This window comes from Triticum aestivum, chromosome 6A (genome assembly GCF_018294505.1).
Source record: "Triticum aestivum cultivar Chinese Spring chromosome 6A, IWGSC CS RefSeq v2.1, whole genome shotgun sequence".
In the NCBI taxonomy this organism is placed as follows: domain Eukaryota; kingdom Viridiplantae; phylum Streptophyta; class Magnoliopsida; order Poales; family Poaceae; genus Triticum; species Triticum aestivum.
The window spans coordinates 548,976,055-549,047,471 of record NC_057809.1 but is presented as its reverse complement, the minus strand read 5'-3'; the positions used below and the strand labels follow the sequence as shown (position 1 = coordinate 549,047,471).

At 44.6% G+C, this 71,417-nt stretch overlaps 4 protein-coding genes across 5 annotated transcripts; 2 read left to right on the top strand and 2 right to left on the bottom strand.

Moving 5' to 3' along the window:
• Window positions 1-4,134: 4,134 nt before the first annotated feature.
• On the top strand, window positions 4,135-7,253 carry LOC123128408 (vacuolar-sorting receptor 4). 2 transcript variants are annotated; one of them, XR_006463103.1, is made up of 7 exons: window positions 4,135-5,063; window positions 5,226-5,685; window positions 5,775-5,858; window positions 5,936-6,094; window positions 6,297-6,367; window positions 6,514-6,600; window positions 6,696-6,759. XR_006463103.1 is itself a non-coding variant. In XM_044548395.1 (7 exons), the coding sequence occupies exons 2-7, from the start codon at window positions 5,010-5,012 to the stop codon at window positions 6,989-6,991; spliced, it is 1,140 nt and encodes a 379-aa protein (XP_044404330.1). In that variant the 5' UTR covers window positions 4,135-4,857; window positions 4,955-5,009; the 3' UTR covers window positions 6,992-7,253. The 2 variants fall into 2 exon arrangements, 1 of the variants encoding a protein (XP_044404330.1); XM_044548395.1 differs by lacking the exon at window positions 6,297-6,367 and having other exon boundaries at window positions 4,135-4,857; window positions 4,955-5,063; window positions 6,696-7,253.
• A 17,374-nt stretch (window positions 7,254-24,627) lies between these two features.
• LOC123128406 (uncharacterized) lies at window positions 24,628-25,852 on the top strand. The gene is made up of 2 exons (XM_044548393.1): window positions 24,628-24,946; window positions 25,393-25,852. The coding sequence occupies exons 1-2, from the start codon at window positions 24,836-24,838 to the stop codon at window positions 25,687-25,689; spliced, it is 408 nt and encodes a 135-aa protein (XP_044404328.1). The 5' UTR covers window positions 24,628-24,835; the 3' UTR covers window positions 25,690-25,852.
• A 1,223-nt stretch (window positions 25,853-27,075) lies between these two features.
• On the bottom strand, window positions 27,076-27,873 carry LOC123128407 (uncharacterized). The gene has a single exon (XM_044548394.1). It carries the CDS (start codon window positions 27,518-27,520, stop codon window positions 27,278-27,280), a length of 243 nt encoding a protein of 80 aa, XP_044404329.1. The 5' UTR covers window positions 27,521-27,873; the 3' UTR covers window positions 27,076-27,277.
• A 1,302-nt stretch (window positions 27,874-29,175) lies between these two features.
• LOC123130985 (metalloendoproteinase 3-MMP) lies at window positions 29,176-30,681 on the bottom strand. The gene has a single exon (XM_044550767.1). The coding sequence runs from the start codon at window positions 30,487-30,489 to the stop codon at window positions 29,356-29,358; it is 1,134 nt and encodes a 377-aa protein (XP_044406702.1). The 5' UTR covers window positions 30,490-30,681; the 3' UTR covers window positions 29,176-29,355.
• Window positions 30,682-71,417: the final 40,736 nt, after the last annotated feature.

The window sequence follows — 71,417 nt, the reverse complement described above, 5'->3', positions numbered from 1 at the left end:
TCGTATTATCTTGTCCTAACAATGACAGTGTTGATGACAGAGACCCCGGTGTTTCGCATGAGTGCTAATTCCGGTTAAATGATATTCCTGTGGATGGACTAACCCATTTATTCTTATGAATTAAAAGTTTATTATGATTATTATTTATCTGTCCATAAAAGCCCTTTCTGTGATGTCGCCCCGACGTCCGACTGTGGCATTTCTTTTCAAGCCCTTTCTGTGATGTCGCCCCGACGTCCGACTGTGGCATTTCTTTTCAAGCCCTTTCTGTGATGTCGCCCCGACGTCCGACTGTGGCATTTCTTTTCAAGCCTTTCTGTGATGTCGCCCCGACGTCCGACTGTGGCATTTCTTTTCAAGCCCTTTCTGTGACGTCGCCCTGACGTCTGACTGAGGTATTTCTTTTTAAGCCCTTTATGTGGTGTCGCTAAGACGCCCGACTGTGGCATCTTTTTTTTATATTTATTTGTTCACCTTTCGAGGCGTCGCTTCAGACCCCCGATCGGTAATTATTTATGTTCTGTTGGGATTTCAGGCGGACTACCGCCGTTTCCCTTTTACTTACCTTGTTATGATAATTTGAATGTACTTTTGGTGAATTAATCATGACGCATCCATGCATGCATTTGTTATATCTTACGTCCGAACTGTCTTGCGAGTACTTTCAAAGTACTCGCTGGCTTGTTGATTTGGCCAGATGCTGACGAAGGCGATTTCATGGATGAAGAGTTCGATAGCGAGTCCGACACTTAGAGGAGTCCCAGTCAGTCTCGTGCGACCCTGGATTTGATCACTGTTTTATATCCGCTTCCGCTACCAAATAAATTCATCGAGCCTCACCTCGACGCTCGATGAGATGATAGACTTAGAGTCCTGTATTTCTCTCCCCGCTGTGTTTTTCCACCACCGCCCTATCCTCGAGTCAGTAGTATGTCTCCACACCACTGTGTCATGTCCGCCATTATGTATAATTATTGGCGTGCTTGTAATAATTTGGTTGAGCAACCGCAGCTCGACCCTGTAATATATTTTATGCTACTGGCTTATTGTATCAAGAAATTGTCTACCAGTGAGGAGGATTTCTCTCATACTGGACTCAAAAGATTGGTTTCTCAATAAATATTTTTATTGGAAAACCGGTCGTGACAGCAAGTGTTGCAGCGGACATCCAGATGAGCACGGATAAATAAACCCAGCAGCCACCACCCTGAGAGCACAAAGCGGGTTGTAAGGAATCTGCACACGTTGGTGTCACACCAATGGATGGGGTCATGTGTCGAGCTCGGAAGGAGGCTGCCATGGATGGCCACTTCAACAACCTCCCTCAACAGGTACCATCACACACATCTGCAGTTAGACTGTTACATGCATCTTTCTAACCAAATCAACGTTGTAACAGATTGATATCATCTGCAACATGTTCCACCAAAAGCTACTGATAACTGAAATATCTGTATATCTCTACTCCTAAAGGGGGAGTCCGTAGGTCTTTTTGTTCGTTCGCATGCAACCATTAATGCCAAAACATCGTCTTAGTCATATCTTGCTCAATTCTTGCCTTGCCCACAGATGCATGCAATTGATTAGCTAGATCGATTAATTATGTGTTTCAATTAGCTAGGCAATTAATAGGTCCATTTAATTTGAAAAGTATAATTGAGCGTTGGACGGGAAAATTGCATTAATTATTAAGATTATCTTTTTTGGATGTAAGGATCATATTAATTATAAAGAGTATAATTATTTCAACGGGAGGATTATGTTAATTTATGAAAAGTATTGTCGAGCGTTTGATAGTAGGGTCACTTTAGTTATGGGGAATATTTTTTGGACTGAAGGATCATGTTAATTATGAAAAGTTTAATCTAGTGATTAACACAAAGACCACTTTAATTATGGAGAGTATCATTCTTTGGATGTGAGTATCACATTAATTATGAAAAGTATTCTCAAGTCTAAAACGAGAGGATCATGTTAATTATGAAAAGTATCACCCAGTCATTAATGCAAAATAATTTGTAAAACAAAAAACGAATCAATTTAGAAATCAAGCCATTAATGCAATTAATTAGCCAGGCAATTAATTAATTCCGTTTAAGTAGAGATTTTTTTTTTGCAAAAAATCGGTTATGAAATAAAGGCATTAATGCAATTAATTATTTAGTTATACTTAATTAGGATGAAGATAATTAATACTCCATCCTCAGGATTGATCTAATGTCACCATCGTGTGTCATCAGATGAGGTGCCCAAGGAGAGCGCCTCAGAGTAGGTCCAGTCAAGAGGCAGTTGCGAGAAGAGTCTTCACCCAATCGATGTCCCTCATACCATCTTCATATCCATGCATTATTTCCATCATGTGGCAACTGCTGTAGCGGACGTCCAGACAAGCATAGATAAATAAACCCAGCAGCCACCACCCCGAGAGCATAAAGCGGGTTGTGGGTAATCTGCACACGTTGGTGTGACACCAATGGATGGGGTCATGTGTCGAGCTCGGAAGTAGGCCGCTATGGATGGCCACTTCAACGACCTCCCTCAGCAGGTACCATCACACACATCTCCAAGTAGACCGTTACTTGCGTCTTCCTAACCCAATCAACATTGTAACAGATTGATGTGATCTGCAACATGTTCCACCAAAAGCTACTGATAACTGAAATGTCGGTATAGAACGGAACAATTGCCCAGTTATTGTATTTTGAACTATTTATTGTGTGACAGTATGATCCATTTTCTATTAATCGTGATTGGAAGGAACACCATTTCTGAACAATGAGGTTGGTGAGGTCACAACGTAAGAAAAAAATAGATATTACTTCATTTGCCACTCATTTTTGTGTGTGACTATGTTGAGATGTTTAGATATCACATGTAGCTCTATATAGATGTTCCATAGTTAATTCAACTGGTATGATTAGCTAGAAAAGTAAAAGATTTAGGGATTTACGTTCAATCTTAGGATTTACGTTCTTGTATCAAGTTTAAAAAATGCACACAGAAATGCAGCATAGAAACTACATAGGAGAGCTGCCTTTTTATTGATAGAGGAAGGCCGTGAGCACGTCAATTGTATGGGAAAAAGAAAGAAACGAAAATGAAAAACTCAAAAGAAAAGTGCTATGATCTCATGATAAGATGTCGACCACCAGCCAGTGCCAACGGGAGCGCTCCAATAGTAGGTCCTAAGGCAGAGACAAATTTTGATTAGTACTAGCATGCATGCCAATGAAGGTCACATGCTCTGCCTAGTTCATGATTTCTTTTCACTTATGCAATTTAGCAAATAAGTATGTTGTTGTCCAATTATACCATGTCAGTATAGGTTGCGGAGGACGGTAGAGTGAATATTAGTTAAAAAGCATAGGTCAAGCTTGATATGTTTTAATCTGTAATTACTGATCCTCTTGTACAACTAGTCATGCATTTTGTGATTATCAGGCTTCAATTGCATGATGCTTTCGTTGATTAATTCCATCTTTTGTAGGTTGGTCATAAGCAAGGCTGCCACATAGTTGAGGAAGATGATGTCCTTTGATTCTGACAGGCGACAACTATCTAGGTTGTACGGCCTATTGGAGAAGACATTCACAAGAGGACAGTGTGCATGTATACTGATTTGCATTGGCAGATCTTGCAATATATCCCAAAGAAATCAAAAGATCAGTTATGTCATCTCATTAGTAAATGACTTTCTATGCACCTTTTTTTTATTTCACAATTACATGTTAACTGCATACATTCATGAATTGTACAAACTCTTATATTTTTTAATATATATTATTATTTTAAATGAATATGCGTGTCAACACATGTTCCAAAATTATGTAAGTAATCATTCTTGATACCGAGGTCATGAATGTCTAATTAGTGATTTTTTCTAGCTCCGATTTTTCTTTTTTACTTCGAATCTAAGATTTGTTTAAAATCAGACATAGTAAAGTTTGACCATATTTATCTAAATAAATATTAATATTCACAATATCATAAAATGCATTATGAATTAACTTCCATATTGTATAATTTTAGTATTATATATAGGACAATACTATTCTAATCTCAGGATAAGAATAACTATTATGATCACGGCGCCTTATATAGGCCCGATGAGACGTTCCCGAACTCCGAAAACACAAAAAAAGAAAAGCCTGATTGGCGCATTCCCAACCCCACCCCACCTCCCGCATCACCTCTGTCGGATCTCCTGACACCTTCCGCCGCTGCCCCTGGCTCCAGCGCGCTTCTTCCCTCTGACCGGCGTCGCTGCCGCACTTCCTTCCACACGGCTGGCGCCCCTCTCGCCGGAGCGCCACCTCCCCATCCGCCGGCGCTCCTCCTCCCACTCCACCCCGATCCACCCTGATGCGCGCGACCCACCCAGCGCCGCACCTGCATCTCGCCGCCCCGCTCCCTGGCCACCGGAGCGCCATCCTCCCCACTCCATCGCTGCCACCCCGCTCCCAGCTGAAACCCACGACGCGCCGCCGATGCGGGACACCTCCCCGATGCGCTGCCGCCGTGCCGCGGATGACCACGAGCGACCTTCTTCCACCTCTCCAAGCGCCGCCACTCGGGACGCCACGCACTTAGGCTCCCCTGCCGCCGCGAACTTCTTGCTCCTACCACCACGACCTTCTCCCCCCTGCCGCAGCGTCCTTCTTCCACGCACTCAGAACTTGGCCATTTTTGGACGAGGAATCAAGATCGCCCCTGCTGCTCTGTTTGGATCTACTCGGTTGCTGGCGTAGTTTGCTTCGAGGCTACTCACACCCAAGCTCCCACTAGCCACGGCAATCTCATTCCCGCAGCGGATGTCGCCGACCTCGACTAGTGGTTGCCGGATTTTGTGTTTCTTCTGTACAAAACTGATGCATTTCTTCTCTTGTTTCTGCAGTTTTGTTAACTGAACTTTATTGTGTCGACTGATTGAACTGCATAGAACTTAACTGTCTAGGGTGCAAGGGTGTCACGCGGAGGTGGCTCGAGCCGGCAGGAGATGCAGCAGTTCGATGCAGCCCCTCCACGTCGTTCAACTCATGCAGCCATCTGGCTCAAAGCCAACAGTGAGCTCCTACTTTGACTCACTGCCCACGTAGCTTCTGGGCATGTGTCGATGTTTGGTTGAAGCTCTTTCTTTCTCTCCATAGTCTCATGTGCTGATGCTGCCCTCTCAGTCTCTCTTATCTCAGTTTGGCACACCCAAAAAATGATTTTGTTACTCTCAGTTTGGCACGCCACTGCTGGTCGAGGAAGCTTTCTCTGGTACCTGCCATGGCAAGAGCTTGAGACGATGTGGTTGGGCGTGCAAGTACTACGCGCCGGACCCGGAGGAGGACTTCGGGGAGGGGTACGAGGGGAAGCAGGTGGTGGTGGAGAACCTGCGGCAGCTGTGCGTGCACTGGGTGGCCAACGAGAGCGGGCGGCCGTGGGCGTGGTGGGACTTCACCATGGACTATAAGCTGCGGTGCTCCATGAAGGAGAAGAAGTACAACAAGGCGTGCGCTAAGGAGGTGGTGGCCTCGCTCGGGCTGTCGCTGGAGAAGGTGCTGGTGTGCATGGGCGACCCCGACGCCGACGCTGACAATGCCGTCATGTCCAAGGAGCAGGAGGACCAGATCGGGCGCGGGTCGCGCGGGGACGTCACCATCCTGCCCATGCTCGTCATCAACGGCGTCCAGTGCAGAGGTGGGTTGGCCCGTTGGCCATTGTTGCGCCGTCTCTTTCATTTTTCCGGCGATGGAAGAACTGACATGATGTGTGGTGTGTGCGTGCAGGGAAGCTGGAGAGGACGGCAGTGCTCAAGGCCGTGTGCGCCGGCTTCAAGGAGGGGACCGAACCGCAAGTCTGCCTGAGCCATGGTGAGCACCAAGGCCTTCATTTCCGATGACAAGAAGGGTGAATCGACGATGAACTTCTGACGAGCTTTTCTCTGCAGACATGGAGACGAACGAATGCCTGCACCGAAACGGCGGGTGCTGGCGGGACGAGGCGACGAACATGATGGTGTGCAGGGACACGTACCGGGGCAGGGTGTGCGAGTGCCCCATGGTGAACGGCGTCCGCTACGACGGTGACGGGTACACCCACTGCAAAGGTACCTACCTGCATTTTTCTCCTCTCGATAGCACTAGGGAAGCTATGCTGGAGGTTCACTCATAGTCTCATGTGCCGATGCTTAGCCAGAAAGCCAATCTTTATGTATTCTGAAAGTGAACCAGGTGCACTCTATGTGTTTGCTATTATGCGTGCTAGAACTGAAGCATTTTTGTGATTAGCTCTTTTTTGTTCTGATGAAGCAAGCACTAGCTTCTCCTGCCATGCTACCTTTGGTCGAGAGCACATAGCTCAGTAGACAGAGCTTGACAAGGTAGAAATGCAACATGTGGTGTAGAGAAGGCCACATTTCTCACGTGGCACACATTTTCTTTTTTCTTTTTGTATGTAAAAAGGGTGTTTAGGCTTACCACCACATTTATGGATCCATTTTCGGTCTCCTCCACCATGCTCCTGTAGGTCGACTGCACCGCCACACGAAGTTCATAGGCCATAGCTGCGGACGGACGAAATTCCAACTGTACTGTAACCCCTCAAGATCCATAGGTAAAATGATCCACAAGCTCTTAATTTTCACACTGATGTACCATGTGCTACAGCAAAGTGTCCATGCCTGATCTTTGTTGGGTTTTGTTTTTCAGTGGCCAAAGATGGCGCTCCACAGTTGTTCGATGTAATGCCTAAGGAGCAAACAATGTCTCTCACTTTTTTCGAAAGACCTACCTATCATCTTGCCGCTGCTGCGTTAGAGTGGCTCCATCTGCAGATGGGGGATATCTCGACCTGCAGCTGGGAGAAGTCTCGACCTGCACCTGGTCGCGCGTGCCACTGCCACTTAGGTCCACCACCTACAGCTGGCGCCGCAGTGCCTCGACCGTTCAACTATGCCACATCAGCAGTTCAATATATATTGGAGAAGAAGAAAAAACAACATTAGGTTCAAATGTTGTGTTTTGTGATTGTTGTAGACTTGCAGCAAATTAGAGGTGGTCTCAAAGAAAAAATTGTTCCCTTTGATGGAGCACCTGGCCGTTCCATTTGTTTTGTTTTGTTTTGCAAATTGCTAGTTGGCCGTATAGCTTCAGTAGTGGTATAATGCTTTAGGTTCCTGACTATTGGTCTTGATGTTTGGCCGTACTTGAGGTTCCATGCTTGAGGTTGAGCTCGGTAATGTATACGGGAGCAGTTTGGATTTGGTATTTTTCTGCAGTTTGGCACCGTGTTATATGTATATTAAAAAGTGCACAAAAAATAGCACTTCATTCAAAATTGGTTGTGCAAAGTGCGCATGCTCCATGGGTGCTTGTTGTAATCCAAAAATTCATTGAAAACAAGTAAAGTTGTTATGTTTAAAAAAGCCTTGGAAAGCAAAATGGAATTCAACAAAACAAAAAATGCTAGCGAGTTCTTTGCAAAAACCACATGAAGTTCAATAAGTATAATTTTAGAGGTTCAAGTAATATGAGAACGCTGGAAGTTTGTAGAAGGAAAATGTCGGTGGTGCAGTTGTTGTCAGCTACATTGGTCGGAGCCCCTACTCCTCCACGAATCTGGCCAATCGCGCACTGCCGACATGGATCCGCACTAAGAAGTTGAGATTAAAATAACAGAGATTATAATTATAGTGTGTGTTTTTATTAGAAGAAAAAGAAAACAGAAGTTCAGTTTTTAACGTTGACGCTGTTCAACATGCAAACCAATTGAAAAACTGTACAGGTTCGCCTACCAAAATGTCCAATATTTCTTGTGGAAAAAATTTCACTCTATTTTTGAAAAGAGTGAAATATAGTGCATTTAAAAAGTTTTTGAAAAAGCAAAATTTTCCTGTTTCTAAAAAACCTAGAAGCTCAATTAAAATACTGGAGTGGTTCAGTGTTTATAAGAAAACCTGGATTTCTTCGTTCATAAAAAATAAAACCCAAGAAGTTCAAATTAAGATAACACAGAAGTTCGATGGTTATATACCATGAAGAAAAACAAAGCTTCAACTATAATAGTGTTAACTTGAGAAGTTCAAATTTCATAAAATAGAGAGTTCAAAGAAAATGTTATCGTTGTACTAAAAATAATCCCATGGATTTTCCCGTTACTGAAAAATGATAACCAAAAAGTTCAAACTAAAATAAAAGTCATTCAATATATGTACTAGAAAACAATTTTTTCATGGTTTTAAATAACTCTGAGAAGGTCAAATTAAAATAACAAAGCAATTCAAAAAATATTTTTTTCTAAAAAGATTTTCTCCTTTTATATGAAAAACTTAGAAGTTCAAATTTATAAAATGATGTGGTTCTGTGTTTATTTACAAAAAAATCCATGTTACCAAATAATAAAGCCAAGACGTTCACTTTGAAGAAATGGAGGGTCCGATGTATACAAAAAAAATCAGATTCTTCTCATTTCGCGAAGAAGTATGAAGTTAAATTTGAAAAAGTAAAATATAAAAGGATTTTCACCGTTTCTAAAATAAAAAACTCTCAAAATTCAAATTAAAATAATAAAGCATTTCGGTTTTACTAAAAACTAGGTTTATTCCCATTACTAAAAAACAAGAAGTCCAAATTTAAAAACGATGAAGTTCGGTGTGAATAAAATACTCAAATTTTTCTCGTTACTAAATAATCAAAATAAACCCATGAAATTCCTTATAGGGACAAACACATCGGTTTTGTTTTCCACAGTTATAAAATAAATACACAGAAGTTCAAAATAAAAATGTTCAGAAGTTCAAATTCAATTAATAAAGTAGTTCGACATTTAAAACATCTTAGATTTTTTTCGTTACTAAAATATGCTCAAAACAAGTCTTAGCATGTTCGAAAAATGCTCTTAACTAGTCATGATTTGTTAAAAAAATCATTTCCAATGCTATCATTTGCTCAAATTCGACGAGTGCTTTGGGAGTTAAGGACAACTTTTTTACAGAGAAGTTCAAATTGAAAACGGCCAGAAGTTCACGTGCTGCATGGTGTGTGTTTTCATATGAGAAAATAGAATAAAAAGTTAAAGTATAAAAATTTCACTGCTAGAAGTTCAGGTGCTCAGCACGGGGAAGTTCAAAAACTTCTTGTGAGAGAGGCAATCGGCACTATATATCAGTTGTGCAACTTTGATGAACGGGTGAGAAATTACGAACAAAAAAACATGGTAGAAGTTCAAGTGAAAACAGCGGGAAGGACGATGATTATAGAAAACTTAGATTTTTCTCGTTATTAAAGAATGAAAAAAAGAAGTTCAAAAATAAAGCAGCAAGAAGTTCAACTTTTAAAAATAGAGTGCTTCAAAATTTCATAAAAAAATTAAAGAAATAAAATCAGGAAGTCCATATTAAAAAGATGAAGAAGTTCGATGATTATAGAAAACTCAGATTTTCCTCATTTTTAAAGATTGGAAACAAGAAGTTCAAAAATAAAAAACAAGAAGTTCAACTTTTAAAAATAGTGCGCTTCAAAATTTTATAAAAAAGGATTAAGAAATTCAGATAAATATTTATAAAAAACTCAGATATTTTCACGTAACCGAGAGAAGTTTGATTGATAACTGCCAGAAGTTCACGTACTACATGGTGTGCATTTTGTATTAAAAAGAATAAAAAAGCAAAGATTAAAAGTTTTTGTTGTTATAAGTGCAACTCCTCGGTCAAAGAAAGTTAAAAAATTTATTGTGAGAGGGGTTTGTACAAAAGGAGTATCATTTGTGTAACTACTAAAGAATGAATGAGAAAATTACAAACGAAAATACGTCACAGAAGTTCAACTTGAAAATAGCATGAAGTTCAACTACTACGCTGAATGAATTTTAGATAAAAAACTTTTAAAACCATCGCGAGTATGAAAAAATGATCAACACGGGAAAGATATGTGCTTACAGCAGCTTTCCACCGGTATATCACTTGCTCAATTCCGGTGAGTGGATGGAGAGTTACGAGCAGTGGATGGAGACCTACGAGCAAAAAATTCACGTGAAAAACAGAGTGAAGTTCAGGTACACGCGCCGAGAAGTTCAGATTCTTCACGCGGTGCATTTTCGAAGAATCTGTTTCGCGATAAAGGCAGAACGAATGATCTCGCTGTTTTCGAAATTACAAGAAAACGGCTAGGAATCAGAGAAAACCATCAACATGGAAAAGTTTCGCATTTTCCGTAGCTTTTCAGATGTATATTATTTGCCTCATTCCGACAAAGTTTGTAGAAATTACGGGGAAAATACATTTTTAGCCATTTTCCAAATTGACTTAAAACCATAAGGAATTAGGAGAAACAATATATACAAAAAAGTTTCACATTTTTTCAAGCTTTCCAACGCCATATCGTTTGCTGCATTCGGACGTACGGTTAAAAAATTAGCTCGAAAATATGAACTCGGTGGAACTTGTATCAGTGTCTAAATTGCTTTTGAACCGTTCAAAATTAGAAAACACTTTTAACATGAAAAAGTAGCGCATTTTCATAAGCTTTCCAACGCCATATTATTTGCCTCAATTGGATTAGCCGTTTAGAAATGGCATCAAAATAAAAACTCGAGTGTTCCATTTGCGAAATTCTACGATTTTCCGAATTACTCTTTAACCGTAGGGAATTAGAGAAAACTTTCAACATGTGGAAGGAGCGGTTTTGCAGCAGCTTTCCAACGCCATATTATTTGCCTCATTCCGATAAGCGGTTTAAAAATGCGATCGAAAATACGATTCACGTTTTTTGTATGAAGAAAAAATGGTTTTCAAAACTGCTCTTAAACCGCTTACATTTTGCCAAAAATTTAACTTGGGTCATGATACTGATGTCCATAGCTTTCCAGCGATATATCGAAAGCCCCATTTGGACACCTTTTAGCTGAAGTTCAACCTAGTACTCGGGGAAGGTCAAACGCGTTACTCGGAAAGTTCATGTTGTGATCAGGATATTATTCTGATCCCGTAATCAGAATAATGTTTATATATGTGTGTGTGTGTATATATATATATATAATTTGGCCAAACATTATGAAGTTTGACCTAAGACAGATTCTATATGCAGAGTAAAAAGAAATGGAAGGAGTACAAGGGTATGTCTTGGGCATATCTAATTTTTTGTAAGGGGTGGTTTACATCTAGATGTGCTCTAAGGTTGGCCGTAGTGGGAGTATTATAGCTAGTACTATCATGCATGCCAAGCACTCCCTCCGTCCGGTGAAGAGTGTATATTTGGCTTTAAAATTTGTCCGCAAAAGAGTGTACATCTATATTCTCAATGCACATTAAAGTGGGAAAAATGCTTCTCTCTCATCACACGGTAATCAAGACCAATAACATTCTACACATGGTCTCCTTAATTTTACATGCACTTAGGTCATTGGGGGGTAGATAATTAAAGAGGAGAGATATGGTGGGTTGCACATTTCAAATGCGTTTTTTACTCCACTCCATAATTTGTTCTAAAATTTCTACTCCCTCATTTCCGGTTTATAGTGGTCAATTCAAAAATCTCACTAACCAACGTAGATGGTGAGTGGTGGTATATTTTTTGTAGTTTGCAAAAGCATCCAATTAATGCTCTTGTTTTCCTAAAAAATATGTTTACCAATGCATTAATTGCAGTGCATGCATGCATAAAGTACATGCATTGGTCAAATTTTCTCTTAATACTTGCATGCAATGATTTAATGCACCTTGGAATCTAAACATGTGATGAGGAACAACCAAATTCAGCCTTATAAAATGAAAAAATTAAAATTTTCAGATAAGCCCTATAAACCGAAAATGAGGGAGTATATGTACACTTTTCCCCAGACGGAGGGAGTAGGCAATTTTGACGAGGTCGCGTAATATTAAATGAATAAAGAAAGGGTTGAGTATCATATTATGATACCTTATCATAATAAATTCTATGCAACTATGTGTCGTGTATGACAATAAATAAAACTACTTATGATACTACTCTATGATACTATGCACTAAGGATGTAGTATCATACACTAGTATCATGTGCATGATACTAGTATATGATACTTCCCATTACGACTAGCCTAAGTATTGCACATCTAAATGATTCATTCAAACATACTAAGAAAAAAATATCCACACAAATCTCCGTGTAAAATCAATGACATAGAATTTAGATGTGCGATAATTAAGACACATCTGGATATGCTTTAGCAAAATCGTATTCTTCATAAACTTAACTCACATTTGATACCAAGTGGAGCTATACTTAAGAATTTTTTCCCTTGAAGAGCCAAGATGTTTTGGTGTCACCTAAGAGCATCTACATCCGTGTTGTTCAAACCTCCCTAAATGTTCGGGCGGACAACCCGGTCAGAAAAAACGGCACCCAACCGACCGCCTTATACCCAACCCAAATGTCCGAGCTGATCGGCACCCCCAAACTCAACCCATATGTGGGGCGGATATGGGACGGTCCGCACGTGCCTAAACACGTCTATCACATCGGACTGGTCCACCCGATCCCACATATACCCCATCCTAGATCAAACCATAGTCCTCATCCATAGTCTTGACCGCTTTGCATCCGTCCACTACCATCTCCTTCCTTACCCTCCTCGTCCCGGCCCCTTCCAACACCACCATGGCCAACTCCGGCAGTGGATCCGGCAATAAGTCCTACCCCATCGATTGGGAGGCACTCCTTAAGGAGGAATCCAGCCCCAAGGAGGAGGACGTGGAACTTTCCCTCCGTCGATCACATATGTACAATGGCAGGATCTCAAGCTTTGCAGTATCCTTAGCCTCTTGATGGCCCGCAGGGGAAGCCGCAGCTCAGTGCCGACCCGTGGCGGCCTGTCGCGGTTCGCATCTCCGTCGCCAGGCGGCGCCTGACACGTCCAGTCCTTGCTCCTCTCGGGCGGCGATGGGTTCTCATGCCCGCACCCCGAGTGCATTCGCGGCTACCAGAGTCAGAGGCGCAGGTCGCTCGTCATGCAAGGCAGAGGGCGGCGTGGGCTGGCTCCAGCCAGTCTGGCTACAGATCGTGTAGATCCGGGTCGGAGCCACTTCCGCCCGCCGACGCCGGCAATGACATCCTCCATGACATCAACCACTGCTCCTTCACCTTGGTGGAGACGGATGCCAATCGTTGCTTCTACAAAAATGTGATGGAGCTCTCGATCGACATCGAGGAGTCGGGTCGCCTCACCCAGGAAAAGATGGTCGCCTCGGTGGAAGCCGCCTGCCTCCCAAAGGGGCAGGCCCGTGCAGCCCAACGTCTGAACGGAATCCACACATCTCCTCGTCCGACAGCGGCACAACCATCGATGACGACGACGACCATCCAACTGCTGATGCCTATGACAAAGATACAACCGCCGCTTCAGAAACCCAAGGGAAAGTTGTAACACCCACCGTATAAGGAACGCAAAATCAAGGAACATAACACCGGTATGACGGAAACTAGGGCGGCAAGAGTGGAACAGAACACCAGGCATAAGGCCGAGCCTTCCGCCCTTTACCAAGTATATAGATGCATTAATTAAATAAGAGATATTGTGATATCCCAACATATCCATGTTCCAACATGGAACAAACTTTAGCTTCACCTGCAACTAGCAACGCTATAAGAGGGGCTGAAAGAAGCGGTAACATAGCCAAACAACGGTTTGCTAGGAAAGGTGGGTTAGAGGCTTGACATGGCAAAATGAGAGGCATGATATAGCAAGTGGTAGGTATCGCGGCATAGCAATAGAGCGAGCAAGTAGCAAGCAAAGATAGAAGTGATTTCTAGGGTATGGTCGTCTTGCCTGAGATCCCGATAGGAAGAAGAACGAGTCCATGAAGAAGACAAACGGACGAAGTCGAACGAATCCTCACAACTCCGGAACGAAACCGAAGCTAAGGCGAGAAGCAACCCGGAAAGAAGCAAACAACATAGTAAACAACCAAGCATAACATGGCCTGATGCACAACCAAGTATGATTCATGTCCGTTTTAATGAGGCATGGCATGACAAAGTGCACAAACAATACTACAAGTTAAGTTGAGCTCAATATGCAACGAGTTGCATATTGACGGAACACCACATCAATTATTTAGTTCATTCCCGGTTAGGTACTCAACAATATTAAATGTTGGTTAACATGGCAAGAGGTGAAGCATAACAAAACTATACCATCTAAACAATTTAAATGGGGCCGGATATAACAAACAACAAATCTGGTAAATCCCCATATACATTTAGCAAATTAATGCAAACAACAATTTTAAACATTTTAAAAGTTATTATCATGATGCGGATGACATGTGCAAGTTTATGCAATTTTTATTAAAAATTGACATGAACATATTATGAAGCATTTGTCATCGTGGCGGAAACGAAAGGGGTGCCACGGCAACGAATCCAAAAATGATGCCACGCAACATATCGGTTCTGGTAGTTCATGGAGATACCGGTGCAAAGGAAATGTGTCGGGAGCGTGCAAAAGATGGTGGGGTGATCCCGGATTCCGGATGTCCCACGAGTTCGCGACAAGGCTAACGAGGAACGTGCAAGGATCAAACCGGACATGGTGCAGACAATGGGTGCATCTCATACAACACATGCAAACGTTCTCGGACGGTCGTCTCGGGGTTACACCTTCGAAGCGTGCGTTTTGAAGCGGGTCAGTTCATAGAGAAAGTAGTCGTTCACGGGTCGTCGAGGAAAGTAGTGGTTCATGTCTGTAGATGTTCGGGGTCACGACACGGAACTTGACGTCCACGGGGTCTTCAACGATGGCCATGGTACATGTTTTGTAGACGTTCGGGCGGCGGTAGTGGGACACGTTTTCGTAGAGGGACTTGACGAAAAGCACGTCGACGGTAGAGGTATAGACGTTCTCGAGGTACTTGTCGGTCCGGTTTTGACGGTCTCGTTTTTGCGACGGTAGTCGTACTAGTCGACGGTAGTGAAACTTGGTGCATCCAAGGTCTTCGGGTGTAATGGTACACATGTTATCGGAGTACTTGGTCTCTCGCTAAACTCCAAGGTTCGTTGTGTAAGCGTACACATGTCTTTAGTGACGGTAGCCGTACATGCCCGTAGATGAACTTGCCGGGTCTGCGACGTCTTGGTACCTGGCGTCCTTCGACCTTGAGAGAGAAGAAACTGAACCGCGACAGTGCACGATGAGGAGGGTCCTGCAGCAACAAGAGGTCGACGGAGGTGGATGCGCTACTGGTGTGCGGCGAAGGCAGCGAGGCCATGGAGGCGCAACAGCGAAGCAGGGCTCGCGAGCAGAGGAGGAAGGCACGGCGCTAGTGCAAGGGACCTGGCGAGCTGGTCAACACGGAGCGGCGAGGAGGCAGGGGCTCGCGACTCGCGCGATGCAGGGGAGCTTGGCGCGACTCCGACGAGGGGCCGATGACGCGGATTCGGCGGCGGAGGCGACGAACGGGCAGCGGACATGGCAGGGCTTGAGCTCCTGGTTCCCTAGGAAAACGACGACGGGAGAGCGAGATGAGAGAGGTTCCTGGGAGGAGGACGAAGAGGAGGTAGGACGGCGAGGTCTCTGGCGACCTGCTACTGGTCGGGACGACGAGGAATGGCGAGGGAGCGGCTGCTTGGGCCTCCATGGTGGTGCGGCGCGAGGAAGGAGAGGCCGGGGCGTCGGGGCCAAGCGGCGGCAGGGTTGGCAACGAGGATCCAGGTGAGGATGTCGAGGCAGGCAGCAGAGACGCTGGTCGCGGGGGAAGGAGAGGCCGATGCGGGGATCAGGTGCGATGCGCTGCTCCTCTACGTGCGTCTGAAGGCGGCGCAGGAGGGAGACGAGTGGGAGGAGGGGATCGAGGGAGAGGGTTCAGTTGGGCCTAGGGTTAAACAGGGAATAGATGGGCCTGCTGGGCCTCGGAAGCAGGCCGGCCTGGCTGCTGGCTCTCTCTCTCCCTCCAAATTCTTTCCTTTGTTAATTTTTGTTTATATAAATAAACAATCAACAAAGGGGAAAATCCAGGGGGTTTTGGTTAGGGATATGAGATATATAAATATATATCTGGAACCCCGGATTTATGTAGGGTTTGAATAAATTTCCCTGGCATTTTTAGAAGGTAGAAAAATAATTAGAGTTTGAATTATTCTCAAACTTCAATCATTTTTTAACCTGACCAAAACAACTATGAATGGGATGAAATCTGACAGAGAGGGTGTAGGAAAGAGGCAAGATTTATAGGGAAAAGATGAACATTAAAGGAGGAGGAATAAAGTCACTTGTAAAGACATGAAAAAAAGAAGGAAGTGAGAGGTGATGATGCATGGGTGTGGCTTGAGAGAGAGATGACAAGAAAATATATGAAGTTGAGTCGGATAAAAGAAGAGTTGAAGAGTAGTGCAATTGTGTTATGGGTGATTCCAAGTTAATGAAATATTTATAATAGCTCCCTAATAATAGTAGGAGACTTTCATATGTTATAAAGAGAATTTCACCATATGAACTCCCTCGATTTAAGTGGATCAAAGATCCATGCCATTTATTTAGTTGAGGAGAGGTGCAAAGATTAATGACATGATGGCATGATGACATGATGCAATGCACATGATGCAAAGATGAATGCAACGGACCAAACAAAACACACGACAAAACCTAGAAACCCTGGAAGGCAACTGAAGCTCCGGTCTTGAGGCGTCACAAAAGCAGTCGATGAGGAACAGGTGAAGTCCGAAGCCCCCTCCTCTACCTTAATCTATCGTCGAATGAACTTTGTCAATATGCTATGTTACGTACGATGAAACTTGCCATGTTCAATCATTGTGAACTTTATGCTATGTCCGTTTGTAAATCAAACCTGCTATGTTCGATATATGATCTTTGCTATGTGTAAATTATTTTCTTCTTTTTTGCGAAAGAAACTTTTGGTCTATTCATCAAACATCATGATAGTACTCCCTTCGTTTCTTTTTACTCCGCATATAAGATTTAGTCAAAGAACAGAAGAAGCAATAGAAATTACATACATGTTCGGCCACTTAGCGACGAGTACGAGCATGGGAGCCAAACGTCATCGTCCCTCTCTCATTGAAGCCAGGCAAATGTATTGCCAAAGGACCAACGCACTTGAATAATGATCGCCGCAGATAAAAAAGCGTAGAAAGAAGAATTCAACCTATAGACACACAAATTCGGATGCACCGAAAACAAACACCGACCAGTTCTCGTGAGATATGTTTAAAGTAGAAAATAAAGAAAGAGAGAGTTTGAATGAAAGATGATCCGTCAATCTTTATTGATGATAGAAGTGGGCTATTTATACCCAGGCGGAAGTACACATGGTGCTTGGCGGTCAAGTAAACACATAGTTACTTGAGAGTCAAGAAATTACATAGTTGCCTTGAGAGTCAAGGAAGTACATGGTTGCTTGAGAACTAAGCAACCTATCTAACAATTAACTTAATCCTAATTAGCTTAATTGTAAGCAACTATTCTATTCTTAACACTCCCGCTTATACAACGCCTCTTCTTTGGTATATCCATCATCTTGACAAATTCTTTCAATAATCTTGACCGTCTCCTCCAAAAACCCTGTGGAAAAAATATGAGGAGAATAATGCAGATATGTTGCTAAAACTCCTTTAAACCCAGTGGGAAAAATAATAAGGAGAAAATAATGCAACATATAATGATTATTGTCTCTTGATAACTCATATGAGAAAAACCTTTCAAGAAGGAGAAAACTCATTGATGAGTTTAGAGAACAATTAATATGTCTTGAGTACTTTCTTTAAAAACCCAGATAGGGAAAATAGAAAGTATGATGTATGATCTTTGATAAGATATTGCCTCACTAAAAACCATTATGAGAAACTTTTATGGAAAACTCATAAGGGATAAGAGTGTGATATGATACGCCATTGAAAACTCCTTTAAAACCCAATGGGAAAATATAAGGAGAAAATGATATGACATATACGTGAACTTGTGTTTATATTGTCTCATTAAAAACCTTTATAAGAAACCATTAGGGAAAACTCATGAAGGGAAAAAGAATACAATATATGCAATCTTAGGATTGTTAATAGGTTATAGATTTGGGAAATTACTCCCCCTGAACTTTGCAAACCTGGAGAATGTGCAATACAAATTCCATTGATATGATCATGACATTATGAATAATCTGTAAGATTTTCAAAGTATGTTGTTTGCATATTGTTTCCTCACTTTTTATAATTCGTGAGGATAAGTAATTTTCGAGCAATGTACTTTATGATATTGCTCTTCATATAACATGTAGGTATTGAGTAACACAAGTGGTAGCATCTTGATAAATCAAGTTATGTGATTCTGATGAATCTCAACCACATGATTTTGAGTGTGGTTAATCATTCTGCTAAGCCATGCATATATTGCAATGCTTTTAGATAAAGCGATTATGTCAGAATGATAACTGGAAATAGCCATTAAATCCCATTTATATGACTTCCATATGAAGGCTATTCCAGCAAATTCAATCATTGAGATGGTATTGTCATGGCCATATCTTGTATTTCCTGATGAAAATATCCAAGATTTATTGTGAGCTTGAGATATAAGCTGATATTTCCTATATCGACCATATACCTTTTGTTGGGGTTTGCACTCTGAACAAAGATAGCAAATATAGTGTCAGTCCTGACGTAGTTTGCAATTATATGAGTGTTTTGACATTAGTGAGATATAGAACTTCAGGTCCTGATATCACTTCATTAACACCCCTAGGTATGAAAGGATTTGTACCCTATCAGGGGTAGTATGACCATATTACATGTCTTTTATTGATATGATATATCCACATTGAACTTCTCGTATATGTTTTGGATATATGCAGACTGATATATGTATTCTTGAGAGAATGCTGAAGTTGTAAGCTTAAGCTAAATTTGGTTGAATCCAAATTTTTCGTCTTGAGATGATTTTATGCATTTTTAGGTCTTGTACATACATTGATGACGAAATCATCGATATACACTGAGGTGATGTAAGAAAATCAAATTTGTGATTTCATTATTAAAACACATAAACAATCATCACTATTCGAGTAATCCTTTTGAAGAAGGAACTCATTTAGTCGGTAGTACCATATGATTTTCGACTATTTTGAGCCATAGAGTGACTTCTGAAGTTTTACACAAAAACATGTTGCGATTTGTCTTTGGATTCGGAATTGTAAGCCCTTCAGGGACTATAATATAGGTATCTGAAATGAGTGATCCATATGAGTATGTAGTCACTGCATCCATTAACTGAATGGATATTGTTATTTTTTATTGCCAATGATATTTAGTATCGAAACATAATTCCACTCATACCAAAAGGGTATGTTACATCATAATTGATGTCGGGTCTCTGCGTGAACCCTTTGCTACAAGCCTCACTTGCTCACCACCTCATTGACTTTGTCTATGAATGAGAAGTTTTTAGTATTCCATACGGAAGATACTTATGAGGAGTAGGTATTACTGCGGTAAATACCACTCATTTGTTGAGCGAGTGCTATTCTTCATTACTTGCTTCCTTTTATGTGAACCAATATGAGTGCAAGAGGCACTCTACCATGGATTTTGGTTCTGGGCCCAAAAGGTTTTAGCAAATTGAGAAGAAATATATGTCGACAAATGTAGTCTTTAGTTTATATGATCCTCGTGGAATCATTGAAGTTTGTGGATAAAATATTTATTCCTTTTAACTCCTTGTGATTTCCTACAACAAATGGAGTCAAGGTGTTTCGCTGTCCTGGCACCAAAACATTTGTGCACATTTATGCCGGGCTTTGGATGATGAGCATCCAGTGAGGTGTCTTTCAACTTGATGTTGAATTACATTTACTGGTTGAGGATTTGATTTCCTCTGTTTCCGCGGAAGCATATGAGAACTTATATCTCGTCTTGTCAGATTTTCTCCCCCTCTTGCTCTCATTTTGGGAGAAGAGTGGTTTATCAGGTACCTCCACTCTTTCTGATAGAATTTAGTGACACCTTGTCATCAGTAAATGTATGTGGCAGATTTGCAATGTGTTGCAAATATATGATTCTCTAAACTTCTAGTTCAGATTCTTTGAGTACACGGATATAAGGATTGAATGTGAATAACATTTCTAATTTATTTCTCGGCATTCTTTATGGTACTTACCTCCCCCTAATGCCGAAAAATATCCTTATTGCTGATGCAGTCAGCATACGGGCTATGAATAATTTTGATTGACGATTAAATTGTTATTCCTCACATAGATCCCTAATTTTCGTGAGTGCCCATTGATGTACGCTGGAGTGGTGATATCGGTATGTAACCGAATTATCGCAGGTGGGAAATACTTTTTTGATTTCCACGTAGTAACTACAAGGGGAAAGTAGTATGATATGCAGTTGGTATGATTTAGAACATACTTACGGTGTGTAAGGCCGTATGTGTCCAGCAAGAGGCCGGTGAATTTACAATTCTTTAAAAGTGGTCATGTAATTCATTTAAATCTCTTTGATAAGAAATTTAGCTAAACCATTCTGGGTATGTACATAAAGTACTTAATGCAAAAAATGCTCATTGAGTGAGTTCAACAACATTGTTCATTTGAATGGGTTTATAGATCCTGTTTTCAGGAGAATTTGCTCTTACTTTGATAAGTTGAGCAATTTTTTTAGTAAGATCATGCATGGTTGTGTGTGATAAGAGACACACTTAAAAACATTTTATGAATGTGTATATGAGTACCATGAAGTATCTAAATTACCCTAGATAATGGTTAAGCAATCTAGACATATCTTTTGAATGTGTTCAAGGAAGAATAAGTGTCATGCTTAGAATTTTAAGGTGAGAGTGCCTTAAAACTTATTTCCCCTATGGCACATGTGGTGCGCATATAATCTGATGATCTGGGGAATATTTTTGCAATTTGTTAAGTTGTGACCAACCGAATTGTCAACAATTTTCTAATTATCCCCAAACCAGGATGGCTAAGGCTATCAAGCCTAATATTTAATTTATTAATACTTAGAAAATCATTGTGTACGAAACAATATTGAGTATGAATTGGAAAATACATTCAACTTTATCGAATATTGTATCCAATGGATATGATATTGGACATTTTACTACATGTAGTAGTACAAGTATGGGCTAATGATATATTGGGATAATTAGGAGATTACCTGAGGTCTCCGATATTTTTGAGTGCAAATGTTTTCATCCTCCATTTTCTGCACTAGACTTTGTTCCTCCTTCTGATGAAGATTCTGAGAACAATCCTTTACCAGAATTTTATTGTTATTTGCAAATTTGCAAATTTATCCCATTTAACTTATTGGCCTTTTAAAATTTATGGTGTGGTTTGACCATATGTTTGAGGGTTTGGTAATCATATGTACGATGTTTGTATAGCCACACATTTGACAAACTGGATATTTGTCTTTGTGATCATTTGAAAACGATATATTCCCTATTAAGAGGTAATTTTGTCTTTTATCCTACACTTTACTTTGAAATCCTCGTGGTTCATTTTTGAGACCACTGACTTGCATAGTATTCTCAGTACTAGCAAATATTTTAAATAATGATATATCACCTGTTGGGTGGATCTGATGATTTTAAGAAATTATATATTTCTTCATCATGGAAATTTGTAGTACCATCATAAGAGGATGTAAAGTGTATTTAAGGCATATGAAAATATTGACCATGAGATCTCAACTTGAGGTTGATTAAGTGACAGAACTGTGAGCTGCGATGACTTGAAGTCTTGAAAAACGAATGGGTAATCATTTGCGATATGCTCAAGGCATCATGTTTATATTAAGGGAAATATTCAGGGTGAATAGAATGTCATCCATTATGTACTTAGTTTGAGATCTAAGTGAAGTTGGGACACATAAAATGCATATGAGTGTTGCAACTTTAGAGTCACCGCATTGCATGTATGACATTTGTTAGTCACTGTGAAAGTTTAACCATAATGTGATGTGGACATTGCAAAAGTGTTGAGACACTCAATCGTTGCCATAATTATGCAATCCATCTTGATGGACGGACAACCCTATAATTATAAATAGTGACATAGGCTTCACTGCCATGTATTTTACCAATGTAATAGACGGTAATCACTAGTATATGCAAATATTTGCATAGTTTTCTGTGACATATTCAAGCAAAATGAGGCTTGAATAGTTGATATTAGCACACAATACCATTTTGGTAGATAGCGAGTGTGCAAGAACTATATTTACTATGAGAGCAAATCATTTTAGTGAACAACAACAAATGCTTGTGAGGAGCAAATTTTATTGGGGTCTTATGTGTATACCACAAATTAAATAGATAACACTTTGAAGATAATCACCAAATGCGGTGTAGATCTCACAGTAATAGAAAACGTAGTCTGACTTTTCCCAGTAGATGTTCATATCTCTATTACCTTATGTTATGCTAAATTTATGAAATCACTTTGAAGGTAATCATCTGTCAGAGTGACATGATGTAGACCTTACAGTAATAGTGGATAGTCTACAAAATTTTGCAGTAGATGCTAGTGTTACCTTATGATATCTTGAGGGTAGTCACAGCTAATATTGATATTTGGAAGAGCACTTTGAAGGTAGTCATCTTGTTGGTAACAAGATGTAGACCTCACAGTAATGATGGATAATCTTCAAACGGTGCAGTAGATGCCACCAATACCTTGTGATTCACAAATAAAATTTGGGCATGTCATATGAAGTATGACAATTTATAATTCTTATTTGAGTTTCATTAAGATTTGCAAGAAAAATTGTTTTCGACTGCAAAAATATAGTTGTCCTAAAATCACATGTCATATAGAATGTTTGCGGTAAAAACATAATTGATGTCTTAAATTACAGAAAAATAGGATCTGAAATATAAGCAATACATTCTTTTGCAGTGGTATTGCCATTAAAAAAATGATGTATAGTTATTTTATGTAATTTAGGATGAACTGAGGTTCTCCCACGTGTGTTTTCTAAAACCGAGGGCTTATAGAATACAAATAGTAATAACCTGATGGTTAAAGTGCTAAAACAGAGGGTTGTACTACAAATCGCAGGAGTATAGACAACTTGAGAGTTGAAGTTGAGCGCTATACTGCATGATGAACTAAGCCTGAGGGCTTAACAGAAATTACAGGGACCTTTTTGTAGATAACAGAAACTTAAATGCTTAAACTAAAAGATAACCTAGAGGATAGAAATCCCCAATTTCTCACGTGCGGCTGAGGATTATCATCCACCGCCGCGCTACTGGGAAGCGTTGCATTGGTTGGCCCGCCTTGTGCCAGAGGAAGCCGCGCACTGGGCCAAAATCGAGTAGGCAGGCCATGACTGAGAGGGAGCGCGGGGATGGAAGGTGATGCGCGGGTGGAGTCGACGTGGCTTTGGTACACGTGCGGCCGGAGTCGAGGCGATGCCGCCGCATGCCGGAGGGCTTCGCCGCGTGCTCTTACCCGCCAGTCTGGGTCGCTCCACGAAAGGCTGCACACCGGAGGGTAGCGCCGAGCGCCGCTACATGAAGTGGGATGCTGATGCGGTCCGGTTCCTAAGTGCCTTCAACAAGTACTGTTGTTGTGGCGTGGCCGGTGCCCACGGCGCTGATTTCTGGTTGAACATGATTATGTACTACGAATAAAATTGGGATCATAGCACCTGATAGGTATTGCGATCAAGTACTTTGATCGTAAGCTTCATGTGAGAAGTAGTCCAGGACGCGTAGACTTATTCATGTATGTGTATCCTTTTGCTTCGGAGTTCCTTTTCTATTCTTGTCCTGTTTCCTGGACTGGTCGCCTTGGTTAGAAAAAAGGGGTAAATGTGACGCCTAGTTCTTGCATGCGCGGCGCGCTGGTTGAGAAGTGCGGCGTTCATGCACTGGTCTGGAGTGCTGCGCCGTGAAGGCCATTCGACTGTCTTGTCGTACCCAGGACGGCAATTCCTGATAGTCAAGAACAAACATTAGGTAAATCGCACTAGCATATGATGTATCATAGCAATTAGATTAAAATCGCATTTGGTTTGGTGCGATTCTTCCGTGCTGCTCCCAGGTGTTGATTCCGACAGAATCGTTAAGTTGCTATTTATCTGTTCTTCTAGACCCTGATTGTGAGGCGATCCCTCTTGTGTAATCTCTTTCCTTGTGTGTGGCTAAATCGCTCGATCGGAGAGCAAAAGTGCATGATAACATGTTTAAAGTAGAAAATAAAGAAAGAGAGAGTTTGAATGAAAGATGATTCATCAGTCTTTATTGATGATAGAAATGGGCTATTTATACCCAGGCGAAAGTACACATGATGCTTGGCGGTCAAGTAAGCACATAGTTACTTGAGAGTCAAGAAATTACATAGTTGCCTTGAGAGTCAAGGAAGTACATAGTTGCTTGAGAACTAAGCAACCTATCTAACAATTAACTTAATCCTAATTAGCTTAATTGTAAGCAACTATTCTATTCTTAACAAGATACACGTCCAGTTCAACAGGTCATTGGATTCCTGCTTGTCCCCGGACCCCATCAGCAGCAGTACTAGTAAATTCAAATCGGCCACGCACTCCAACAAGTTTGCAAAGGCAAAGGCCACAGCTCCAGCACCGCAAAAGCCACAAAAGCCCTGCACAACTCCGCATGCCAGCTCGCTACGTGCCGAGGTGCTCCCCCTCCACGTGCCGACTCCCGTGTCCTTTCTCCACGCTTCCCGACTTCTTATAGCGCGAATGGCGGCTCCTGAATCCTGATCACATCGTCTCTCACATCCCCATCCCTATCGCCTTGCTACTACTTCGGGCCCGAGCACGAAGCCATTTTTGCATCTCCGCGAGCGACTTGAGAGGCTGAGATCGGCCTTGCGGCGTAGGGGATGAAGCGGCTGCTCGTTCATGGCGGGAGGGCAATCGGCTGCCCCTCCAGGAGCGCCGTGGAAGATCCCACCGCCCTGGCCGCGCTTGGCAACGGCGTTCTACTGCCCAGGGTGAGCTCACGCAGCACAACTGCCCTTGAGTTTCTGAATTCTGAGTTTCCTGCCTTGCCTTCTTCGGCGTTTCATTCATCTGGCAGCGCCACACTATTCTAGGAATCTTCAGAAGTAGTAGTACCACTACCATGTAGCAGAGCGATCTACTGTTGTGAGTTTGTCCAAGTGGTAGTGTATTCTTGCATGGTGAATTGCAGAGGTAGTACTGAACTACTATGTGAGAGATGTGATGTAAAAAGACTGCTAAACTTCTAGGAAATCAGAATGTTTAAGAAGGCAGAACAGTCGGCAGGGCAGTGCATATGAATGATGTAGAGAAATGTTCAGGTGGCAAGTCGAATGTGCAGGTGTTCAAGTCCAGTGTACATACTACTACAGGGTACATAGTGGTACATCTGACAGTGTGTTCTATAACCTTTCTCTTTTTCATGTGATTTTCCCAGTACCACTCGACAGAGAAGCACGACGACAGTGACACGCTGGGCGAAATCGGGGAGAAGGCAAGAACGACGGCGGAGGAGTTCCTGAAGATGGCCAAGGAGAAGACCGACGACGTCGCGGAGGGCGCAAAGGAGACGGTGCAGGAGACCCAAGGAAGCGGTGCTCGGCGAGTCGGACGACGAGAAGGACAAGTTCAAGCAGCGGGTCGAGCAGGGGAGGTACCATCAGAAATAAGCGGGAGGTGTTCCCTTTGCTGTATGCTCGCGTGCGTGCAGTCATGGCCTGCCCAAAGCCATTAGCTCTGCAGTTTGTATGTCAACCACTAGGCTTGGAGTAAGGTGCTACTGTATGTGTAATGTTTCTTCCCCCTTCAGTTCAGTGGCCTTCAGCACTGCAATGTGATCTTGGTGCTATACAACTTGCCACTTCCCGCAGAATAAATAATATTGAGCTTCTGAATTATGTATTTTTCTTCTCGACTGAACTTGGATGCACTTTGCAAGAATGTCACAGGATGTGTAAAGCTCTGGTGTGGAGAGTAACTGAAAAGATACATGCAGCAGGGGATAATGCACTGTGACTTGACTATCAGATGGGCAGATGACGATGGCTCATAACTAATCTGGTTTGCACTTTGTTAGTCACGAATCCATCATGTCAACAACGCCGTTTAGGTGAAATCGTGTCCTTGCCAATGTTCTTCCAGCGAAATAGGAGTTGATGCACTCCACATCGGCAAGCAGCTGGACTGCTAGAGCCTAGAGGATGGTTAGTCAGTGTGCATATGTTGTCCTGTTTTGCTTACCTCGTGTGTGACATGAACTGCTTACATGATTGGGTACTATATAAATGAATTGGTACACGACTGAAGATGACAGAAATAGGTAGTTGTACCAAAGTGAAAAATTGGGTGACTCTACAAGCATTATCATACAAAACGTTTCTCTTTAAACTTTAATTAAATTGGTTGCTCATATGGGCTTTCTATGAGCATCAAGTGCTTTTAGCATCTTTGTTATCTAGTGCACATGCATTCTAAATCCTTTACCGTTCGGATTGCACTCACAGACTCACTGACGTTCACCATCTCAGTAGTTGAATGGTCACTGGGTTTATTCTTCTGAGTTGAACTTTCGAGTAATGTTCCATATAGAGGGACAAGCATGCAACTATTTTAGACATTTCTTCTGAATCCCACCATCTCTAAAAATGTCTGCAGCTCTACGGAGCTTGGTACTTTGTCCTTGACAAGCCATTTCTGAAATCTTAGAGCAAGTACGTTTATGTAAAGCTGAAACCGTGCTACTATGCTGATACAGTACCGTTTGAATTGCCCACAGAAATGAAATTTCCACATCAGTTTCTCAGTGTTAAATATCTTTGTGTTGAAACAGAAGTGGACGAAAAATGAGGTCATTTCATCTGTGAAGGACGAAATGGAACTATGCAACTGTACTAGATGCAAACTCCCATATACTGACCTTTCCACCATCACATGGCTCTGCAGCATCTACTCAGAATTCAGATAACAAAACCAAAAAAAACGTTGAACTGAAATTTGCCGGAGGTGGCAGCCCGCAAACCTGAAGATCACGCACCAATCAGGCATCTGCTCGCGAGCGTGAGTGGACGAAACTAATCAGCAGCAAATTTCATCGGATCGATCGAGAACAGGACACAAGGAAGAAGAAAGAACCAATCAATAAGCAGAGATCTAAAACGATCGCTGATCTACTACGTGGTGGTGCAAAGCCTGAATCGAAGAACGGCAAAAACTATATGTACACAACCAATTAAACGACGCAAGAAACCAACAGATCGGCCGATCGATCGATCGGCGTTCCATCCATCCATTCCATCCTCCAGGGATCAGCCGAGCCTGGCTGCCTAATACCCGGCGGCCGCGTCGTCGCCGGCGCCGGCGGCGCCCTGCTTCTTCTTCTGCACCTTGCCCTTGATCCACTGGAAGCCGTGCGCGGTGCCCTCCTTCACCTTCTTCAGCCCCGTGGCCGCGGCCGCCTTGGTCTTCTCCACGCCGCCCTGCTTCTTCCCGCCGGCCCGCGGGGCCGGGTCGCTGCCGTAGTCCCACTGGTCCGCCCACGACGAGCCGAACGAGTTCTTGCGCTCCATCAAAGACGATCTCGATCAAGAGACGAACAAAAAGCTTCTCCTGCGGTCAGTCGGGGCGAGAATGGCGGGGCTTTATAGGGGCATGCGCGGCCCCGCTTCGGGCAACCAATCAACGGGACGGGATCGTCCCTTCCAGAAGGCACGCGTGGGAGGAAACGTACGCGTAGTCATGGCCGGATACGTCCGGGATCGGGACCGGGACGCGGTGGTCTCGCTGGCTGGCTGCTTGGTTGGCTCTCCTTCCCGCGGCGCTGCATGCCAGTTTTGACCGGCGTCGCTCACGACGGGGGCTGCGGTCCACGTCCATCCATACGGCCCGGGCTGCGAGCCCGAAGCTTCCAGCCGCGGAGATTGAAATGTTGGTTCTGCTGAATGAAATGTTTTTTTAACTGATTGAAATGTTGGTTATTGTTACTGTCGGACGAAATTACAGCCGGGTCGCGTGCGTGCGTGCAAGACCGATGTCGTGAGACCGTGACCTCCCCTTTGTTTTAGCGGACGGGCGGATGAACCGGTCGCCTGATTTGATCCGTTCAAGAGAGGCTTGCTTGCTTGTTTGGCTTGTCACGGCAGCAAGTGCCTGTCGTGGCGTTTAGAATTAAGCTTCGAATTGGCCCATTTGGAGTCGCGGGATTAGTTTTTTTGGGAGGAGATCGGGTTGACCAAGTTATCCAAGGAGTTTAAGGTTCATCGACCAGTGAGCATCTAGGAGTGCCGGTCGTCTTCTGGACAGGATCTCCCTTCTTGCTCTTTTTTTCTTATTGCAAATCAAGAGCTTTATTTATTTATTTTAGCTGAACCAAGACCTTAATTGATATTCCATAAAAAAGAGAGCTTAATTGATACGAATCATTCAGGGCTACTCCCTCCATTCCAAAGTAATTGCAGACTTGAAGTTCTAATATTGTCCTAACTCAAACCTAATCAAGCTTGATAAAGTCAATATAAAAATATACCAACATCTATAACACCAGATTTGCTTCACTACATTCACTGTGACATATATTTTCGTGTTATATTCATTGTGCACTCCTTGCTCAACCACCCAACCAAACCAACACGTGAGCGTTCGATACACAAAGCTAGGAAGCCAACATTGGGAGAGCAGACTTTTCCTATTTTTCTCGTTCATGCTTGTCCGGTCTGGGTTGGTAGGTATTCTGGTGGACGCCAACTGTACTTTGGAATTGCCAAAGGAAGTCGTGAGGTTATACTAATGCGTGCATGGACCAAGTGGACGGGCGACCAAACAAACTATTAACAAGGCATAGAATTTCCCCCGGCAGTACCTCAAAATTCTCTCTCCCGCACAGGACAGACGCCCGTCGGGATCCCGAGGGGTGTTTGGTTCCAGAGACTTTTTTGTGTTGGGATTAAAAAAAGTCCCTAGCAAACCAAACAGGGTGGGACTTTTTTGCTAAAAGTTTTTAGAAGCACCTTCTTGAGAATCTTTTTTAAAAAGTCTAGAGACTAGAAAAAGTCCTAAGACTGGAAAACCAAACACCATCTAAGTGGCTGTTGCTGATAGCCTGATACGGCACCCAGAGTCCAGCCCTCACCAACAGCAGCAACTACCGTTTGGCCGGACAGAGGTTACAAAATTAGTGTATGCCATTCTCACGCTAGGGAATTTGACACTGAAAAAATAAACCATGTGATCCGTGTAATCTACTGTATTATTCTGTAAACTAAAATATCAATGGCAGTAGTATGTACAGAAGAATCTACCCAAAAATATCAATGACCAATCGAACTAGCAACTAGCAATCGTGGCACAGCCTGCAGAGACGGACGTGACGTGACCGTCACGGCGGCGGGCAAAAGGACCAGGCGTTCTACAGTGACAGTGGGAGCAGCAGGCCAACCGCCACAACTACCGCAACGAACCGGCTGCCCGGGCGGGAGCCGGCGGCGGCGCTGCTGTCCATCTCCCGGCTGCTCGTCGACGGCGACGTCGGCGCCACGCCCTTGAAGTCGGGGTTGGTCCCGTACATGCTCTGGATCCCCTGCACGTCGTCCGCCTCCAGGTCCACCTTCCTCGTCCCCGTCCTGATGGTCGGGTACATGATGGCGCCCTGCACCGACGAGTGCCCCAGCCCCAGCAGGTGCCCGATCTCGTGCACCGCCACCGACTCCAGGTCCACCGCGCCGGGGCTGGAGGACGCGTCGCCTTGGCCGTCGGCGACCCATGCCTCCGCGGCGTCCAGGTGGAACCGCCCGTCCGTCGGCGAGAAGGCGTGCGCCAGCGTGCCCAGCGGCCCGTCGAAGGCCTCGCCGTCGCCGTGCGCCCCCGCGTAGAACCCGATGGTGATGTCGGCGTCGGCCTCGGACGCCGTCTCCGCGAAACGCAGCGTGGTGGCCTCCGACCACCGGGCGAAGGCGCGCGCGAAGACGGCGCTCAGCGTCGCCCGGTCGATGGACGTCGCCGCGGCCGCGGTGATCGCGTACCGCAGCTCGCGCCGGAACGGCGGCCACATGGGCCCGCCGGGGAAGTAGGTGTAAAGGTGCCGGCCGTGTGCGCCGCCCGCGGACGACGCGTTCCGCCGGTCCATGGTGGAGGTGCCGTTGACGACGTCGGGCACGCCGCAGCGCGGGGCGACCATCTGGGACACGGTGGGCGGGTCGAGGAACCCCGTCGCGTTGAGGCCGAAGTTGCGCTGGTACGTGGCGATGGCCGCCTCCAGGTCGGCGTCGAACGCGTCGCTGAAGGGCGACGAGGACGGCGCCTCCGGGAGGTACCCGAAGTGGCTCAGGTAGCCCTTGAGCCGCGCGAGCCCGTCCCGCTCGTCGCCCATGTGGCAGCCGGAGAGGTTCTGGAACGCCAGCCACGGGTTCGGGAACGGGGGCTCCGCCTCCGGCAATCCGGCCACCGGGAAGGCCGCCACCGGCGACGACGCGACGAACACCATCGCCGCCGCCATGGCAGCAACCAGCAGCAAGACAAGGGAAGGAGAACCCGACTCGCCCATTGCTAGTCGATGAAGTCTTTCTGCAGATGAGATGAGCAGACGATCGAAGCAAGAGAAGCAGGCTGCTGTCGCGTAAGCTTTAAGGCTGGGTCGCGAGCGAGCAGCTCGGTCAGCATGGCCGAGAGGCGGGAAACGTCCGCCCCGCTTGGGTTCCAACGAAATGTCCGAGTTGGTGTGTGCTTTTCCAAAGGTTTGGTTGGGTCAAGCATGGATGATGGATATGTGGCCTTGTGTTCGCCGCATGTTGCTGTCAACCGGTCGGGTGTCGACATGACAGATGACGGCTTCAGGGTTGGAAGCAACGGCAACGCCTTGTGCTCTCGATCGAGCCTTGACTAGCTATCCGACAATTGAAGCAGCTTCCATCAGATTGATCCCGAGGATCCGAGGCTGAGGTCATGCAAGCTTTGGATTGGATATCATCTCGTGTGGAGATTTATCGGATGGGAAAAAAGGGGTCATTTCTTGCTAACTTTGCACCGGCCAGGAGGCAGACGAAACATGCGTCTTTGAATCGGCAACTCGTCAATCAGAGATCGGTAGCGATGCCTTCTAGTTCCACTGCTAGGTGTGTGCAGGTGACCAACCCCTCCTGCTCTAGATCACAAAGCGGACGACGGTTGAAACTTGAAAGATAGAGATGGGTGAGTGGGAACGCAGGCGGATCGGCGTTCCATAGCCAGATGCTTTTTTTTGCTGATGGGTGCTTTATTAGCATGACATGAGCAACTCTTGAGGCACTTTCAAAAAGACTGAATTATTGCAGCTTTCTAGTAACAGACTGATTAAGATAAGCCATGTTGTTGTTAAATGGGAAAGGAATGGTTCTGTCGTAGCAGCATACGAGAAGATCGTCGTGGATTTTTCTGCGTGAACCCCTTGGGAGGCCCCTCAAGTCGAACACCTTCATTCGGCCGAAAGTGCCATGATAATGACGTATCTAGAAGGTCGTTTACCCGGTGGGCGGCACACAAATATCCAAAGCATGAACGGATAACCGTGCAAAGAAGAAAAAAAACGATCGAAGAGGCCACACGGCCCCATTTTCATTACGAAAATCGAGTCGCGACACAAGCCGAGTTCCGTTACTCGTAAATTGTCATGCCAACTCCATCGACCCCAAACGGACGTCCGATTTGACCGGATTTTGTCCCTTTGGGACGACAATGGGTTCGCCCATGTCCGCTTCTGTCCGTTGGGTTGTGGGTACGCCCAACACACGGCCGTACCCCAAATCATGTCGGTGTTGGACGTGATTAAAAAAAACAGAAAAACTTAAATAAAATGACTAAAAAGGTAAATAAACGTATTAAAAAAACTTAAAACATAAATTAGGGGTCAAGGCCACAAAACGGCCCAGTTTCACGGTTCACTTAAACGGCCCAGTGCCATAATTAACATCAAAACAAAATTAAAAAATGCTGTCCACGCGCTCCTGCCGCGCCCGTTGATGCCGGGGCCGTCGCCGTCTTCAGTGGCCGCCAGTGTCGTCGTCGTCACTGACGAGGTCGACGTAGTCCGACGGCGTCCAGAGGTGGGTCGGCGGTCCGTGGTGCATGTGGGCGGGCTGGAAGGTGGCAGGTGCCTGCACCACCTCCTCCCGTGGCGAGGCGTCCCGCTCCAGTGACCGCGGAGGCATGGGGCACCCGTTCACGCCCCCCACGGCGTCCACCATCTCCGGCCTCCTCCTTTTTCACGGAGCCGCGGCAGCGTCCCGACGAGGAGCCAGTCTCGCGGTCGTGCTTCCCCTTGCGGGCGTAGTTCCAGAGGCCCATGGCTGTGTAACGCTCACGATGCGGCTATATCTCCCACGTGTTGAAGCACGACTTAGAGGCATAACCGCATTGTAAGCAATGTCGCAAGTGAGGTAATCTTCACACAACCCATATAATACATAAGGGAAAGAGATACATAGTTGGCTTACAATCGCCACTTCATACAATACATGAATAAAGCATTACATCATCCAGATACAATCAAGATCCGACTACGGAACCAAAATAAAAGAAGACTACCCCAAATGCTACAGATCCCCGATCGTCCCAACTGGGCTCCACTACTGATCAACTGGAAACGGAACAACACGATGAACAAGATCTTCATCGAGCTCCTCCTTGAGCTCGGTTGCATCACCTGCACTGTTCAACGGCACCTGCAAGCTGGTTTTGGAAGTATCTGTGAGTCACAGGGACTCAACAATCTCACACCCTCGCGATCAAGACTATTTAAGCTTATAGGTAGAGAAAAAGGTATGTGAGGTGGAGCTGCAGCAAGCACTAGCATATATGGTAGCTAACATACGCAAATGAGAGCGAGAAGAGAAGGCAATGAACGGTCGAGAAACTATGATTAAGAAGTGATCCTGGAACAACCTACGTCAAGCATAACTCCAACACCGTGTTCACTTCCCGGACTCCGCCGGAAAGAGACCATCACGGCTACACACGCGGTTGATGCATTTTAATTAAGATAAGTTTTAGGTTTTCTACAACCGGACATTAACAAATTTCCATCTGCCCATAACCGCGGGCACGGCTTTCGAAAGTTCATAACCTTGCAGGGGTGTCCCAACTTAGCCCATCACAAGCTCTCACGGTCAATGAAGGATATTCCTTCTCCCAGGAAGACCTGATCAGGCTCGGAATGCCGGTTACAAGACATTTCGACAATGGTAAAATAAGACCAGCAAAACCACCCAGATGTGCCGACAAATCCCGATAGAAGCTGCACATATCTCGTTCTCAGGGCACACCGGATAGGTCAAGCTACGAGTAAAACCAGCCCTCGAGTTGCCAGAGGTGGCCCCGCAGGCTGCCCATTTCGGACCAACACTCAGAGGAGCACTGGCCCGGGGGGGTTAAATAAAGATGACCCTTGGGCAGGCCTACCCAAGGGAAAGAAAAGGCTAGGTGGCAAATGGTAAAACCAATGTTTGGCCTTGCTGGAGGAGCTTTATTCAAGGCGAACTGTCAAGGGGTTCCCATTATAGCCCAACCGTGTAAGGAATGTAAAATCCGGGAACATAACACCGATATGACGGAAACTAGGGCGGCAAGAGTGGAACAAAACACCAGGCATAAGGCCGAGCCTTCCACCCTTTACCAAGTATATAGATGCATTAATTAAATAAGAGATATTGTGATATCCCAATAAAATATCCATGTTCCAACAAGGAACAAACTCCAATCGTCACCTGCAACTAACAACGCTATAAGAGGGGCTGAGCAAGCGGTAACATAGCCAAACAACGGTTAGCTAAGACAAGGTGGTTAGAGGCTTGGCTTAACAATATGGGAGGCATGATAAGCAAGTGGTAGGTATCGCAGCATAGGCATAGCAAAAGAGCGAGCATCTAGTAAGCAAAGATAGAAGTGATTTCGAGGGTATGGTCATCTTGCCTGAGATCCCGCAAGGAAGAAGAACGAGTCCATGAAGAAGACAAACGGACGTAGCCAACGTATCCTCACAAACACAACGTTACCGGATTACCGAGAAGAAGTACACAGGAAAGAAAGCAAACAACATAGTAAACAAACATCACATAAGCATGGCACGATGCGCAAACAAGTATGATGCATGTCCGGTTTAATGAGGCGTGGCATGGCAAAGTGCACAAACAACCCTACAAATTAAGTGGAGCTCAATATGCAACTCCGTTGCATATTGACGAAACACCACGTTACATAATTTAGTTCGATCTCGTTATGTACCCAACAATTATTAAATGTTCTTAACATGGCAAGGGGTGAAACACAACAAAACTACCTATCTAGGCAAGTTTAAATGAGGTCAGAAACAACAAAACAACAAGTCCGGAAACTCCTCATGTGCATATTTTAGGTTTGGCACTGATCTGCCCTAAGCCATATTTAAGAGTTGTTAAACATGCAAAGCAATGCCACCATGTTAAACTAGGCAAAATTCTACCCCATTTACATATAAAGTTTATTAGATTTGGAGATACGGTTATTAAGTTATGAAATAAATCATTTTAACAAGTTATTTAAGCAAATTTAAACAAACATCATTTTATACATTTTAAACATGGATGAAAATGACATATTATGAAACTACACAAAAATCTAAGCAACTTTAATATAGTTTGTTTTTATATGATGCACCGTTTGTGAGTTATTATATGCATGAACAATAAGGGGTTTTCTGTAAAACTGGCAAACACTGGATAAATAGCAAAATCATAGCAGCAGGGAAAAAAACTACATGGGCTAAAACTGAGCAGAGGTCCAACAGAACAGAAAAAAGGAGGCGCTGGTGGTGGCCTCACCATGGGCCTCGGCCCGATTCAGTGGAGGAGGAGGTAGGCCGCGAAGGGGCAAGCTGGGCCTGGAGGCGCGGGATGTGGCCCACGCGGTCGCTCGCACGCTCGACCTAGCGACGCAGGCAGCAGCGGGAGAAGCAGGGGCGCAGGTCAACGCACGCGGCGCGACGCGGCAGGAGCTCCGACAAGGCGGTCTCGGCGGGGACCGATCAGAACGGGACTGGGGCGGCGGGATCCGGCGGATCTTGGCACGGGGATGGAGCTCCAGTGGCGCGACGGGAAGCTTCGGGCAGCCATGGCGTTGGGTGCTCTCCTGTGTTGAGAGACAGAGAGCGAAGCGTGAGGGAGGGAGGAAGGGAGAAACGACAGTGAAGAAGAAAGAGAGAAAGGAAGGAGGCAGAGGAGCTGTGGCTTGGTACAACGAGCGAAGAAAGAGGAACGGGCGCTGGGATCTCCGATGGTTGCTGCTGCTTGCGGCGGCACCTGAGGCAAGCCCCTCGGGCACGAGCAGGAGGGAGGAGTGGCGCTGGTGCGAGCTTTGAGGCTAGCGAGGTGTTCGTCTCCTTGAACGCGGCGAGGAGGAGGCGGCGCCTGTGGTCGAAGACGACAGGAAGAAGCCTGGCTCCATGGGGCTTGAGGACCCTACTGGAGAGGTGGAGTGATGGATCGGTGGTGGTTTGCCAAAGGGGATCTGGGAGGATCCCAAGGTGGGAGGAGGTGGTTTTGGTCTCGGTGGTTGGCTGAGAGGTGGAGGGCATCGGTTGGGCAGGGAACAAATCGAGGAGGGACAAACTGGCGGCGGCGAAGGGATTTGGTGGATGGGACAAGTGGCTAGATTTTAGGGTTATACTAGATTAGGATATGGGCTACCTCGTCCCTCCGATCGCAATCGGACGATCGCAAATAAATAGCTAGGGAGTCCAATTAACAAAACGGAGATGTTTTGTACATGTTTGGGGATGTCCCGGACACAACGGTAACGACTGTCCGAGTCGGGTCCGGGACAACTTTTGGACGCGCGCGGGAGGAGGTCCGATGCACTGTGCAAAGAGGGGTAGGCATGGACCTAGGTGGACTGTAGAGAGCGGGTTGGTCTGAGAGAAGAGGGGAGAGATGCAGCCTGGCATGGTTTCCGGAGACCGAAAACGTCCGACGAAAAGACCGGTTATACTGCCGCTATAGTTAATCGTTGGACCGTCAAACAAACTCCGAATGCGATGAAACTTGGCAGGCGGCCTATCTACACTATAAAAACACCGCATGCCAACTTTCAACCCATTCCGAGAACATTTTCCGGCCACTTATAAAATAATATTTCGGACGTGCCGCGGGCGCGTGCAAGTGTGCCTGGGCTCAGAACGAACAACGGAAGGAACTGGGAGACCGGGACAGATGCAAGTTTTGACAACATGATGATGCAATGCACATGATGGCATGGCAATATGCAACACGCAAGCGAATGACATGGCAACGACGGCGAGTAACTGGAAGACACCTGGCGCAACGGTCTCGGGGCGTCACAACACTCCACCACTGCGAGAGGATCTTGCCCCGAGATCCAGGATGGCACCGGAGGGAAAACGGAAGAGGAAGAGAAGAGGTAAAACTAAGTTGCTTCTTTGACAAACGAGTGAAACCAAAGAACCTTGAAAAGTTGAACAAATTGAAAGATAGAATACAACGGAGATGAAAGAAGTTGAAAACACTCCGTCAAAAAAGAGGAACAAGGAATAACAAATCCGTATAGCACTCCGGTTGAAAAGAGATGCAAGACTTGATAGGATGAAAAGTACTTGAGCAAAGGGGCACAACACTCCGGTTAAATGGGTAAGCACGAAAAGAACACCATCCGAGATGATGAGAGAAAAGAGCAACATCAGAACGCCTCTGGAAGAAATGAGAGGATGGAATGGAATGAATGGAGGAGAAAACAATATCTTCTATCTCAAATGATCTTGAAAATCATCTTTAGGGGAAAGTTCGAGCGGAGTTGTTGGAAAAACCAACAACGAAAAGACAAGGTTGTATTGGGCTTATGGAGAACATTTCAAAACTATGAGGTGAAATTCTGCCACTAATGGAAACAAAAGATTGAATTGATATGAACAAGAAGACGAGAAACTTATTTCACCAGGAGGATAGATGAAGAACTTGGGTCATTTATGAGCACCATAAATAGCAACAATCCTTAGGGAAGGCTTTAGGTAAAACATGACACAAGATAACTCCAACGAAGAGGTTGATGGATTTAAAATACCTCATTCTTAACATCATGTGAATCATGAAACATGAACTCCAAATTATTAGGAATGACATAATACCACCTCCGATGATACGGTAGAAAGAATTGCACTCTGGATTGCAATATGAAGAATGCTTGAGCTCCTTAGAAAAAGAATCTCGATGAAAACTTCGAGAAGGAATAAATCCTTGATGAACCCTCATGTAAAATATACATGAAGAACTCCGGTCACAAAAGGATGATATAAGGAAATTGAAGTTGGAAACACAAGGTGAAGCCTTGCGATGATTTAGACGGATCTTCATGGTGATATAATTGAGAGCACTTGGAACTCCGGGAAAAGAAAAGATGAATCAAATGAAACCGAGAATTTGATGAGCCTCCGGAATAAAGAATTAATCACTTGGAAGAAACAAGAATAAGAATTACATTATGCGTAACCCTCACCAATTAAATTGATGACAAGCAACGGATTTGGCATACCACTTATTCTCGTAGAAAGTATTAAGATAGATATAGTGCAAACTTGAGGAGGTCTTCAACGACCCGTCAGTAGAATTGAAACAACGAATAAATTGATATGATACGAAGGAAAAGAGATCTTGAACGATCCACCGTAAGAATTGGAAATGAATGAAGTAAAGGGATAAATCAACGGTAATGATTAGAGAACGAATGAAGATACTTGAGGGAATTTAGATCCACAGATCACGAGCTGATTAGAGAATACTTGAATGATGCACCGGTATGATTTGGAGAACGAGGGCTGAAAGCTAGAATGAATAATTCTGAGATCATGGGCTCCGGAGAGTCAAACTGAAAAGACCCTTGAATTGCTCCGGATGGGTGAAAAGAATTCTCACAATCGAAAACAATTATGAGAGGAAGGCATTAAGCTAGAACCACGAATCTTTGATAGAACGAAACAAGATTCAAGGGAAAACTCTTCTTCGGTCTTCAAATGCACAGAATGACGATGAGAAACACCACCATGAATTGTTGAGATACTTCGGGATGAAAATTAGAAAGGTTGAGCCAACAATGAAAGAATTTGAAAGATCTTGGAGAAAGGCATATGACTGATGACAATTCATTCTTACGTCAAACTTTAGAAGATTTGAGAATAACTCCGGGAGAATAAGAAGAGTCAGGTAAGATCCTGGGAAAAGACCTGTGGGTTAGGGCCCACTCAAAAGAAACACCATTGAATGATTACTTGAAAAGAAGATTGCACCGGTTGAGTTAAACGGCTTGAATGAGATAACAACCTCGAAATAGGTTGAACGGATCTTGAATGACAAGACGAGCCTTCTGAGATATCTTCAGCACTCCGGAATAATCGAATAGCGAGAGGTGAAAGATTAAGAGGTGCAACGGCATGGGAAAGCATTTGAAACGAGGAAAGGGATATGATCAACACCAAAAACTTGAATTGAATCCACCGAAGAAGAAAGAAAACCGAGAATGATGAGCTTGAAGCTCCATTAGAATCTTCATGAGAATCACAAGATAAGAGCATTGACAGAAAAGAATGGAGAGACTTGAAGGAAATATGCCCTAGAGGCAATAATAAATTTATTATTTATTTCCTTATATCATGATAAATGTTTATTATTCATGCTATAATTGTATTAACCGGAAACATAATACATGTGTGAATACATAGACAAACAGAGTGTCACTAGTATGCCTCTACTTGACTAGCTCGTTGATCAAAGATGGTTATGTTTTCTAACCATAGACATGAGTTGTCATTTAATTAACGGGATCACATCATTAGGAGAATGATGTGATTGACTTGACCCATTCCGTTAGCATAGCACTTGATCGTTTAGTTTGTTGCTATTGCTTTCTTCATGACTTATACATGTTCCTATGACTATGAGATTATGCAACTCCCGTTTACCAGAGGAACACTTTGTGTGCTACCAAACGTCACAACATAACTGGGTGATTATAAAGGTGCTCTACAGGTGTCTCCGAAGGTACTTGTTGGGTTGGCGTATTTCGAGATTAGGATTTGTCACTCCGATTGTCGGAGAGGTATCTCTGGGCCCTCTCGGTAATGCACATCACTTAAGCCTTGCAAGCATTGCAACTAATGAGTTAGTTGCGGGATGATGTATTACAGAACGAGTAAAGAAACTTGCCGGTAACGAGATTGAACTAGGTATTGAGATACCGACGATCGAATCTCGGGCAAGTAACATACCGATGACAAAGGGAACAACGTATGTTGTTATGCGGTCTGACCGATAAAGATCTTCGTAGAATATGTGGGAGACAATATGAGCATCCAGGTTCCGCTATTGGTTATTGACCGGAGACATGTCTCGGTCATGTCTACATAGTACTCGAACCCGTAGGGTCCGCACGCTTAAAGTTTCGGTGACGATTGTATTATGAGTTTATGTGATTTGATGTACCGAAGGTAGTTCGAAGTCCCGGATGAGATCGGGGATATGACGAGGAGTCTCGAAATGGTTGAGACGTAAAGATCGATATATTGGACGACTATATTCGGACATCGGAAAGGTTCTGAGTGATTCGGGTATTTTCGGGGGTACCGGGGAGTTACGGGAATACGAGGAAGAAGTAATGGGCCTCATGGGCCAAGTGGTGGAACAGAGGAGGCACGGCGCGTGGCCCCCCTAGTCCAAACCGAATTGGACTAGGGGGCCGTCCCCCCTTTCCTCCTTTTCCTCCTTCTCCTTCCTTCTCCTTCTCCTCCTTCCTTTCCTCCTCCTAGTAGGAGTAGGAAAAGGGAGTCCTACTCCTACTAGGAGGAGGACTCCTCCTCCTAGCGTGCCTATAGAGGGCCGGCCGGCCTCCCCCTTGCTCCTTTATATACAGGAGCAGGGGGCACCTCTAGACACATAAGTTGATCAGTTGATCTCTCCCAGCCGTGTGCGGTGCCCCCCTCCACCATATTCCACCTCGGGCATATCGTAGCGGTGCTTAGGTGAAGCCCTGCGTCGGTAGCAACATCATCACCGTCACCACGCCGTCATGCTGACGGAACTCTCTCGTGAAGCTCTGCTGGATCGGAGTTCGCGAGACGTCATCGAGCTGAACGTGTGCTGAACTCGGAGGTGCCGTGCGTTCGGTACTTGGATCGGTCGGATCGTGAAGACGTACGACTACATCAACCGCATTGTGCTAACGCTTCCGCTTTCGGTCTACGAGGGTACGTGGACAACACTCTCCCCTCTCGTTGCTATGCATCACCATGATCTTGCGTGTGCGTAGGAAAATTTTGAAATTACTACGTTCCCCAACAATGGCATCCGAGCCAGGTTTTATGCATAGATGTCATATGCACGAGTAGATCACAAGTGAGTTGTGGCCGATATAAGTCATACTGCTTACTAGCATGTCACACTTTGGTTCCGCGGTATTGTTGGATGAAGCGGCCCGGACCGACATTACGCGTACGCTTATGCGAGACTGGTTTTACCGCCGTGCTATGCACACAGGTGACTAGCGGGTGTCAGTTTCTCCAACTTTAGTTGAACCGAGTGTGGCTACGCCCGGTCCTTGAGAAGGTTAAAACAACACTAACTTGACAAACTATCGTTGTGGTTTTCGATGCGTAGGTAAGAACGGTTCTTGTTCAGCCCGTAGCAGCCACGTAAAACTTGCAACAACAAAGTAGAGGACGTCTAACTTGTTTTTGCAGGGCATGTTGTGATGTGATATGGTCAAGATGTGATGAGATATAAGTTGTTGTATAAGATGATCATGTTTTGTTGAAGTTATCGACAACTGGCAGAAGCCTTATGGTTGTCTCTTTATTGCATAAGATGCAAGCGCCAAATAATTGCTTTACAATTATCGCTATGCGATAGCAATAGTTGCAAGAGCAATAGTTGGCGAGACGACCATGTGACGACACATTGATATAGATCAAGATGATGGAGATCATGGTGTCATGCCGGTGACGATGGAAATCATGACGATGTTTTGGAGATGGAGATCAAAGGCACAAGATGATGATGGCCATATCATGTCACATATTTTGATTGCATGTGATGTTTATCTTTTATGCATCTTATCTTGATTTAATTGACGGTAGCATTATAAGATGATCTCTCACTAAATTTCAAGATAAAAGTGTTCTCCCTGAGTATGCACCGTTGCAAAAGTTCGCCGTGCCCAGACACCACGTGATGATCGGGTGTGATAAGCTCTACGTCCATCTACAACGGGTGCAAGCCAGTTTTGCACACGCAGAATACTCAGGTTAAACTTGACGAGCCTAGCATATGCAGATATGGCCTCGGAACACTGAGACTGAAAGGTCGAGCGTGAATCATATAGTAGATATGATCAACATAGTGATGTTCACCATTGAAAACTACTCCATTTCACGTGATGATCGGTTATGGTTTAGTTGATTTGGATCACGTGATCACTTAGAAGATTAGAGGGATGTCTTTCTAAGTGGGAGTTCTTAAGTAATATGATTAATTGAACTTAAATTTATCATGAACTTAGTCCTGGTAGTATTAGCATATCTATGTTGTAGATCAATAGCTCGCTTTTAGCTCCCCTGTTTTATTTTTGATATGTTCCTAGAGAAAACTAAGTTGAAAGATTTTAGTAGCAATGATGCGGATTGGATCCGTGATATGAGGTTTATCCTCATTGCTTCACAGAAGAATTATGTCCTTAATGCACCACTAGCTGACAGACCTATTGCAGGAGCAGATGCAGACGTCATGAACGTTTGGCTAGCTCAATATGATGACTACTTGATAGTTTAGTGCACCATGCTTAACAGCTTAGAATCGGGACTTCAAAGACGTTTTGAACATCATGGATCATATGGATGTTCCAGGAGTTGAAGTTAATATTTCAAGCAAATACCCGAGTTGAGAGATATGAAGTCTCCAACAAGTTCTATAGCTAAAAGATGGAGGAGAATAGCTCAAGCAGTGAGTATGTGTTCAGATTGTCTGGGTACTACAATCGCTTGAATCAAGTGGGAGTTAATCTTCCAGATAAAATAGTGATTGACAGAATTCTCTAGTCACCATCACCAAGTTAGTAGAACTTCGTGATGAACTATAGTATGCAAGGGATGATGAAAACGATTCCCGAGCTTTTCATGATGATGAAATCGATGAAGGTAGAAATCAAGAAAGAGCATCAAGTGTTGATGATTAACAAGACCACTAGTTTCAAGAAAAGGGCAAAGGGAAAGAAAGGGAACTTCAAGAAGAATGGCAAGCAAGTTGCTGCTCAAGTGAAGAAGCCCAAGTCTGGTCCTAAGCCTGAGACTAAGTGCTTCTATTGCAAAGGGACTGGTCACTGGAAGCGGAACTGCCCTAAGTATTTGGCGGATAAGAAGGATGGCAAAGTGAACAAAGGTATATTTGATATACAAATTATTGATGTGTACTTTACTAGTGTTCGTAGCAACCCCTCGGTATTTGATACCGGTTCAGTTGCTAAGAGTAGTAACTCGAAACGGGAGTTGCAGAATGAACAGAGACTAGTTAAAGGTGAAGTGACGATGTGTGTTGGAAGTGGTTCCAAGATTGATATGACCATCATCGCACACTCCCTATACTTTCGGGATTAGTGTTGAACCTAAATAAGTGTTATTTGGTGTTTGCGTTGAGCATGAATATGATTTGATCATGTTTATTGCAATACGGTTATTCATTTAAGTAAGAGAATAAATTGTTGTTCTATTTACATGAATAAAACCTTCTATGGTCATACACCCAATGAAAATGGTTTGTTGGATCTCGATTGTGGTGATACACATTCTCATAATATTGAAGCCAAAAGATGCAAAGTTAATAATGATAGTGCAACTTATTTGTGGCACTGCCGTTTAGGTCATATTGGTGTAAAGCGCATGAAGAAAATCCATGCTGATGGGCTTTTGGAATCACTTGATTATGAATCAGTTGATGCTTGCGAACCGTGCCTCATGGGCAAGATGACTAAGACTCCATTCTCTGGAAAAATGGAGGAGGCAACTAACTTATTGGAAATAATACATACTGATGTATGCAGTCCGGTGAATGTTGAGGCTCGCGGCGGGTATCGTTATTTTTTGACCTTCATAGATGATTTGAGCAGATATGGGTATATCTACTTGATGAAACATAAGTCTGAAATATTTGAAAAGTTCAAAAACTTCAGAGTGAAGTGGAAAATCATCGTGACAAGAAAATAAAGTTTCTATGATCTGATCGCAGAGACAAATATTTGAGTTACGAGTTTGGTCTTCAATTAAAACAATGTGGAATAGTTTCACAAAATCGTGCCACCTAGAACACCACAGCGTAATGGTGTGTCCGAACGTCATAACCGTACTATTATTGGATATAGTGCAATCTATGATGTTTTTTACCGATTAACCACTATAGTTTTGAGGTTATGCATTAGAGACAGCTACATTCACGTTAAATAGGGCACCATCTAAATCCGTTGAGACGACACCGTATAAACTATGGTTTGCCAAGAAACCTAAGCTGTCGTTTCTTAAAGTTTGAGGTTGCAATGTTTATGTGAAAAAGTTTCAACCTGATAAGCTCAAACCCAAATCAGAGAAGTGTGTCTTCATAGGATACCCAAAAGAAAATGTTGGGTACACCTTCTATCACAGATTCGAAGGCAAGATATTCATTGCTAAGAATGGATCCTTTCTAGAGAAGGAGTTTCTCTCGAAAGAAGTGAGTGGGAGAAAAGTAGAACTTGACGAGGTAACTATACCTGCTCCCTTATTGGAAAGTAGTTCATCACAGAAATCTGTTCCTGTGACTACTACACCAATTAGTGAGGAAGCTAATGATGATCATCATGTAACTTCAGATCAAGTTACTACCGAACCTCGTAGGTAAACCAAAGTGAGATCTGCACCAGAGTGGTACGGTAATCCTGTTCTGGAGGTCATGTTACTTGACCATGACGAACCTACGAACTATGAGGAAGTGATGATGAGCCCAGATTCCGCGAAATGGCTCGAGGCCATGAAATCTGAGATGAGATCCATGTATAGTATGGACTTTGATTGACTTGCCCAAAGATCGGCGAGCCATTGAGATTAAATGGATCTTTAAGAGGAAGACGGACGCTGATAGTAGTGTTACTATCTACAAAGCTAGAATTGTCACAAAAAGGTTTTCGACAAGTTCAAGGTGTTGAGCACGATGAGAATTTCTCACTCGTATCTATGCTTAAGTCTGTCCGAATCATGTTAGCTATTGCCGCATTTTATGAGATCTGGCAAATGGATAAACAAAACTGCATTCCTTAATAGGATTTATTAAAGAAGAATTGTATATGATGCAACCAGAAGGTTTTGTCGATCATAAAGGTACTAACAAAATATGCAAGCTCCAGCGATCCATCTATGGACTGGTGCAAGCATCTCGGAATTGGAATATACGCTTTGATAAGTTGATCAAAGCATATAGTTTTATACAGACTTGCGGTGAAGCCTGTATTTATAAGAAAGTGAGTGGGAGCACTACAACATTTCTGGTAAGTATGTGTATGACATATTGTTGATCGGAGATGATGTAGAATTATTCTGCAAAGCATAAAGGAATGTTTGAAAGGAGTTTTTTCAAACAAAGACTTCGGTGAAGCTGCTTACATATTGAGCATCAAGATCTATAGAGATAGATCAAGACGCTTGATAAGTTTTTCAATGAGTACATACCTTGACAAGATTTTGAAGTAGTTCAAAATGGAACAGTCAAAGAAGGAGTTCTTGCCTATGTTACAAGGTGTGAAGTTGAGTAAGACTCAAAACCCGACCATGGCAGAAGATAGAGAGAGAATGAAAGTCATTCCCTATGCCTCAGCCATAGGTTCTATAAAGTATGCTATGTTGTGTACCAGACCTATTGTATACCCTGCGCTGAGTTTGGCAAATGAGTACAATAGTGATCTAGGAGTAGATCACTGGACATTGGTCAAAATTATCCTTAGTGGAATAAGGATATGTTTCTCGATTATGGAAGTGACAAAAGGTTCATCGTAAAGGGTTACGTCGATGCAAATTTTGACACTGATCCAGATGACTCTAAATCTCAATCTGGATACATATTGAAAGTGGGAGCAATTAGCTAGAGTAGCTCTGTGCAGAGCATTGTTGACATAGAAATTTGCAAAATACTTACAGATCTGAATCTGGCAGACCCATTGACTAAACTTCTCTCACAAGCAAAACATGATCACACCTCAGTACTCTTTGGGTGTTAATCACATAGCGACGTGAACTAGATTATTGACTCTAGTAAACCCTTTGGGTGTTGGTCACATGTCGATGTGAACTATGGGTGTTAATCACATGGTGATGTGAACTATTGGTATTAAATCACATGGCGATGTGAACTAGATTATTGACTCTAGTGCAAGTGGGAGACTGAAGGAAATATGCCCTAGAGGCAATAATAAAGTTATTATTTATTTCCTTATATCATGATAAATGTTTATTATTCATGCTATAATTGTATTAACCGGAAACATAATACATGTGTGAATACATAGACAAACAGAGTGTCACTAGTATGCCTCTACTTTACTAGCTCGTTGATCAAAGATGGTTATGTTTCCTAACCATAGACATGAGTTGTCATTTGATTAACGGGATCACGTCATTAGGAGAATGATGTGATTGACTTGACCCATTCCGTTAGCATAGCACTTGATCGTTTAGTTTGTTGCTATTGCTTTCTTCATGACTTATACATGTTCCTATGACTATGAGATTATGCAACTCCCGTTTACCAGAGGAACACTTTGTGTGCTACCAAACGTCACAACATAACTCGGTGATTATAAAGGTGCTCTACAGGTGTCTCCGAAGGTACTTGTTGGGTTGGCGTATTTCGAGATTAGGATTTGTCACTCCAATTGTCTGAGAGGTATCTCTGGCCCCTCTCGGTAATGCACATCACTTAAGCCTTGCAAGCATTGCAACTAATGAGTTAGTTACGGGATAATGTATTACGGAACGAGTAAAGAGACTTGCCGGTAACGAGATTGAACTAGGTATTGAGATACCGACGATCGAATCTCGGGCAAGTAACATACCGATGACAAAGGGAACAACATATGTTGTTATGCGGTCTGACCGATAAAGATCTTCATAGAATATGTGGGAGCCAATATGAGCATCCAGGTTCCGCTCTTGGTTATTGACCGGAGACATGTCTCGGTCATGTCTACATAGTACTCGAACCCGTAGGGTCCGCATGCTTAAAGTTTCGGTGACAATTGTATTATGAGTTTATGTGATTTGATGTACCGAAGGTAGTTCGGAGTCCCGGATGAGACTGGGGACATGACGAGGAGTCTCGAAATGGTTGAGACGTAAAGATCGATATATTGGACGACTATATTCGGACATCGGAAAGGTTCCGAGTGGTTCGGGTATTTTCGGGGGTACCGGGGAGTTACGGGAATACGAGGAAGAAGTAATGGGCCTCATGGGCCAAGTGGTGGAAGAGAGCAGGCTGGGCGCATGCCCCCCCTAGCCCAAACCGAATTGGACTAGGGGGGCGGGCCCCCTTTCCTCCTTCTCCTTCCTTCTCCTTCTCCTCCTTCCTTTCCTCCTCCTAGTAGGAGTAGGAAAAGGGAGTGCTACTCCTACTAGGAGGAGGACTCCTCCTCTTGGCGCGCCCATAGAGGGCCGGTCGGCCTCCCCCCTTGCTCCTTTATATACAGGGGCAGGGGGACACCTCTAGACACACAAGTTGATCAGTTGATCTGTCCCAGCCGTGTGCGGTGCCCCTCCACCATATTCCACCTCGGGCATATCGTAGCGGTGCTTAGGCGAAGCCCTGCGTCGGTAGGAACATCATCACCGTCACCACGCCGTCGTGCTGACGAAACTCTCCCGTGAAGCTCTGCTGGATCGGAGTTCGCGAGATGTCATCGAGCTGAACGTGTGCTGAACTCGGCGGTGCCGTGCGTTCGGTGCTTGGATCGGTCGGATCGTGAAGACGTACGACTACATCAACCGCGTTGTGCTAACGCTTCCGCTTTCGGTCTACGAGGGTACGTGAACAACACTCTCCCCTCTCGTTGCTATGCATCACCATGATCTTGCGTGTGCGTAGGAAAATTTTGAAATTACTACGTTCCCCAACAAGACTTCCCATCAATAAAAGGATACTTGAATAAGAAATCTGAGTCCTTGAAGAAACAAGGGTGGGAGGGTGGGAAAACAAAAGCAATTTGGAACAAATGAAACAAACACCGTTGAGAAGGCTTGAGTTGAACTTGCGGATGTTGAAAATGATCGGATCCACTTGAAGAGGGAGACATCAGTTGAAAAGTATTGACATGACAATCTCGATGATCATGAAGGATTTGTATTCACATAGGAGTATGAGAACACCGCTTAGGAAAGGTATGGAATCAACATTTGACTTTGAAGCAACTCGAATACCACAACCAAAACAAAACAAAGGATTGACTTGCAAAATAAGCCGGAACAAACATATGATAGAGATTTTGTCCGAACTTTTCGTGGTGGGGCCTACACGGGCTCGATCGTACAACACCATCATGTACAAGGCAGTGCACATGACATACGAAGCGTCCCCGAGTCAGCATAGCCAAGGACTCTTTAAGACACAGCGAGACCACTGTAAAACCAACCGTGGATAGGCGGACCACTAGACGTCGAACCCCAATTTCATATCATACATCTGTCGGAAAGATATCCTAAGAGCTAATTGAATTCCCACTTATAAACTCCCGAAACTTTCCGGTTATGCAATCAGGTGTTGGGGATACAGGGGAAGCATAATATCTCACCCAAAACTAACAAATCCTACATCCAGCTGTATCCATCCTTCAACACATAACCAAGAAACCTTCGGAAATCATTTACCTCAACCTTCGAAAAGCATCCGTTATACGAGTTATGGCAATACTCCCGAACTCCCGCCCCAGTACTGGGTGGCGTCGAGGTTATCTCACCAACAACTGCATAAAAGAGATTTTCGATGTCGGCGAAACTCAGGTATTCCTGAACTGCAACGATAAAATTGTGACGACAACACCTCGGAGCTCAACTCCCCGGGACACTGCCACAACCCCTAAATGTCAGGAGGCACCAAGAACAATGTTCTCGTCACAAAACCACCAAACGATTCCAAGATACCCGTGTGATCCTAAATTTTTTTAGTGAAATTTGAGAAGAGAAGAGTCAAAACTCTACATCAGGATGCCTCACCAGAGCGACGAAGGGACTGAGGAGTAAAAAGAATCCTACTCTCCGATATATATAATCCTAAATGACTCAAAACATTTTTCTAGACTCAACAACGCCAGCGATTTGATCAAGCAGGGGGCTCCTAAGGTCGGGGAAGGCTCTGATAACCAACTTGTAACGCCCACGATGCGGCTATATCTCCCACATGTCGAAGCACGACTTAGAGACATAACCACATTGTAAGCAATGTCGCAGGTGAGGTAATCTTCACATAACCCATGCAATACATAAGGGAAAGAGATACATAGTTGGCTTACAATCGCCACTTCACACAATACATGAATAAAGCATTACATCATCCAAATACAATCAAGATCCGACTACGGAACCAAAATAAAAGAAGACTACCCCAAATGCTACAGATCCCCGATCGTCCCAACTAGGCTCCACTACTGATCAACTGGAAACGGAACAACACGATGAACAAGATCTTCATCGAGCTCCTCCTTGAGCTCGGTTGCGTCACCTGCACAGTTCAACAACACCTGCAAGCTGGTTTTGGAAGTATCTGTGAGTCACGGGGTCTCAGCAATCTCACACCCTCGCGATCAAGACTATTTAAGCTTATAGGTAGGGAAAAAGGTATGTGAGGTGGAGCTGCAGCAAGCACTAGCATATATGGTGGCTAACATACGCAAATGAGAGCGAGAAGAGAAGGAAATGAACGGTCGAGAAACTATGATCAAGAAGTGATCCTAGAACAACCTACGTCAAGCATAACTCCAACACCATGTTCACTTCCCGGACTCCGCCGGAAAGAGACCATCACGGCTACACACGCGGTTGATGCATTTTAATTAAGATAAGTTTCAGGTTTTCTACAACCGGACATTAACAAATTCCCATCTGCCCATAACCACAGGCACGGCTTTCGAAAGTTCATAACCCTGCAGGGGTGTCCCAACTTAGCCCATCACAAGCTCTCACGGTCAACGAAGGATATTCCTTCTCCCAGGAAGACCCGATCAGGCTCAGAATCCCGGTTACAAGAAATTTCGACAATGGTAAAACAAGACCAGCAAAACCACCCAGATGTGCCTGTTGGGGAACGTAGCATAAATTCAAAATTTTCCTACGTGTCACCAAGATCTATCTATGGAGTCATCTAGCAACGAGGGAGGAGTGGATCTACATACCCTTGTAGATCGCGCGCGGAAGCGTTCAAGAGAACGGGGTTGATGGAGTCGTACTCGTCGTGATCCAAATCACCGATGATCCTAGCGCCGAACGGACGGCACCTCCGCGTTCAACACACGTACGGAGCAGCGACGTATCCTCCTTCTTGATCCAGCAAGGGGGAAGGAGAGGTTGATGGAGATCCAGCAGCACGACGGCGTGGTGGTGGAAGTAGCGGGATTCCAACAGGGCTTCGCCAAGCGCTGCGGGAGGAGGGAGATGTGTCATGGGAGGGAGAGGGAGGCGCCAGGGCTTAGGTGTTGCTGCCCTCCCTTCCCCCCACTATATATAGGGCCAAGGGAGAGGGGGGGCGCAGCCTTGGCCCTTCCTCCAAGGAAGGGTGCGGCCAGGGAGGAGTCCATCCTCCCCAAGGCACCTAGGAGGTGCCTTCCCCCTTTAGGACTCTTCCTTTCCCTTATCTCTTGGCGCATGGGCCTCTTGGGGCTGGTGCCCTTGGCCCATATAGGCCAAGGCGCACACCCCTACAGCCCATGTGGCCCCCTGGGCAGGTGGACCCCCTTGGTGACCCTCGGACCCCTTTCGGCACTCCCGGTACAATACCGATAATGCGCGAAACTTTTCCGGCGACCAAAACAAGACTTCCCATATATAAATCTTTACCTCCGGACCATTCTGGAACTCCTCGTGACGTCCGGGATCTCATCCGGGACTCCGAACAACTTTCGGGTTACCGCATACTAATATCTCTATAACCCTAGCGTCACCAAACCTTAAGTGTGTAGACCCTACGGGTTCGGGAGACATGCAGACATGACCGAGATGACTCTCCGGTCAATAACCATCAGCGGGATCTGGATACCCATGTTGGCTCCCACATGTTCCACGATGATCTCATCGGATGAACCACGATGTCAAGGACTTAATCAATCCCGTATACAATTCCCTTTGTCTAGCGGTACGATACTTGCCCGAGATTCGATCATCGGTATCCCGATACCTTGTTCAATCTCGTTACCGGCAAGTCTCTTTTACTTGTTTCGTAACACATCATCCCGTGATCAACTCCTTGATCACATTGTGCACATTATGATGATGTCCTACTGAGTGGGCCCAGAGATACCTCTCCGTTTACACGGAGTGACAAATCCCAGTCTCGATTCGTGCCAACCCAACAGACACTTTCGGAGATACCTGTAGTGTACCTTTATAGCCACCCAGTTACGTTGTGACGTTTGGCACGCCCAAAGCACTCCTACGGTATCCGGGAGTTGCACAATCTCATGGTCTAAGGAAATGATACTTGACATTAGAAAAGCTTTAGCATACGAACTACATGATCTTGTGCTAGGCTTAGGATTGGGTCTTTGTCCATCACATCATTCTCCTAATGATGTGATCCCGTTATCAATGACATCCAATGTCCATGGTCAGGAAACCGTAACCATCTATTGATCAACGAGCTAGTCAACTAGAGGCTTACTAGGGACATGGTGTTGTCTATGTATCCACACATGTATCTGAGTTTCCTATCAATAAAATTCTAGCATGGATAATAAACGATTATCATGAATAAGGAAATATAATAATAACTAATTTATTATTGCCTCTAGGGCATATTTCCAACAGTCTGCCACTTGCACTAGAGTCAATAATCCAGTTCACATCGATATGTGATTAACACTCAAGGTCACATCCCCATGTGACTAACACCCAAAGAGTTTACTAGAGTCAATAATCTAGTTCACATTACCATGTGATTAACACTCGATGAGTTCTGGGTTTGATCATGTTATGCTTGTGAGAGATGTTATAGTCAACGGGTCTGAATCTTTCAGATCCGTATGTACTTCGCAAATCTCTATGTCATCTTGTAGATGCAGCTACTACGCTATATTTGGAGCCATTTCAAATAACTGTTCTACTTGGAGCTATTCTAAATTGTTGCTCCATTATACGTATCCGGTATCTCTACTCAGAGCTATCCGGATAGGTGTTAAGCTTGCATCGACGTAACTCTTTACGTCGAACTCTTTATCACCTCAATAACTGAGAAACATATCCTCATTCCTCTAAGGATAATTTAGACCGCTATCTGGTGATCTACTCCTAGATTACCTTTGTACCCTCTTGCCACATATGTGGCAAGGCACACATCAGATGCGGTACTCAGTATGGCATACTGTATAGAGCCTATGACAAAAGCATAGGGGACGACATTCGTCCTTTCTCTTTCTTCTGTCGTGGTCGAGCTTTAAGTCTTAACTTCATACCTTACAACTCAGGCAAGTACTCCTTCTTTGACTGATCCATCTTGAACCCCTTAAAGATCATGTCAAGGTATGTGCTCATTTGAAAGTACCATTAAGCGTTTTGATCTATCCTTATAGATCTTGATGCTCAATGTTCAAGTAGCTTAATCCAGGCTTTCCATTGAAAAACACTTTCCAAATAACCCTATATGCTTTCCAGAAATTCTACATCATTTCTGATCCATAATATGTCAACAACATATACTCATCAGAAATTCTATAGTGCTCCCACTCACTTCTTTGGAAACACAAGTTTCTCATAAACTTTGTATAAACCCAAAATCTTTGATCATCTTATCAAAGCGTACATTCCAACTCCGAGATGCTTACTCCAGTCCTTAGAAGGATTGCTGGAGCTTTGCATACTTATTAGCATCTTTAAGGATTGACAAAACCTTCCGGTTGTATCACATACAACCTTTCCTCAAGAAAATCGTCGAGGAAACAATGTTTTGACATCCTATCTGCAAGATTTCATAAATAATGCAGTAATCGCTAATATAATTCCAACAGACTCTTAGCATCGCTACGAGTGAGAAAGTCTCATCGTAGTCAACTCCTTGAACTTGTCGGAAAACATCTTAACGACAAGTCGAGCTTTCTTAATGGTGATACTTACCATCATTGTCCGTCTTCCTTTCAAAATCCATATGTACCTAACAGCCTTACGACCATCAAGTAGTTCTTCCAAAGTCTACACTTTGTTTTCATACATGGATCCTATCTCGGATTTTATGGCCTCGAGCCATTTATCGGAATCCGGGCCCACCATCGCTTCTCCATGGCTCGTAGGTTCATTGTTGTCTAGCAACATGACTTCCAAGATAGGATCACGTACCACTCTGAAGTAGTACGCATCCTTGTCATCCCACGAGGTTTGGTAGTGACTTGATCTGAAGTTTCATGATCACTATCATAAGCTTCCACTTCAATTGTTGTAGGTGCCACAGGAACAACTTCCTGTGCCCTGTCACACACTAGTTGAAGAGACGGTTCAATAACCTCATCAAGTCTCCACCATCCTCCCACTCAATTCTTTCGAGAGAAACTTTTCCTCGAGAAAGGACCCGATTCTAGAAACAATCCCTTATTGCTTTCGGATCTGAGACAGGAGGTATACCCAACTGTTTTGGGTGTCCTATGAAGATGCATTTATCCGCTTTGGGTTCGAGCTTATCAGCCTGAAACTTTTTCACATAAGCGTCGCAGCCCCAAACTTTTAAGAAATGACAGCTTAGGTTTCTCTAAACCATAGTTCATACGGTGACATCTCATCGGAATTACGTGGTGCCCCTTTTAAAGTGAATGTGGTTGTCTCTAATGCCTAACCCATAAACTATTGTGGTAATTCGATAAGAGACATCATGGTATGCATCATATCCAATAGGGTGCAGTTATGATGTTCGGACACACCATCACGCTACGGTGTTCCAGGCTGTATTAGTTGTGAAACAATTTCCACAATGTCTTAATTATGTGCCAAACTCGTAATTCAGATATTCATCTCTATGATCATATCATAGATCTTTTATCCTCTTGTCACGACGATCTTTCAACTTCACCCTGAAATTACTTGAACCTTTCAATAATTCAGACTCGTGATTCATCAAGTAAATATACTCAACATCTACTCAAATCATTTGTGAAGTAAGAACATAATGATATCCACTACACGCCTCAGCACTCATTGGACTGCACACATCAAAATGTATTACTTCCAACAAGTTGCTTTCTAGTTTCATTTTACTGAAAATGAGGCTTTCAGTCATCTTGCCCATGTGGTATGATTTGCATGTCTCAAGTGATTCAAAATCAAGTGAGTCAAAATGGTCCATTTGCATGGAGTTTCTTCATGCATATACACCAATAGACATGGTTCGCATGTCTCAAACTTTTCAAAAATGAGTGAGTCCAAAGATCCATCAACATGGAGCCTCATCATGCGTTTTATACCGATATGACTTAAGTGGCAGTGCCACAAGTAGGTGGTACTATCATTACTATCTTATATCTTTTGGCATGAACATGTGTATCACTATGATCGAGATTCAATGAACCATTTATTTTAGGTGCAAGACCATTGAAGGTATTATTCAAATAAACAGAGTAACCATTATTCTCCTTAAATAAATAACCGTATTGCGATAGACATAATCCAATCATGTCTATGCTCAACGCAAACACCAATCTCGATGGTAGAGGGAGCGTGCGATGCTTGATCATATCAACATTGGAAACACTTCCAACACATATCGTCAGCTCATCTTTAGCTAGTATCCGTTTATTCCGTAGCTTTTATTTCGAGTTACTAACACTTAGCAACCGAACTGGTATCTAATACCCTGGTGCTACTAGGAATACTAGTAAAGTACACATTAACACAATGTATATCCAATATACTTCTATCGACCTTGCCAGCCTTCTCATCTACCAAGTATCTAGGGTAATTCTGCTCCAGTGACTGTTCCCCTTATTACAGAAGCACTTAGTCTCGGGTTTGGGTTCAACCTTGGGTTTCTTCACTAGATCAGCAGCTGATTTGCCGTTTCATGAAGTATCCCTTCTTGCCCTTGCCCTTCTTGAAACTAGTGGTTTCACCAACCATCAACAATTGATGCTCCTTCATGATTTCTACTTTTGTGGTGTCAAACATCACGAATATCTCAAGGATCATCATATATGTCCCTGATATATTATAGTTCATCACGAAGCTCTAGCAGCTTGGTGGTAATGACTTCGGAGAAACATCACAATCTCATCTGGAAGATCAACTCCCACTCGATTCAAATGATTGTTGTACTCAGACAATCTGAGCACAAGCTCAACAATTGAGCTTTTCTCCCTTAGTTTGCAGGCTAAGAAAATCGTCGGAGGTCTTATACCTCTTGACGTGGGCACGAGCCTGAAATCCCAATTTCAGTCCTTGGAACATCTCATATGTTCTGCGATGTTTCAAAAACGTCTTTGGTGCCTCAATTCTAAACCATTTAGCATTACGCACTGAACTATCATGTAGTCATCAAAACGTGTATGTCAGATGTTCGCAACATCCATAGACGACGTTCGAGGTTCAGCACACTGAGCGGTGCATTAAGGACATAAGCCTTCTATGAAGCAATGAGGACAATCCTCAGTTTATGGACCTAGTCCGCATAATTGCTACTATCAACTTTCAACTAAATTTTCTCTAGGAACATATCTAAACAGTAGAACAGAAACGTGAGCCACGACATAATTTGCGAAGACCTTTTGACTATGTTCAGGATAATTAAGTTCATCTTATGAACTCCCACTCAGATAGACATCCCTCTAGTCATCTAAGTGATTACATGATCCGAATCAACTAGGCCGTGTCCGATCATCACGTGAGACGGACTAGTCAACATCGGTGAACATCTTCATGTTGATCGTATCTTCTATACGACTCATGCTCGACCTTTCGGTCTCTTGTGTTCCGAGGCCATGTCTGTACATGCTAGGCTCGTCAAGTCAACCTAAGTGTTTCGCATGTGTTCCGTGGCCATGTCTGTACATGCTAGGCTCGTCAACACCCGTTGTATTCGAACGTAAGAATCTGTCACACCCGATCATCACGTGGTGCTTCGAAACGACGAACTTTCGCAACGGTGCACAGTTAGGGGGAACACTTTCTTGAAAATTTTAATGAGGGATCATCTTATTTACTACCGTCGTTCTAAGCAAATAAGATGTATAAACATGATAAACATCACATGCAATCAAATAGTGACATGATATGGCCAATATCATATTGCTCCTTTTGATCTCCATCTTCGGGGCTCCATGATCATCATCGTCACCGGCATGACACCATGATCTCCATCATCATGATCTCCATCATCGTGTCTTCATGAAGTTGTCTCGCCAACTATTACTTCTACTACTATGGCTAACGGTTAGCAATAAAGTAAAGTAATTACATGACGTTTATGTTGACACGCAGGTCATAAATAAATTAAGACAACTCCTATGGCTCCTGCCGGTTGTCATACTCATCGACATGCAAGTCGTGATTCCTATTACAAGAACATGATCATCTCATACATCACATATATCATTCATCACATCCTTTGGCCATATCACATCACATAGCATACCCTGCAAAAACAAGTTAGACGTCCTCTAATTGTTGTTTGCATGTTTTACGTGGCTGCTATGGGTTTCTAGCAAGAACGTTTCTTACCTACACAAAAACCACAAAGTGATATGCCAATTGCTATTTACCCTTCATAAGGACCCTTTTCATCGAATCCGATCCGACTAAAGTGGGAGAGACAGACACCCGCTAGCCACCTTATGCAACTAGTGCATGTCAGTCGGTGGAACCAGTCTCACGTAAGAGTACGTGTAAGGTCGGTCCGGGCCGCTTCATCCCACAATGCCACCGAATCAAGATTGGACTAGTAACAGTAAGCATATTGAACAAAATCAACGCCCACAACTAGTTTGTGTTCTACTCGTGCATAGAAACTACGCATAAACCTGGCTCATGATGCCACTGTTGGGGAACATAGCATAAATTCAAAATTTTCCTACGTGTCACCAAGATCTATCTATGGAGTCATCTAGAAATGAGGGAGGAGTGGATCTACATACCCTTGTAGATCGCGCGCGGAAGCGTTCAAGAGAACGGGGTTGATGGAGTCGTACTCGTCGTGATCCAAATCACCGATGATCCTAGCGCCGAACGGACGACACCTCCGCGTTCAACACACGTACGGAGCAGCAACGTCTCCTCCTTCTTGATCCAGCAAGGGGGGAGGAGAGGTTGATGGAGATCCAGCAGCACGACGGCGTGGTGGTGGAAGTAGCGGGATTCCAACAGGGCTTCGCCAAGCGCTGCGGGAGGAGGGAGATGTGTCGTGGGAGGGAGAGGGAGGCGCCAGGGCTTAGGTGTTGCTGCCCTCCCTTCCCCCCACTATATATAGGGCCAAGGGAGAGGGGGGGGGGGCGCAGCCTTGGCCCTTCCTCCAAGAAAGGGTGCGGCCAGGGAGGAGTCCATCCTCCCCAAGGCACCTAGGAGGTGCCTTCCCCCTTTAGGACTCTTCCTTTCCCTTATCTCTTGGCGCATGGGCCTCTTGGGGCTGGTTCCCTTGGCCCATATAGGCCAAGGCGCACACCCCTACAGCCCATGTGGCCCCCTGGGGCAGGTGGACCCCCGGACCCCTTTCGGCACTCCCGGTACAATACCGATAATGCGCGAAACTTTTCCGGTGACCAAAACAAGACTTCCCATATATAAATCTTTACCTCCGGACCATTCCGGAACTCCTCGTGACGTCCGGGATCTCATCCGGGACTCCGAACAACTTTCGGGTTACCGCATACTAATATCTCTATAACCCTAGCATCACTGAACCTTAAGTGTGTAGACCCTACGGGTTCGGGAGACATGCAGACATGACCGAGATGACTCTCCGGTCAATAACCATCAGCGGGATCTGGATACCCATGTTGGCTCCCACATGTTCCACGATGATCTCATCGGATGAACCACGATGTCAAGGACTTAATCAATCCCGTATACAATTCCCTTTGTCTAGCGGTATGATACTTGCCTGAGATTCGATCGTCGGTATCCCGATACCTTGTTCAATCTCATTACCGGCAAGTCTCTTTTACTCGTTTCGTAACACATCATCCCGTGATCAACTCCTTGATCACATTGTGCACATTATGATGATGCCCTACCGAGTGGGCCCAGAGATACCTCTCCGTTTACACGAAGTGACAAATCCCAGTCTCGATTCATGCCAACCCAACAGACACTTTCGGAGATACCTGTAGTGTACCTTTATAGCCACCCAGTTACGTTGTGATGTTTGGCACACCCAAAGCACTCCTACGATATCCGGGAGTTGCACAATCTCATGGTCTAAGGAAACGATACTTGACATTAGAAAAGCTTTAGCATATGAACTACATGATCTTGTGCTAGGCTTAGGATTGGGTCTTTGTCCATCACATCATTCTCCTAATGATGTGATCCCGTTATCAATGACATCCAATGTCCATGGTCAGGAAACCGTAACCATCTATTGATCAACGAGCTAGTCAACTAGAGGCTTACTAGGGACATGGTGTTGTCTATGTATCCACACATGTATCTGAGTTTCCTATCAATACAATTCTAGCATGGATAATAAACGATTATCATGAACAAGGAAATATAATAATAACTGATTTATTATTGCCTCTAGGGCATATTTCCAACAGTGCCGACAAATCCCGATAGGAGCTGCACATATCTCGTTCTCAGGGCACACCGGATAGGTCAAGCTACGAGTAAAACCAGCCCTCGAGTTGCCCAAGGTGGCCCCACAGGCTACCCATTTCGGACCAACACTCACAGGAGCACTGGACCGGGGGGGTTAAATAAAGATGACCCTTGGGCAGGCCTACCCAAGGGAAAGAAAAGGCTAGGTGGCAAATGGTAAAACCAATGTTGGGCCTTGCTAGAGGAGCTTTATTCAAGGCGAACTGTCAAGGGGTTCCCATTATAGCCCAACCGTGTAAGGAACGCAAAATCCGGGAACATAACACCGATATGACGGAAACTAGGGCGGCAAGAGTGGAACAAAACACCAGGCATAAGGCCAAGACGTCCACCCTTTACCAAGTATATAGATGCATTAATTAAATAAGAGATATTGTGATATCCCAATAAAATATCCATGTTCCAACAAGGAACAAACTCCAATCGTCACCTGCAACTAACAACGCTATAAGAGGGGCTGAGCAAGCGGTAACATAGCCAAACAACGGTTAGCTAAGACAAGGTGGTTAGAGGCTTGGCTTAACAATATGAGAGGCATGATAAGCAAGTGGTAGGTATCGCAGCATAGGCATAGCAAAAGAGCGAGCATCTAGTAAGCAAAGATAGAAGTGATTTCGAGGGTATGGTCATCTTGCCTGAGATCCCGCAAGGAAGAAGAACGAGTCCATGAAGAAGACAAACGGACGTAGCCAATGTATCCTCACAAACGCAACATTACCGAATTACCGAGAAGAAGTACACCGGAAAGAAAGTAAACAACATAGTAAACAAACATCACATAAGCATGGCACGATGCGCAAACACGTATGATGCATGTCCGGTTTAATGAGGCATGGCATGGCAAAGTGCACAAACAACCCTACAAATTAAGTGGAGCTCAATATGCAACTCCGTTGCATATTGAAGAAACACCATGTTCCATAATTTAGTTCGATCTCGTTATGTACCCAACAATTATTAAATGTTCTTAACATGGCAAGGGGTGAAACACAACAAAACTACCTATCTAGGCAAGTTTAAATAAGGTCGGAAACAACAAAACAACAAGTCCGGAAACTCCTCATGTGCATATTTTAGGTTTGGCACTGATCTGTCCTAAGCCATATTTTAAAGTTGTTAAACATGCAAAGCAATGCCACCATGTTAAACTAGGCAAAATTCTACCCCATTTACATATAAAGTTTATTAGATTTGGAGCTACGGTTATTAAGTTATGAAATAAATCATTTTAACAAGTTATTTAAGTAAATTTAAACAAACAACATTTTATACATTTTAAACATGGATGAAAATGACATATTATGAAACTACACAAAATTCTAAGCAACTTTAATATAAAGTTTGTTTTTATATGATGCACCGTTTGTGAGTTATTATATGCATGAACAACAAGGGGTTTTCTGTAAAACTGGCAAACTCTGGATAAATAGCAAAATCATAGCAGCAGGGAAAAAACACTATATGGGCCAAAACTGAGCAGAGGTCCAACAGAACAGAAATAAAAGGAGGCGCTGGTGGTGGCCTCACCATGGGCCTCAGCCCGGTTCAGTGGAGGAGGAGGTAGGCCGCGAAGGGGCAAGCTGGGCCTGGAGGCGCGGGATGCAGCCCACGCGGTCGCTCGCACGCTCGACCTAGTGACGCAGGCAGCAGCGGGAGAAGCAGGGGCGCAGGTCAATGCACGCGGCGCAACGCGGCAGGAGCTCCGGCGAGGCGGTCTCGGCGGGGACCGATCGGAACGGGACTGGGGCGGCGGGATCTGGGCACGGGGATGGAGCTCCAACGGCTCGACGGGAAGCTTCGGGCAGCCATGGCATTGGGTGCTCTCCTGTATTGAGAGATAGAGAGCGAAGCGTGAGGGAGGGAGGGAGAAACGACAGTGAAGAAGAAAGAGAGAAAGGAAGGAGGCAGAGGAGCTGCGGCTTGGTACATCGAGCGAAGAAAGAGGAACAGGCGCTGGGATCTCCGATGGTTGCTGCTGCTTGCGGCGGCACCTGAGGCAAGCCCCTCGGGCACGAGCAGGAGGGAGGAGTGGCGCTGGTGCGAGCTTTGAGTCTAGCTAGGTGTTCGTCTCCTCGAACGCGACGAGGAGGAGGCGGCGCCTGTGGTCGAAGACGACAGGAAGAAGCCTGGCTCCATGGGGCTTGAGGATGCTACTGGAGAGATGGAGTGATGGATCGGTGGTGGTTGGCCAAAGGGGATCCCAAGGTGGTAGGAGGTGGTTTTGGTCTCGGTGGTTGGCTGAGAGGTGGAGGGCATCGGTTGGGCAGGGAACAAATCGAGGAGGGGCAAACTGGCGGCGGCGGCGGAGGGATTTGGTGGATGGGACAAGTGGCTAGATTTTAGGGTTAGACTAGATTAGGATATGGGCTACCTCGTCCCTCCGATCGCGAATAAATAGCTAGGGAGTCCAATTAACAAAACGGAGATGTTTTGTAGATGTTTGGGGATGTTCCGGACACAACGGTAACGACTGTCCGAGTCGGGTCCGGGACAGCTTTCGGACGCGCGCGGGAGGAGGTCCGATGCACTGTGCAAAGAGGGGTAGGCATGGGCCTAGGTGGACTGTGGAGAGCGGGTTGGTCTGAGAGAAGAGGGGAGAGATGCAGCCCGACACAGTTTCCGGAGACCGAAAACATCCGACGAATAGACCGGCTATACTGCCGCTATAGTTAATCGTTGGGGCGTCAAACGAACTCCGAATGCGATGAAACTTGGCAGGCGGCCTATCTACACTATAACAACACTGCATGCCAACTTTCAACCCATTCCGAGAACATTTTCCGGCCACTTATAAAATAATATTTCGGACGTGCCGCGGACGCGTGCAAGTGTGTCTGGGCTCAGAACGGACAACAGAAGGAACTGGGAGACCGGGACAGATGCAAGTTTTGACAACATGATGATGCAATGTACATGATGACATGTCAAGATGCAACACGCAAGCGAATGACATGGCAACGACGGCGAGTAACTGGAAGACACCTGACGCAACTGTCTCGGGGCGTCACAGGCTGCGAGGCGGCCGGCCGGCGAGTTCGAGGCTAGAGTTTGGAGGTTTGGGGGTGTCGGATTTTGAGGAGGTCGCGGAGTGGAGTGGGGAGTGTGGACGACGACCGGTCCACGGCTTCCCCATTTAAGAAGGACCGCGACCGTTCGTTTGGGCGGATGACAGGCGGGGCCGGCCGCGCGTGCGCATTGATGTTGGTGGGTGGGAGGTAGGTGGCCGCCTGCCACGCGGCTCCGACGTGGACGAGCGACGCGTCCGTTTGCTGCCCGCCACGACTCAAACCAGGCGCATGTTTGCGCTTGAAATAGGTTGGCTCGGACACAAAACGGATCAGATGGATCCGGGCCGCCTCGCGCTGGGCCGTCGCGTTTGTCCCTTTACCCCAAACTGATTGGGCCGGACGGGATAAGATCGCGCGGTGGAGTTGGGCTCAGTCCCTTTCCTCTAGTGGGTGTCTTGAAATTCATAGTATGTTCCAGTATTCCGTTACTGGTAGATGTTCGAATTGTTTGTACGAAGGAAAAGACGTACTCGTATCCAAACAAAGCCATTGTGATAATCAATGAAAAGGCAATGATTTTGCCTTTATTTAAAAAAATCAATTGAATTAGCCTCTCATGATAGAAAACATCTGTGTGATGGGTTTTGGGGTTTCTCATCCGGCTATCATTGTTTTATGTACTGATCTTTTTGATGGATGTATTGACATTTTTTGACTTAATTCAATCCATGTGAAAAACATGCCCACGAGGCTAGCAGGAATCGTACTAAGCATAGCACATGAGTATTTATGAACATAGTAAGTACTGCATACGCATGAACCAATGAAAGTGAGATGAACAGATTATACCATGTGGTTGAGAAAGTGAGGGCCGTGGCAGCGGAAGGTTGATAGATTTTTTTTTAATTTTTTTGCGGAAAGCGGCAGGTTTGAGACAAGTGTGTGGAAGAAAACCAAATGGTGTCTGGCAATCCACAAGAGAAGACAATGTTGGTACAAGCGCGACCGCTCGTACCAGTGGTGGTATCATGCAGCGCCGCCTCCCCTTGATCGATTACTTTTATCGCGTACAAACGGATCTCAGATGTGACGAACAGAGAGACTCCAACTCAAAACACAGAAGTAGAAACCTCACCTCCAGAAAGGACCCAGAGGGGGAATAAAAAAAAGGCATCCACCTCGCCATTGCTTCAATCACGAAGACTACAACATCGATCTTCATCGTCATCCTTGTCCTCAAGAGAGGCTCCTCCATTCATCTCATTGTAATCTCAAATCGTAGTGTTGATTTATACGTGTATCACATTGATCATTCATCTTTCATTGCTATGATCACCTTGGTGATGTCTTGTATCTCTATGTTTGAGTAATTTTCTAGTCCTCAGGGATATGGAGGAATCCTAATAGTCATATGAATTGAACACCAATAAGATATATAATCTTTGTTATATGATTGTGATAATGTTCTTCGTGGTATTGTGCGAACGTCGCCTGCACAATATTTAGCCATAGTGGAATAACGAAACTATTATCTTTGTGATATGAAGGTTAGAGGTACAATGATCACATAAGCTACTTCCTCTACTCAGTGGATCATTAGTAAGGGAATAACGGAGACCCATACGCTTTATGTCGCCTCCACAAAGAGAAAATGAGACTCTTAATCACCATCCTACTTCGCCGGTAGTTATTGGAGGGACGGTGGTGACGTGCGTGTGATGTCTACTACATAACCTTCTTCTTGTAGATGTTGTTGGGCCTACAGTAGCAATTTTCCCTCAAGTGGATGACCTAAGGTTTATCAATTCGTGGGATGCGTAGGTTGAAGATGGTCTCCCTCAAATAACCCTGCAACCAAATAACAAAGAGTCCCTTGTATACCCAACTTTAAAGGGAAAACTCAATCCATTACAAGAGACTAGAGGGGGAGAAACATCATAAGATCCAACTATAATAGCAAAGCTCGCGATACATCAAGATCATGCCAAATCAAGAACACGAGAGAGAGAGAGAGATATCAAACACATAGCTACTGGTACATACCCTCAGCCCCGAGGGTGAACTACTCCCTCCTCGTCATGGAGAGCGCCGGGATGATGAAGATGGCCACCGATGAGGGATCCCCCCTCCGGCAGGGTGCCGAAATAGAGTCCCGATTGGTTTTTGGTGGCTACAGAGGCTTGCGGCGGCGGAACTCCCGATCTAGGTTATTTTCTGGAGGTTTTAGTATTTATAAGATTTTTTGGCGTAGGTCTCACGTCAGAGGGGTCTCCGGATTGTCCACGAGGCAGGGGCCCACGTCCAGTGGGGGTGGGTGCGCCCCCCACCCTCGTGGGCAGCCCGAGACTCTCCTGGCCCAACTCTTTTACTCTGGGGGCTTCTTTTGGTCCAGAAAAAATCATCAAAAATTAGCACGTCAATTGGACTCCTTTGGTTTTCCTTTTCTGCGATACTCAAAAACAAGGAAAAAATAGAAACTGGCACTGGGCTCTAGGTTAATAGGTTAGTCCCAAAAATCATATAAAATATCATACAAATGCATATAAAACATCTAAGATAGATAATATAATAGCATGAATACTTCATAAATTATAGATACGTTGGAGACGTATTAGCGAGATACGAAGTTGCGACTGTATGCACATATCTTGCTATGGACTCCGGCACTCCGCCCACACAATGCACATATAACAGAGAGTACATATCTGAACCAAAAGGTGTGTTTCTACATTATAAAGTATCATAAATACTAGTATTGAATATAGACTCTCTCATAACTCTTTTAGCCCTACTGCATAATCCATCATTTTCATTACTCTCTTGTTCTTAGGCCCTGTTTGTTTGGGCTTGGTCTTCAGCTTTTGCTGCTTCTAGCCTCCTAAAAGCTGAAGCCCAGCCAAACACCTATTTCGTGCGATGGTGCTTCTGAGAAGCACGTCTCGAAATTGCACTGCGAAGTAAAAGCACCTCTAGACTAGCTTCCCGCAGCTCCATCGGCTTCTCATCCCCTCCCGCAGAAGCATGTCCTTCCACTTTGCTGAAATTACATCAAGAATGCCACCGCCACCCCTTCAGATTTTTCCTCTCTCCCACCCCGTCACCGCATTTATATTAAACTTTTATGCATATGAAAAATCGATGTGACATGTTAATTTTAAAGAACGTTATACAAAATCAATGTACTAACAAAAGGAGTAATATGTGATACTTTTTAATTCCACATATTACAATTTATATTTTAATTTTAAGACAATTTTGGGAGTAGTATGGCTCCGTGAAATAAAAAATAACCAATTCTCAATTTGAGATCCATAGTCGTTTTGATCAAGATCTAATCATCTTTTTGTTTTTGCTCAAATCTAGATGTTAATATAGGAATTTTTTTTCTTGGCATCATGTGACAAATTCACGAACGCTTTAAAATCATTAATTAAAGGGAAGCCCCCCTTCTAACTAGAGTATAACCGACAAAACCACATTTCTATTTTTCTATAGTTAGATGCATACGGTGTCCATATATAGGTTCGATGTTAGTAAATATCTTGACAAAGACTTGTAGAATATGTAGAGTATATAAATATCCGGTACTAGACCAGAACTCGAGAAGGAGGTTTGTAAGAGCGTGTGTGGTCTTGAACAAAACCAGGGTAAGCAATATTGGACCTGGGTTGCAACATCTCATAGCTGAAAAATGACCCGGTTCTAGCTCTAGGATCAATTAGATCAAATTTTTGAACAGCCACGTCGGCCTCTCCTCTCTACTACCTGGATGTCAGGATCATCGTCTCCTCCATTACCAGATCCTAGCGGGTGAGGTCTTGCTTCGTGTGTCCGAATTTTCATGCCGAGACGTCAACATGTGATTTGTCCTCTAGAATGCCATGATTTCTCGCTGTCATTGCCCATTAATTCCCCCCGCATTGAAAATAAATCTTCTAGTTTAACAATTGGCGAGAGATATACTGCCAGCCATCACAGGCTCCCTTCGCAGCGAGATGCTCTCATAGAACCAGGTGGAGGTCCGACGATACATGAAGTTGAGCAATTCCAAGGCAATTCCAAGGCCCTGACGCACCATGACTCCTGAGGATGCGTCGGTCACCACACTCACCATGTTTGCACTCAGCAACTCCACGTGTAGGGGCCGGATCCTCACGGTGTGTCACCTCCCTAACTTATGGTGCATGGAGTCGACCGCGTCCGGACTGAACCTGCCATCAACACCCCATTTCAAACACACGGATTTCCCTTGATTTTAGGGCATGCTTGGTTTGCAACTAAATTTTAGCAAGCCAATTAATATTTAGCAGCTTTAGAAAATTGGGAGTCATTTGGTCGGGCTCCAGTTTTTCCCAAACCGATCACTAGGCAAAGCTGACGAATTTTTTAGGGGTGGCAAAGCTGACAAATACTGGTACACAATGCTTTACCAAATGCCCATCGTTCTTTCTTCCCTCCCGCGGCACTTCTTAGCCGTAGCCCGCACCACCCGGTCTGCATATACAGCCCGGGGATTCCCAACGGCCCGTTGTCTTTTTTGTACAGAGAGGCCGGGCCGGTGCTGCGAGCCGAAGTTCAAACGCAGTCCTCGCTGGTCGTGGCCCAGGCGGAGGTCAATCATTCGCGATCTGGTGTCCGATTAATCCATCTTTGTTGCAATCAGACAATCTCTACTCCTAATGACTGAGTTGGTAGGATTGCGTCCACGGTTTATTTTCGTCAGGTTTATTTTCGTCTGGTTTATTTTTGTTTGGTTTAATTTGGTCTTTCCTTCCATCATCATATCCTCACGTTGATTTTTTTCACCCTCCCAATAAATCTCTACTCCTAATGACTGAGTTGGTAGGATTGCGTCCACGGTTTATTTTCGTCAGGTTTATTTTCGTCTGGTTTATTTTTGTTTGGTTTAATTTGGTCTTTCCTTCCATCATCATATCCTCACGTTGATTTTTTTCACCCTCCCAATAAAAACTTTCTTAACATTTACAAACTTTCCCAATAAAAACTTTCTTAACATTTACAAACTTTCCTAACGAGACACCGTCACAAACAGGCAGGTACAGAAATCACATTACAAACATTAAAACCCTATTTTCATGAAAATCAATTCAAAATCCTAACTTTCCTAACGCATCGATTCTTACCTTTCCTATGTACCTCATTGGTGCCCCATCGATGCCCCCTCCCACCAAATGTAAGTTCTTTCATCCCCTCGCACGATCCCCTCGAACCACCGTCAAAGTAAGGAAACACCCAGCGCCTTTGTTCCAAATCATGCCATTTTAGTCAACGCCAAGCTGCTCATGGCCGGGGACGCCGTCGTCTTCATGCGCCGCGCCGACGGGGAGCTGCTCGCCGGGATCCGCCGCGCGCCCAGGTACCCCGCCGTCTCCCAGCAGGCGTCCGAGGGCGCCGAGCGCCGGCCACGCAACGCGCGCGTGGGTCCCGCCTGAGGAGGTGGACGAGGCCGTGCGGCTCGCGGCAGAGGGCACGCTCTTCACCGTCACCTACTACCCGCGCCAGGGCGCCGGGGAGTTCGTCGTGCCCAAGCAGGAGGTGGAGGATGCGCTGATCGGCGCCTGGGCACCCGGCGTGCAGGTGCGCATGAAGTTCCTCGACGCCGAGGAGCGCCGCACCGAGTGGAACAACGACGCCGTCAAGGCCGTCGAGTCGTCGACCCCTCCATCTGGCGCATGCTCGAGGTACATCTTGCGTCCATACATCCATCTCTCCAGTCAATCCATCCGATCATTGCGATAATTGTCTGGTTGATCGATGGAGTCCACCTCTGTTTGGTTCAGGCATGCTTGCTTCAATTTGTTTGCTCTGCCATTCAGTATGGAGTAGCCCTAGATGTTCACCATGCTAGCGACTCGCCCGTCAAACCGCAGAGATCCCTCGCATGGAGTAGCCCTAGATGTTCTAGGCCACCACCGCCAATCCGGCGAGCCTACGCTGCGACCGTTCATGGCGCCTGGGGGCAATGAACTGGCATTGCGGTCATGGAGGGGAGGCTCAGGAGCAGGGCGACGCTGGCTGGTAGAGGAATTCGAAGGAGCCAGGCCGCCCTGGCGATCACCTTGACTGCTGCGTCGTGCACCAACTAACGGCAGTGTCCGCGGTGGTGAAGAAGCATACACGGCGAGGCTAATATAAGGTATACCTTGGAGGACGCAACCCCCTGTCGTCAACACGTCATGGCCCGAATCGCCTGGAGGCCTCAACCCCTGCCTGTGCTCCAGATTCACAGTGTGTCCTGACGAACGAGGCGGCAATCTCTGAATTGAATAATTGATCGTTCATCCCGTTCTACTGCTGATTCGCTCGGCGCCACCTCTGTGGTACTCTTGACTGCTTTCACATATCCCCACAAGGTATAGTACGTGGTATCCCACCCCATGTCATGTAATTGCATTCTGAAGCAATTAGTACATAGGAGTCAACCCATAGGACAAGGAGGACCCGGTTATAGATTTTTTTAAGGGAGGGTGTGCCGTGTACGGGAGCATATCTGTTAGTTTGTATCCTATGTTTAACAATTTCGGAAATTTTTGTAGTATAAAAATCTCAATAGTGAGGATACATTGCTGAACGTGATGTGATGTATATGATTTAGTTTATCATTAGTTGTTCTCCTTGCCACTACCCACTAAATTTCAGATCTGCCTTCAACTTCTAATGGTAAATATCCAATTAATTTTAGTCGGCTCAAAAGGCTTCAAGCTTCTTTGTCCATTATTTCCTGTTCAACTTTAAGAAACCTTTAGTTTGTTTTGTTTCACTTACTTTACTATTCCTTCTTGATAAACTCACCAGGTACTGTATATATCTCTCCCTGGTCACAGTGGGATGGCTAATAATTTCATGCACAACACCACAATAGCAGATATTCGGAGATTTGGAATTGTTTTGCTGTTTTCTTTCTATGAAAGATAAGCATGAATGCAGCGATGGCAAACCTAAACATCGTTGCCAATTTTCTCTTTCACAGAATAGGATGAATGTCACGGCAGCAGCTGCAAACTCCAAGAACGTTATTGTCATGGGGGGCACCAGTTTCAATTGTGTCTTCTTGCAAGCTCCTTGTCAATGAGAGGCACAAGGTCAGTCTGTACTCTGTAGATACATTTGTGATGCAGTGATTCTTCTCTTATGCTAACTAATACATTGATTATGTCCTATGATTCTCTAGGAGCACTAAGAAATTATATGTTTTCTTAAGGGTCACATCACACGAGGAAACTCTCACCCACAGCCATGAAATTTCCAATTGAATCAAATGCAAATTATACATAGTGCTCTTCCAAGCCACAGTTCAACCCCCACTTCTTGCCGCTCGCCTTCAGCCCCAGCAAGACGATTAAATATTTTACCTTAATCCATATATCAGATCTCGTGCTCAAGAAGACGATGGTGAAGAGCATGATAATGATCCAAATGTATGTTAACAATTGGTCCAGTTTAGAAATCTAAACAGGAAAGCTGAGGGGCCATTTAGTTTATACCCAGGCCCACCTCGCCAGAGATGGTGCGTGCAGATATTTTGGCGAACGATTCCCCTGCCCTGTTTCGCCTGTCCGTGGACGCAGAATGAAAGCAGCGACCAGTTTTTTTTGGCATGACTCCTATAATTGGGTTTCAATCCAAACAGTACCCAGTCAATGCCGAACTTCTTACTCAATATGACTCCTCAGGTTTCATTTGTTGGGGAGGCAGACAGAAACAACGATAACTAATATTTTTTCTTTTCACTCACAATAATATTGTCATCAGATACAATTGCTATCAGGTTAGTGTTTTGTGAGCTTTCATCATGTCCCTTTATGGAACTTTTAAATGTTGATTATCATTTATCACTGCTGCTACTTTATGCAGAGTATTGATGTTTGTACTGAAGGAAGTCCAAAAGTCTTATCGATGCAGGCAAGACACTTGATATGACAAATTTCAAGTGGAAACGAACAAATATTATGCTTGTTCATCGCTTGATGTCTACCCTGACTATTCTTTCATTTGAAACTCGCTAATAACAAGTTCTTACTCTGCTGTTAAAACTGATGTTGCTAATTCGGTTCATAAAATTATTGTCGTTATAATTTGGCGATGTAATACTTTGCCATAAGCCAATATCAAATTATGAAGCATTGCTATAACTTCCAACGTGGTGCTAGAGCATTATATATGAATGTACTTAGTTAAAGGCCATCCAAAGATACACATTTGCAAGGAAACTGCACAATGTCAATACGAATATGAAAGATAATTGGATAAATAACTTTGAAATCTGATCTTTTTCTGATGATAACACAACTTACGCTGATTTCCATAATGAACAGAGAATAGAAAAAGTGTTGTTGCGGCCATGACTTGAATAACAAACCAAATTCACAAGGTCGGTACTGGACTATTGGTAATATATATTCTTTTGGCAGGGATTTAAAAATACTTCACATCTCTTTTTAGTGGATTTTGTGATAGGAGTGAGAGTTGAGAGTGAGCGGGTTGGAGGCTATGGTTGATTTGTTCAGTTACGAATGTGAGCGGAATATTTTCCCTACTTAAGAAAAAGTGGCAAATTGGATAAGGCAGTCATATTTTTTTGATCAGGTCATACAATATATTTTTTAGGATAGAAGGGTAAATGCATTAGTTTGTTGTTTTAATAGTTAATAACAGACGCGGTGGCGTATTAGTTGCATCCCCAACAACAGCCATCATATTTTTGTTTTGTGGTAATGCATGACATTCAACTGTATGTTACAACATGGCAATGCCTCATGAGACATCGAATTTGCCTTCTTTGCTTGGGGTCGTCATGGGCGGCGCACGCCTCCTCCGCCTTGATGGTCGTGGCGGATCGGCACGAACACGGGAGGAGGGGATCATGGCGGAGAGCAAGCGGTTGGTGGGGGCACTCCTCCTTGGTGGTCCGTGGGGAAGTATGGTATGAAGGGAAGAGGGCGCCAGGACGAAAGTGAGGTGAGTCTCATCCGGTTATAAAGTAGAGGGCTCCAGCGAGAAATATTAGGCTATGGTGGGAAACTGAGCTGGAAGGAGAGAGGGTCCGACATGAGGGAAGGGTGCCTCATGGTGTGGGGTTTTGTGTTGTGTTGGGACCGCGTGTTGGAAATAACATGGCGGATAGTTCGGACAACGACATTGCTCCCCATATACGAGATGGATTTGGGGCAGCCTGTACTAAACCCGGGCAAACGTCGGGCCGGGCCGGGTTTCGGGCCGGGCTTGTAAAAGCCCGACCTTCATTTCTCAAGCCCGAGCCCAACCCGAAGCCTAAAATACTCCCTGTTTTCAAGCCCGAGCCCGGCCCAAAATCAAGCCCGAAGCCCGAAAGCCCGGCCCGAATGCTGTTTTTTAGTACGCGCACGTGCAAGCCCGGCCCGAAGCCCGAAAGCCCGGCCTGAAATACAGAAAAATTGAAGCTCGAGCCCGGCCCGAATTATCTTTCGGGCTGCAAAACAAAGCCCGAGCCTGGCCTGAATGTCAAGCCCGACCTGGCCCGGCCCGGGTCGTCGGGCCGGGCTGCCCATGCCCGGGTTTAGCCCGGACTGTCCAGTCGGTTGAGTTTTGAGACCGTTGGGCGCCCATTTGAAGTCCGAACATGCCCGGACGTACGAGGAAGAAATGAGCTTCGACCATAGAGGTGACCTTAATCATTTATTTGATTCATTTATATACATTATAGCCCGTAGCAACGCACGGGCATTCTACTAGTTTCCATAGGTAGGCGGTGGGACCTCGGATTGGATCCTCCTCCGGTGTAGAGCCTGCTACAGTTGGCCCTCTTGATCGCCGTGTCGTCGCATGTGTTTGCATCGACAAGCCGTTGTGAACCTGTCTACGTAGCTAATTACTACGTAATAGGAGCCTTGTTGTTTATGTAGCAACAAGTATCGTATTTGCCGGAACAACCGCGAGGCAAGCTCGGGATTTGCTTGTCCTTTCTTCTGGAGATAACCGCTTTTTAGAGTTTACAGGACAACTTTGGCTAATCTTGCATGATGGCATGATCGGATATGCCCTTTGCTTGTAGTGTTGGGCATGGTATCAACTATCAAGACAAATGAGCTGCTGCAGTACGTCTGCAAGCACGTCTGCAAGCAATCCTTTATTTTCCATCTCGTTGTGTCATTATATATGACTCAAATTTGAGCTATCATTTATTTCCTTTTTGCAAAAAAAAAAACAACCGACTCTATTTACAAAAAAACAAGTACAAAGTATCCAAACAGAATAAAACTTATATCGAGGCCCTTAGACAACCGAATGACCATTATCGCCGCCTGAACAAGGCGCCGACGCGTTGTTGTCACCGCTCCCCTGTCAGAGCACGTGCCCCTAAGGACCAACACCCTGGAGCCGTAATTATCGTTATTGAACCATTAA

Excerpts from the sequence above, each read along its gene's own strand:
- LOC123128408 (XM_044548395.1), top strand. The coding sequence starts at position 5,010 with ATGCAGCCCCTCCACGTCGTTCAACTCATGCAGCCATCTGGCTCAAAG. Across the intron at positions 5,686-5,774 it reads CAACGGCGTCCAGTGCAGAG|GGAAGCTGGAGAGGACGGCA; the intron begins GTGGGTTGGCCC and ends GTGTGCGTGCAG. Across the intron at positions 6,095-6,513 it reads CGGGTACACCCACTGCAAAG|GTCGACTGCACCGCCACACG; the intron begins GTACCTACCTGC and ends ATGCTCCTGTAG.
- LOC123128406 (XM_044548393.1), top strand. The coding sequence starts at position 24,836 with ATGAAGCGGCTGCTCGTTCATGGCGGGAGGGCAATCGGCTGCCCCTCC. Across the intron at positions 24,947-25,392 it reads ACGGCGTTCTACTGCCCAGG|TACCACTCGACAGAGAAGCA; the intron begins GTGAGCTCACGC and ends TGATTTTCCCAG.
- LOC123128407 (XM_044548394.1), bottom strand. The coding sequence starts at position 27,520 with ATGGAGCGCAAGAACTCGTTCGGCTCGTCGTGGGCGGACCAGTGGGAC.
- LOC123130985 (XM_044550767.1), bottom strand. The coding sequence starts at position 30,489 with ATGGGCGAGTCGGGTTCTCCTTCCCTTGTCTTGCTGCTGGTTGCTGCC.